The sequence below is a fragment of the Bufo bufo genome, chromosome 4 (assembly GCF_905171765.1).
Source record: "Bufo bufo chromosome 4, aBufBuf1.1, whole genome shotgun sequence".
NCBI classification, from domain to species: Eukaryota; Metazoa; Chordata; class Amphibia; order Anura; family Bufonidae; genus Bufo; species Bufo bufo.
The window spans coordinates 214,300,549-214,372,637 of record NC_053392.1 but is presented as its reverse complement, the minus strand read 5'-3'; the positions used below and the strand labels follow the sequence as shown (position 1 = coordinate 214,372,637).

Below are 72,089 nucleotides of genomic sequence, written 5' to 3'. Positions count from 1 at the left end.
TGGAAAATGTTTTTTTACAGTACAAATTAATTTATGAAGTTATTGTGCGAAGTCTCGCAAGACTTCGAGAAGCAATAACTTTGGCTCATCGAAGCCAATACATTCCAATACTGTACAGAGCTCCTGCTCCGTACAGTATTAGAACAAAGTTTTATGCAAATCGACTTCGGATGTTTCATTCGAAATCGATTCGCTCATGCCTAGTGCTAACCAACCAGGTTTCCACCAAATTGTGCATTGAAATGTTACTTGTATCATTCAGGAGTGTAGTAAAATATGAAACCAGTTCAATTGAGCCAGTATTCAGTAGTATTTGTTGTTCCCCAGCAGCACTTTTCCCAACTCATTTTGAATTATTAGGGCATCTGTAAGATCTGGAATCTGTATAGATTTGTTGCCAATAAATCCAAGTTATTTATGCTGTTTGAAGCAGGATAATGATGTCTTTTGATTTGTAGCAACATATATTGTCTCCGAATGCTATTCATTCTCATTTGGAGAGTACTATTTTAATATATACTGGCATGCGAATAATGGATTTTAAGCAAAAAAATATTAAGTCCAAATGCAAAATTACAAACAGAACCAGATCAGATAGCATACATCAATATACTGCTAATGTATTCTTGTCAAACAAGAAAATAGTTTGTAGGTCATTAGGCAAAACATAGTGAAAATGTGTCAGCAGAATCATTAAATATTATTATAGTATCCCTCTATTCAGAAGTGGCACAGTGATTGACATGATAAATAGTTAAATAGCGCAAGGAAGACAGATGGATGAATTACCAACCACTCATTGCTCAGCAGGGAGCCGTAAAATAAATAAATATCTAGGTAAATAATTTGAAAGGCACTTAAGAATACGTGAAAATGTAAATTAGAATTGCAGGCAAGATGTGACTCTGTAAAACTGAAACATTTCCTCGGACTACTCTATTTTTCTGTAATGTCCTGCTTTAAAATTATAGACCCTTAGTTTTTGGTTACGAATTCCCAATTCTTGCTTCTTCAGTAGAAAATCTTTCCATGGTGTTGGGGAAAAAAAAAAAAGAACAAAAATGTAAAATGTGAATTTATTTTATTATCTTTATTCTTTTAAAAGTTACTGAACTGGCAGCTCTTGTGTGATGTTATTAGAACCAAGGTCTTTTTTAAGTTTGTAAAAGAAGATATATTTATGGTTCTGAAAGGTGTGTTTTAATAAAATGATCCATGAAAAATATCTTTCTTTATTGATGCTTATTACAGGAAAAGCCTTGTACATCAGATATTCAAAAATATCTTTTTTTTTCAAGGTGGATTTTTTTGTCTTTGTATTAGAGTTAAATTGAAACTTTCAGGGTCATTTGCCCAGCATGCTACAGAGATTTCCTGCCCAATATAATCCAATTAGGATAGACGCTTCCAGGTTTAATGCCTCCAATGATGTTGAATCGTTCTGTGCGTTTTTTTTTCTACCCTGTGCTCTCCATGTGCGTGCACCTTCTGAGACAAAAGCCTATACGAGAGACACTTTCATTATTATTTAACACAGAAGTCTGCTGGAGATAAAATAAAATAAAGAAATCACAAGCGTAAAAGTAACACTTGAAAGAACAATGCGTCTTCTTTATGGCCTTCAATATCAGCCAGTGAAGAGAATTGTATGTATGTGCCAGTATGTCAAGGCTTCATTTTAAAACTTGTCTAGTATTAACTTTAGCTAGCCATGGTTCATATCAGCAAGATTCTAATTACTTCCCACAACATTTGTGCATAAAGGTTAATTGTAGTGTTATCATAATTGCTAAAAAGTATTCGTTTTTATGAAGTGTCATGTATTAAAGGTTGTTGTATGTAATTTACAATATTTCCCATGTTTTATTAACTTTTTTATTTTGTGCTGATGAAAGCATTTTCTTCAGCCCATCAACAGTTTGATATCTAGCCTGCACTCCATATTATTTGTCCGTTTATGCTTCAAAAAGTCCAAACTAAGGGGGTCATTTACTAAGCTGAAATACGCTTAAGGTAGGTGTATTTCAGGCATAGATGGAGGCGCAACAGTTAGTAGCGCCACTATCTGTGACTTAGCCCCGCTCATGCCAGTTCTAAAACTGTTGTGGCCATTTTCCACGCCTGTGCCTTTTTATAACTTTGGGGGATCCTCCGCCAGCTATAGGTCTTTATTAAGACTGGCGTCTAAAACACCGGTCTTAATAAATGTGCCCCTAAATTCGAATAAAGGAACAAAAGCCTGAGAAACAGGCTATATGTGATACCTGAAAATTTACCATTTTCACAATTTTGAGTCTTAATATGCCAAAATCCTGGGGATGGTGAGAGGAAAAAAATGTATGTTTCTTATTGTGCAGTGTAGTTCCTGAACTTAATTCCAACTTCTCATGGACCCTCCTGGACAACCAGGTACAATTTGTTCCTCTGGTTACTGGTGGAATTGTGACTATTACAACTGATGCTCAGATGCGTCATGACCACATGTATCCAACTTCAGTACAGAGTGCATGGAGTGCTTTTTCTTTATGTGACAGTTGACAGACAGATTCATAGGACAGCTCATACCAGTGTCCCAAGAGCTGCATTTTTACAGTCTCATACAATTTCCACCAATACAGAATTGTCAGTTGAGCACTATATGTTAACCCACCCTAAGACCTTTAGGGCTTAGAGTGAGTTCACATCACGTTTTTGTCATCCGTTTAATGTGTACAAAAATAGAATATATCATACGGATGCGTCAGACTGATGCCATACATCCTTCACCATTGAGTTCCATTGTAAAAAAAAACTGATACGTTAACATAAAGTCTCATAAAGGCTACAAAAGCGGGGTGTGCTATGCTTTTATATCCTTTTTAATTCCAACGTATATGTTAAACAGATGTCAAAAATGTGATGTGAACCCAGCTTTAAAGGGGTTATCCCATGACTAATGTAAAAAGGGAAAATCAGACATCATATAGTACATGCCAGTCTCTCTCTAACAAACCTCGAACCAGCCCTGTACCTCACATGGATCCATAGATCTCCCCAGGGCCAGACTGGGGATAAAAACCAGCCCTGGAAAAAGTTGCATACCAGCCCCACAGCATTGCGTCATTATTTACTTGTTTATAATAGGAGAAAGCATTCATTTTAAAACACGTGTGTAAACACGAATATGAACTTTGCCCCACGATAGTTCTTTTGTAGAACCCCCAAATCTGCAATGTAAAATCGATAATAAAGATCAACTACAAACATAAACATATTTCACATGAAAACTTACAATTACTTGGCTTGGCACTTGGGGATCTCGGACACCACTTCACCACTTTGGCCGGGGGCTCGGCGGAGCTGATGTTGTGCTTTATCCTAATGAGAAAGATTTCATAATAAGGATTTGGAGAAGGGGCAGAGGGATAGCAGAGCAGGGAGAGGCTGGTGCTGCTACTAGGGGGTCATACCATGTGGGAGTAATAAAGCCCACCATAATGCCCCCCCCAGTAGAAATAATTCTCCTTATAATGTGCAAAACATACCCCTTTGTAATGCCCCCAGTTGAGCTAATGTTCCCATAATGTGCCAATATAAAATACCCCTTTTCAGTGCCCCCGTAGATGACCCCATAGTGCTCCCCCCTTCCCCATAGTACCCACCATAATGTGTCCCAGTATAAAATGCCCCTATACAGAGGCCCCCCATATAAAATACCCCTTCTTTTTTGCCTCAGTAGATGCCCCTATAGTGCCACCCAATAATCTGCCAGTAATAAGTGCCCCAATAGATGCCCCCAATCATGTGCCAATAATATGTGCCCCCATAGATGCCCCCCAATCATGTGCCAGTAAGATGTGCCCCCATAGACGCCCCCCAATCATGTGCCAGTAAGATGCCCCCCAATAATGTGCAAGTAATAAGAGCCCCCCCACCATCATGTGCCAGCAGCCAGAGCCCCCCATATCATGTGCCAGTAGCCAGAGTGCCCCCCCTATCATGTGCCAGCAGCCCCCCTTATCATGTGTCAGTAGCCCCCCTTATCATGTGCCAGTAGCCCCTCTTATCATGTGCCAATAGCCCCCCTTATCATGTGCCAGTAGCCTCCCTTATTATGTGCCAGTAGCCTCCCTTATCATGTGACAGTAGCCCCCCTTATCATGTGCTAGTAGCCCCCCTTATCATGTGCCAGTAGCCCCCCTTATCATGTGCCAGTAGCCCCCCTTATGAGCCAGTAGCCCCCTTATCATGTGCCAATAGCCCCCCATGTGCCAGCAGCCCCCCTTTTCATGTGCCAGTAGCCCCCCTTATCATGTGCCAGTGGCCCCCCTTATCATGTGCCAGTAGCCCCCCTTATCATGTGCCAATAGCCCCCCTTATGTGCCAGCAGCCCCCTTATGTGCCATTAGCCCCCATCATGTGCCAATAGCCCCCCTTATAATGTGCCAGTGGCCTCCCTTATGATGTGCCAGTAGCCCCCCTTATCATGTGCCAGTAGCCCCCCTTATCATGTGCCAGTAGCCCCCCTTATCATGTGCCAGTAGCCCCCCTTATGAGCCAGTAGCCCCCTTATCATGTGCCAATAGTCCCCCATGTGCCAGCAGCCCCCTTATGTGCCAGTAGCCCCCATTATGTGCCAATAGCCCCCATATCATGTGCCAATAGCCCCCTTATCATGTGCCAATAGCCCCCCTTATCATGTGCCAGCAGCCCCCCTTATGTGCCAGTAGCCCCCTGTATGTGCCAGTAGCCCCATATCATGTGCCAATAGCCCCCATATCATGTGCCAATAGCCCCCATATCATGTGCCAGTAGCCCCCCTTATCATGTGCCAGTAGTCCCCTTATCATGTGCCAGTAGCCCCCCTTATGTGCCAGTAGCCCCCTTATCATGTGCCAATAGCCCCCTATGTGCCAGCAGCCCCCCTTATGTGTCAGTAGCCCCATTATGTGCCAGTAGCCCCCATATTATGTGCCAATAGCCCCCATAATCATGTGCCAGTACCCCCCCTCCTTCCCATCATGATCCAGTATTGTAACTATATATAAAAAAAAAAAACACTTATACTTACCTCCAGCGATGCGATGCAGGCCTCTTCCGGCCTGTGTCCCTCGCTATACGGCTCAGGCGGCACGATGACGTCATCGTGCAGCCTGCGCCGGCCTCTGATAGGCTGCCGGCCTAGTGCTGGCAGCCTATCAGAGGAACAAGAGGGGACACACCTCTCCCTGTCCTGCCGCCGCATAGACATCTGTATCGCCGTCCTGAGGGCGGCGATACAGATGACTATGGAGATGAGCGCTTCCACAATCGAAGCGCTCATCTCCTGCTGTGCCCTGCCGCCGGCCGCCCACACTTGTCACCAGGGCCGCGGCCTTGCGGCACTCTTGCCTGCCGGCCTAACAGGAAATTTCCCGCTATCCCGGCAGGCCAGTCCGGCCCTGGATCTCCCCATTTGTTGTTCTGCTAGATTGATATCACGCTGACAACCCAAGGGGAGTGTCTTTTCTGCTCTCCCTATCACAACTCAGGAGGTATTTGAAAGATGAAACTGAGCATGTGCGGCCATCTCATTGTGCCGGACAAAGACATTTTAAGAAAACAGCAGGTGGCGCTATATAGATACTATATATTTATTGAATAACTCAGTGGCTATGCTAATTTGTAATTACATGCAGTTACAAAAGTATTCAGATCCAAGTGCTGGTTTGAAAACTGTAGAATATTTTTCATGGAACAACCCTTTCAGGGTTACAACATCATAAGTTATTTCTTCCTATCCATATTGCACTGATTGTACCTTGTAACTGAATAATGGGCAAGACCTCAAAATACATTTTATTTATGCACTTTTAATTATACTTCAATAAAGACTGCTTTTATTGGCTTAAGCGCAAATTCCAGTGATATTTTTGATCTGTGCTACTGTTCTTCAGTTTACTGTTTCTTCATGTCTTGAAGCCTGGATGGCTGGACCCATGATGTGGATTGAGCAGACCCTGGAAAGCCCTTTGATTATTTGCCTTTACAGTTGTTGTGGCTTACACAACAACAACAACAATAGGTGAGAACCCATCTGTGTTCTACCATACACTACCTGATGTTGCACTGTGCCTTGCTTTCCTACTAACCTGTCCATCAGATGCGACAGTGATGACTATTTTCAGTCACTTCATCTACAGAATATTACAGGAGAAACGGTTGTATACTCTGAGACCTGCAATAGACATCCCATTTACTGGTGCAGTGAAGCCTGTTGCACTAGACATTGTGCTTGGATAGAGGAACAATGTGGTTATAGACAGTTTACAGAAAAGCCTTAATTTCAGGTTGTATCACATATGACGATTTTTGTGCAGATGATCGCTAATAAACGAGCAAACACTTGTTCATCAGGCAATTGTGATTTTTAAGCGTGCTTAAAAACCTTCATTTGTCGGCAGCAGATCATGCTGTCTAATGACTATCTGCCACCGGCAAACCACTATACAGGATGGAGACAAGGAGGAGATCGCTGCATGTAATAGAGGTAGTCTCCTCCACTAGCTATCAGGCAATTGCCTCCCGACATTCACTTGCCCAATCGGCTTGTGTAATACAGGCTTACTCAGGTGAAAACATCCGGTGTCGGGGGGAGGGAGCCTCCCTAGCGTCACCCGCGATGCTAGGGAGGCTCGTCCCCGCCAGCCATTGGCTGCTCCCCCCCAACACCATCTGTTTTCATCCGTGTATAGGGAGAAGAGGCGGTTCGGGGACCAGGAGCGGCATAGGGAGTGGGGTAGGTATATTCCCTCTGAGGGGCCCGGCACATGGGGGGGGACTGTTGTATGATGTTGGATAACCCCTTTAAGTCTTCAGAGTGAGTCATGCTGTGTCTTTATCTGGTACAGTTCCTCCAACATTCTTAAGTGGGACTATTATGGAGGAGATGGTATTGGATGTGCACCCAACACACAGCCACAATGAAATGTCAGTGGATAAATGGGGGGATGTGAGCTACCTTGTTCAGAAGCTGAAGATGGCATTTGTGTAGGAAGAGACCCCTTATCACAACCACTGCTATGTGCCAGCCCATTGTACTGCATATGCTGCTATAAGAGGGATCACACACTATCTTTCTATACTGACCTGAGTTGTGAAAATACTATAAATTTAGATGTATTATATATTGATGCGGCCAACGTTGGCAAACCGCAGTGTTCAGTGATGAAAGCAGGTTCTGCTTTGGTACTAATCGTAGCAGCATTGGAGTTCATAGGAGAGCTGGAGAGTGTCCACTGCCATAATGCATAGCGCAGAGACACACACACTAAAAACAGGAGTCATGTGTTGTGCTATTAGCTGCCATGGCCGTTCCTATCTAGTATTTGTGGAAGGAACATTCATCAGCCTTTTTTGAATTAGGAGATGTGGTGTCCCAACAAGATAACACCCACCAACACACTGCCTGGGCTATACAATGCTCTTCAGAGTATCCAGCAGCTCCCCTGGCCAGCTTGGTTGTCAGATCTCTCCCTCATAGAGAATGTCTGGGACTGGATGAGGCGACGGATCTCCCATTTACAGAAGCCAAAAACCACCTTGGCTGAATGATGGCTTCAAGTTGAAAGAGCTTGGAAGACATACCACAGGAAGATATTCAGTATCTGTATGACTGTTTCAATGCCAGAGTGGCAGCCTGTATCTCAACAAGAGGAGATGCAACCCAGTATTAATGTGACCCTGCCTCAACATATACCGTGCTGCAGAACCCAAAATAAAGGGTGCACCACTCTGGTTGTGTGATCATCGACCAAGCATTACTGGCAGTTTATACTTTTTCAGTCTCAGCTCAATCACATTAAGTTGTATTTCAGTAGTACATGTGTGTATATATATATATATATATATATATATATATACACTCACCTAAAGAATTATTAGGAACACCATACTAATACGGTGTTGGACCCCCTTTTGCCTTCAGAACTGCCTTAATTCTACGTGGCATTGATTCAACAAGGTGCTGATAGCATTCTTTAGAAATGTTGGCCCATATTGATAGGATAGCATCTTGCAGTTGATGGAGATTTGAGGGATGCACATCCAGGGCACGAAGCTCCCGTTCCACCACATCCCAAAGATGCTCTATTGGGTTGAGATCTGGTGACTGTGGGGGCCATTTTAGTACAGTGAACTCATTGTCATGTTCAAGAAACCAATTTGAAATGATTAGAGCTTTGTGACATGGTGCATTATCCTGCTGGAAGTAGCCATCAGAGGATGGGTACATGGTGGTCATGAAGGGATGCATATGGTCAGAAACAATGCTCAGGTAGCCCGTGGCATTTAAACGATGCCCAATTGGCACTAAGGGGCCTAAAATGTGCCCAGAAAACATCCCCCACACCATTAGACCACCACCACCAGCCTGCACAGTGGTAACAAGGCATGATGGATACATGTTCTCATTTTGTTTACGCCAAATTCGGACTCTACCATTTGAATGTCTCAACAGAAATCGAGACTCATCAGACCAGGCAACATTTTTCCAGTCTTCAACAGTCCAATTTTGGTGAGCTCGTGCAAATTGTAGCCTCTTTTTCCTATTTGTAGTGGAGATGAGTGGTACCCGGTGGGGTCTTCTGCTGTTGTAGCCCATCCGCCTCAAGGTTGTGCGTGTTGTGGCTTCACAAATGCTTTGATGAATACCTTGGTTGTAACGAGTGGTTATTTCAGTCAACGTTGCTCTTCTATCAGCTTGAATCAGTCGGCCCATTCTCCTCTGACCTCTAGCATCCACAAGGCATTTTTGCCCACAGGACTGCCGGATACTGGATGTTTTTCCCTTTTCACACCATTCTTTGTAAACCCTAGAAATGGTTGTGCGTGAAAATCCCAGTAACTGAGCAGATTGTGAAATACTCAGACCGGCCCGTCTGGCACCAACAACCATGCCACGCTCAAAATTGCTTAAATCACCTTTCTTTCCCATTCTGACATTCAGTTTGGAGTTCAGGAGATTGTCTTGACCAGGACCACCCCCCTAAATGCATTGAAGCAACTGCCATGTGATTGGTTGACTAGATAATTGCATTAATGTGAAATAGAACAGGTGTTCCTAATAATTCTTTAGGTGAGTGTATATAATGGAAAAATAGAGCAGCACTCCAAAATTGCAGTGAAAAAGAGATGTTTTTATTCACCCACTGGTGACGCGACGTTTCGGCTCTAACATGAAGCCTTTCTCAAGCAATGTGAACAATCCAAAGTAGACATATATATAGTGAGAGGAAGTGACATCATCACATTAAAGTGTTTAACCCATACTGGCGTGAACAACAATATAAATACATCAAAATATTACAATTTATCAAAAAAGCATGTGTGATGAATTCATAATATAATACAAAATATCAATACATAATTAGTACATAATCAATGTGTACATAGAGTGCTATAAAGTCACTCCCAACATTAAATGGTTAAAAACAGTTGTTCCAATTCATTTGTATGTGGGGAAAAGCAGGACCACATGATGGTGGGCGTAAGTGAAAACACATGCCAAGGCAACTTACACAACCCCATTACAGATCGACCGCTGTGCACGGCCTCCCCGATGCTCCAGGCGGCGCATCATATCAATGTCATATAGAAGCATCATAACAACCATGCGCAGTATTCAGTATTCCTCAACAATCGCCATCTTGGAGAAGGTAAAACATAGGCGAAGCTCAACTGTAACACAGCGTCCCCACCTATGTAAAATACCATTCAAACCATGGCGAAACCATGCTGTTCACACATAAAACACACTGTTGCTTATAGGATCATCTGTACTCAACCAAGGTTACCGTCAGGCACCAGCTGTTGAATCACATACAGGGAGCACTGTGTGAGAGGAGCCGAGCCACCAGCGAGTCCACACAGTGTTAACCCTGCTGATCCCGCAACATTATGAGGGATCTCCTCGTATCATCACACTCATACTTAAGGAATCTGAACAACCGTATCATCGCAAGTAAATAACGCATGTAAAAAAGACTCCTAACAAATAAATCTGGGGTTTAAGTTGCGTTGATTGTGCATCACATCGTCCATCAATCATGTAATCCCTGGTTATTCACCACCACAATCTGTATACAAAAATGAGAAAGAAAAGAGAGAAAAATAATTACTATAAATATATCCTCCATATATTATAATATAATAGTTACATTACAACCTAACTCGAGGATAAATACACAAGCGAACATATAGTTGGAACGGGCAAGTTAACTTCCAAATACCTATCCTAAATTGAAGTCTGCATTGAGGCCATGGGGTCTCAAAGAATTGAGGGTGTATATCCACCATATTTCTTTTTTCTTTAATAATGAAATCCTATTATTCCCCCCCCCCCCCCACCCCTCCTGGGCATAGGTACATAATCTATAACCCAGCATTTGAGATCTCTTTCTTTATGATCGAGATCCACAAAATGCTTGGAAACAGGCAAATCCAATCTTTTTTATCGAATACTTAACCGTTGGTTATTCATTCTAGATTTTAAATCGCTAGAGGTTTCCCCAACATATAAGGTATTACACGGACAAGATAATATATATATCACATGATCCGAAATACATGTCAGGTGGAAACGAATGGGATAATTCACACCTGTAGATGGATGAACAAACATAGTAGATTTGCACATATACCTACAATTGACACAACCTAGACAGGGAAACCATCCCATTCCAGGCCGTGTCAAAGTAGATTGTCTCAGTGCTTTTTTAGTTCCAACATTAGCCCTGACTAGCTGATCCCTCAAACTCATGGATCTCCTATAGGAAAACAATGGTGGACTGTTAAATTCCGGTACATCCTTAATGGACCCAGCCAAAGTGGGCCCCTTTACCATTGCCTGCCCCTTTAACAGTGACCTCCACAGTGCCCGCCCCTTTAACAGTGACCTTCACAGTGCCTGCCTCTTTAAAAGTGACTTTCACAGTGACCGCCCCTTTAACCCCTACGCCATGTTTGCCGAGTCCTTAAGGACTCAGGACGTACCGGTACGTCCTAACTTTAAAAGTATATTGCGGCGCGGCGGGGGTTAACAGGAACAGGATGCCCGCTGAAATCATTCAGCGGGCATCCTTGCACAATGCCGGGGGGGGGGGGGGGCATGTGACCCCCCGTATCGGCGATTGCCACAAACTGCAGGTCAATTCAGACCTGCGGTTTGCGGCTTTTACCTACGGTTGCGGCGGTAGCTGGCGGTGCCATCGCGTCCCCATGCGGCTGTAGGGTGGACCCGATGGCATGGAAGGCAACGCGATGTCTAAAGAAGGCATTGCGCTGCCTTCCGGTGACGAGGCCGGAAGCTGTATGAGTAATACACACTGTATTACTCATATAGCCAATGCATTCCAATACAAAAGTATTGGAATGCATTGTAAAGGATCAGACCCCCAAAAGTTCAAGTCCCAAAGTGGGACAAAAAATAAAGTGGAAAAAAAAGTGGAAAAAATTAAGTTTTCCCCCCAAAAATTAAAAGTTTCAAGTAAAAATAAACAAAAACTTCATTTTCCCCAAATAAAGTTTAAAAAAAAATGTTAAAAAATAGGGGGGAAAAAAAGTATACATATTCGGTATCGCCGCGTCCGTATCGACCGGCTTTATAAACATATAACATGACCTAACCCCTCAGATGAACACCGTAAAAAAGAAAAAATGAAAACTGTGCTAAATGAACAATTTTTTGGTCGCCTTACATCACAAAAAGTACAACAGCAAGCGATCAAAAAGGCGTTTGCTCACCAAAATAGTACCAATCTAACCGTCACCTCATCCGGCAAAAAATGAGCCCCTACCTGAGACAATCGTCCAAAAAATAAAAAAAACTATGGCTCAGAATATGGAGACACTAAAACATCATTTTTTTTGTTTTAAAAAAGCTGTTATTGTGTAAAATGTACATAAATAAAAAAAAGTATACATATTTGGTATCGCCGCGTTCGTATTAACCGGCTCTATAAAAATATCACATGATCTAACCCCTGAGATGAACACCATAAAAAATAAAAAATAAAAACTGCTAAATAAACCATTTTTTGTCACCTTACATCACAAAAAGTATAATAGCAAGCGATCAAAAAGTCATATGCACCCCAAAATAGTTATCATCTCATCCCGCAAAAAATGAGACCCTACCTAAGATAATCGCCCCAAAACTGAAAAAACTATGGCTCTCAGATTATGGAGACACTAAAACATGATTTTTTTTTTTGTTTCAAAAAAGATATTATTGTGTAAAACTTACATAAATAAAAAAAAGTATACATATTAGGTATCGCTGCATCCGTATCGACCGGCTCTACAAAAATATCACATGACCTAACCCCTCAGATGAACACCGTAAAAAAATTTAAATAAAAACTGTGTTAAATAAACCATTTTTTGTCATCTTACATCACAAAAAGTGTAATAGCAAGCGATAAAAAAGGCGTTTGCTCACCAAAATAGTACCAATCTAACCGTCACCTCATCCGGCAAAAAATTAGCCCCTACCTGAGACAATCGTCCAAAAAATAAAAAAACTATGGCTCAGAATATGGAGACACTAAAACATAATTTTTTTTGTTTTAAAAAAGCTGTTATTCTGTAAAACTTACATAAATAAAAAAAAAAGTATACATATTTGGTATAGCCGCGTTCGTATCGACCGGCTATATAAAAATATCACATGACCTAACCCCTCAGATGAACACCGTAAAAACTAAAAAATAAAAACTGTGCTAAATAAACCATTTTTTGTCACCTTACATCACAAAAAGTGTAATAGCAAGCGATCAAAAAGTCATATGCACCCCAAAATAGTGCCAATCAAACCATCATCTCATCCCGCCAAAAATGAGACCCTACCTAAGATAATCGCCCCAAAACTGAAAAAACTATGGCTCTCAGAATATGGAGACACTAAAACCTGATTTTTTTTTTTTGTTTCGAAAATTATATTATTGTGTAAAACTTACATAAATAAAAAAAAGTATACATATTAGGTATCGCCGCATCCGTATCGACCGGCTCTATAAAAATATCACATGACCTAACCCCTCAGATGAACACCGTAAAAAATTTTAAATAAAAACTGTGTTAAATAAACCATTTTTTGTCAGCTTACATCACAAAAAGTGTAATAGCAAGCGATCAAAAAGGCGTTTGCTCACCAAAATAGTACCAATCTAACCGTCACCTCATCCGGCAAAAAATGAGCCCCTACCTAAGATAATCGCCCCAAAACTGAAAAAACTATGGCTCACAGAATATGGAGACACTAAAACATGAATTTTTTTTTTTCAAAAATGATATTATTGTGTAAAACTTACATAAATAAAAAAAAGTATACATATTAGGTATCGCCGTGTCCGTATCGACCGTCTCTATAAAAATATCACATGACCTAACCCCTCAGATGAACACCGTAAAATTTTTAAAATAAAAACTGTGTTAAATAAACCATTTTTTATCACCTTACATCACAAAAAGTGTAATAGCAAGCGATCAAAAAGTCAAACGCACCCCAAAATAGTGCCAATAAAACCGTCATCTCATCCCGCAAAAATCATACCCTACCCAAGGTAATCACTCAAAAACTGAAAAAATTATGGCTCTCAGACTATGGAAACACTAAAACATGATTTTTTTTGCTTCAAAAATGAAATCATTGTGTAAAACTTACATAAATAAATAAAAAGTATACATATTAGGTATGACCGCGTCCGTATCGACCGGCTCTATAAAAATATAACATGACCTAACCCCTCAGATGAACACTGTAAAAAATTTAAAATAAAAACTGTGCTAAATAAACCATTTTTTGGCACCTTACATCACAAAAAGTGTAATAGCAAGCAATCAAAAAGTCACACGCACCCCAAAATAGTGCCAATAAAACCGTCATCTCATCCCGCAAAAATCATACCCTACCCAAGATAATCGCCCAAAAACTGATAAAATTATGGCTCTCAGACTATGGAAACACTAAAACATGATTTTTTTGCTTCAAAAAAGAAATCATTATGTAAAACTTACATAAATAAAAAAAAAGTATACATATTAGGTATCTAATGATCTAACCTGTCAGATGAATGTTGTAAATAACAAAAAATAAAAACGGTGCCAAAACAGCTATTTCTTGTTATCTTGCCTCACAAAAAGTGTAATATAGAGCAACCAAAAATCATATGTACCCTAAACTAGTACCAACAATACTGCCACCCTATCCCGTAGTTTCTAAAATGGGGCCACTTTTTTGGAGTTTCTACATTAGGGGTGCATCAGGGGGGCTCCAAATGGGACATGGTGTCAAAAAAACCAGTCCAGCAAAATCTGCCTTCCAAAAACCGTATGGCATTCCTTTCCTTCTGCGCCCTGCCGTGTGCCCGTACAGCTGTTTACGACCACATATGGGGTGTTTCTGTTAACTACAGAATCAGGGTCATAAATATTGAGTTTTGTTTGGCTGTTAACCCTTGCTTTGTTACTGGAAAAAATGGATTAAAATGGAAAATTTGGCAAAAAATTGAAATTCTGAAATTTCATCTCCATTTGCCAATAACTCTTGTGGAACACCTAAAGAGTTAACGACGTTTGTAAAATCTGTTTTGAATACCTTGAGGGGTGTAGTTTCTTAGATGGGGTCACTTTTATGGAGTTTCTACTCTAGGGTTGCATCAGGGGGGCTTCAAATGGGACATGGTGTCAAAAAAACCATTCCAGCAAAATCTGCCTTCCAAAAACCGTATGGCATTCCTTTCCTTCTGTGCCCTGCCGGGTGCCCGTACAGCGGTTTACGACCACATATGGGGTGTTTCTGTAAACTACAGAATCAGGGCCATAAATATTGAGTTTTGTTTGGCTGTTAACCCTTGCTTTGTAAAAGTAAAAAAAATATTAAAATGGAAAATCTGCCAAAAAAGTGAAATTTTGAAATTGTATCTCTATTTTCCATTAATTCTTGTGGAACACCTAAAGGGTTAACGACGTTTGTAAAATCAGTTTTGAATACCTTGAGGGGTGTAGTTTCTTAGATGGGGTCACTTTTATGGAGTTTCTACTCTAGGGTTGCATCACGGGGGCTTTAAATGGGACATGGTGTCAAAAAAACCAGTCCAGCAAAATCTGCCTTCCAAAAACCGTATGGCATTCCTTTCCTTCTGCGCCCTGCCGTGTGCCCGTACAGCGGTTTACGACCACATATGGGGTGTTTCTGTAAACTACAGAATCAGGGTCATAAATATTGAGTTTGGTTTAGCTGTTAACCCTTGCTTTGTAACTGGAAAAAAATAATTAAAATGGAAAATCTGCCAAAAAAGTGAAATTTTGAAATTGTATCTCTATTTTCCATTAATTCTTGTGGAACACCTAAAGGGTTAACAAAGTTTGTAAAATCAGTTTTGAATACCTTGAGGGTGTAGTTTATAGAATGGGGTCATTTTCGGGTGGTTTCTATTATGTAGGCCTCGCAAAGTGACTTCAGACCTGAACTGGTCCCTGAAAATTGGGTTTTTGAAAATTTCAGAAAAATTTAAAGATTTGCTTCTAAACTTCTAAGCCTTGTAACATCCCCGAAAATTAAAGTATCATTCCCAAAATGATCCAAACATGAAGTAGACATATGGGGAATGTAAAGTAATAAAATAATTTTTGGAGGTATTACTATGTATTATAGAAATAGAGAAATTGAAACTTGGCAATTTGCAATTTTTTACACATTTTTGGTAATTTTATTTTTTTTATAAATAAAAATTATTACTTCATTTTACTGGTCAGATTTGTAAAAAATGGCCAAGTCCTTAAGGTGAAATAGGGCCGAGTCCCTAAGGGGTTAACAGTGACTTTCACAGTGACTGCCCCTTTAACAGTAACTTTTACAGAGACCGCCCCTTTAACAGTGACTTTCACAGTGACCGCCCCTTTAACAGTGACTTTCACAGTGACCGCAACTTTAACAGTGACATTCACAGTGACCGCCCCTTTAACAAATCAAGGTGAATAGAAGCAGCACACAACGGTATCCCAGAGCTTGTATATGGAATGCAGCAGCTGTATCCAATACCACGGATCCCACGTGGACACAGAGCAATTGTAAAAAAAGATGTTACAGCAGTATCTCGTACAATCTCCTTTATTGTAGTATTTCAAAGCATATGTGCAAACAGATAATGCAACGTTTTGGCTGTCCTCAGCCTTTGTCAAGCTTGACAAAGGCTGTGGACAGCTGAAACGTTGCATTATCTGTTTGCACATATGCTTTGAAATACTACAATAAAGGAGATTGTTGGAGATGCTGCTGTAACATCTTTTTTACAATCGCCCCTTTAACAGTGACTTTAACAGTGACTGCCCCTTTAACAGTGACTTTCACAGTGACTGCCCCTTTAACAGTGACTTTCACAATGACTGCCCTTTAACAGTGACTTTCACAGTGACTGCCCCTTTAACAGTGACTTTCACAGTGACTGCCCCTTTAACAGTGACTTTCACAGTGACTGCCCCTTTAACAGTGACTTTCACAGTGACCGCCCCTTTGACAGTGACTTTCACAATGACTGCCCTTTAACAGTGACTTTCACAGTGACTGCCCCTTTAACAGTGACTTTCACAGTGACTGCCCCTTTAACAGTGACTTTCACAGTGACTGCCCCTTTAACAGTGACTTTCACAATGACCGCCCCTTTAACAGTGACTTTTACAGTGTCCGCCCCTTTAACAGGGACCTTCATAACACCTGCCCCTTTAATAACAGTGACCTCCACAGTGCCCGCCCATTTAATAACAGTGACCTCCACAGTGCCCTTCCCTTTAATAACAGTGACCTCCACTGTGCCCGCCGCTTTGAATACAGTGACCTCCACAGTGCCCACCCCTTTAAGCAGAAAAGAAAAATGGCTGGGTTGTTATGGAAACCTGGAGTAAAACTGTGTTTATGGTAGTTGGGATTTGAAGAGAAAGACTTGCAGGCTTGTATTGGCTAATGTGGGTTATTTTTTGGGAATATCTCAGAAACGGTACGTCCTAGAGAGCCGGTCTAAAACCTCCCTGGACACCTGAGGTACCTGTGTGCTAAATTTGGTGAAGATCGGTCCAGTTGTTTGGTCGCGCATAAAGAACGTCCAGACAGACGTCTAGACAGACAGACAGACAGACAGAAACTCATTTTTATATATATAAGATATATATATATATATATATACACTGCTCAAAAAAATAAAGGGAACACTTAAACAACACAATGTAACTCCAAGTCAATCACACTTCTGTGAAATCACTTAGGAAGCAACACTGAGTGACAATCAATTTCACATGCTGTTGTGCAAATGGGATAGACAACAGGTGGAAATTATAGGCAATTAGCAAGACCCATCCCCCAATAAAGGAGTGGTTCTGCAGGTGGTGACCACAGAACACTTCTCAGTTCCTATGCTTCCTGGCTGATGTTTTGGTCACTTTTGAATGCTGGCGGTGCTTTCACTCTAGTGGTAGCATGAGACGGAGTCTACAACCCACACAAGTGGCTCAGGTAGGGCAGCTTATCCAGGATGGCACATCAATGCGAGCTGTGGCAAGAAGGTTTGCTGTGTCTGTCAGCGTAGTGTCCAGAGCATGGAGCTGCTACCAGGAGACAGGCCAGTACATCAGGAGACGTGGAGGAGGCCGTAGGAGGGCAACAAACCAGCAGCAGGACCGCTACCTCCGCCTTTGTGCAAGGAGGAACAGGAGGAGCACTGCCAGAGCCCTGCAAAATGACCTCCAGCAGGCCACAAATGTGCATGTGTCTGCTCAAACAGTCAGAAACAGACTCCATGAGGGTGATATGAGGGCCCGACGTCCACAGGTGGGGGTTGTGCTTACAGCCCAACACCGTGCAGGACGTTTGGCATTTGCCAGAGAACACCAAGATTGGCAAATTCGCCACTGGCGCCCTGTGCTCTTCACAGATGAAAGCAGGTTCACACTGAGCACATGTGACGGACGTGACAGAGTCTGGAGACGCCGTGGAGAACGTTCTGCTGCCTGCAACATCCTCCAGCATGACCGGTTTGGCATTGGGTCAGTAATGGTGTGGGGTGGCATTTCTTTGGAGGGCCGCACAGCCCTCCATGTGCTCACCAGAGGTAGCCTGACTGCCATTAGGTACCGAGATGAGATCCTCAGACCCCTTGTGAGACCATATGCTGGTGCGGTTGGCCCTGGGTTCCTCCTAATGCAAGACAATGCTAGACCTCATGTGGTTGGAGTGTGTCAGCAGTTCCTGCAAGATGAAGGCATTGATGCTATGGACTGGCCCGCCCGTTCCCCAGACCTGAATCCAATTGAGCACATCTGGGACATCATGTCTCGCTCTATCCACCAACGTCACGTTGCACCACAGACTGTCCAGGAGTTGGCAGATGCTTTAGTCCAGGTCTGGGAGGAGATCCCTCAGGAGACCGTCCGCCACCTCATCAGGAGCATGCACAGGCATTGTAGGGAGGTCATACAGGCACGTGGAGGCCACACACACTATTGAGCCTCATTTTGACTTGTTTTAAGGACATTACATCAAAGTTGGATCAGCCTATAGTGTGTTTTTCCACTTTAATTTTGAGTGTGACTCCAAATCCAGACCTCCAGGGGTTAAAAAATTTCATTTCCATTTTTTTATTTTTGTGTGATTTTGTTGTCAGCACATTCAACTATGTAAAGAACAAAGTATTTCAGAAGAATATTTAATTAATTCAGATCTAGGATGTGTTATTTTTGTGTTCCCTTTATTTTTTTGAGCAGTGTATATATATATATATAATGTGTGTGTGTGTGTGTGTGTGTATATATAATTAGAGACACACCTGTGGATGTATTTAAATGCACACCTGAAACACACTGCTTCTTTGTGTAGCATCATGGGAAAGTCTAAAGAAATCAGCCAAGATATCAGGAAGAGTATTGTGGACTTGCACAAGTCTGGCTCAACCTTGGGTGCAATTTCAAGATACCTGAAGGTGCCTCGTTCATCTGTACAAACAATTACATGCAAGTACAAACAAGAGGGGAATGTCCAGCCATCATACCGCTCAGGAAGGAGATGAACGTGCTTTGGTCCGCCATATTGACCCAAGAACAAAAGCAAAAGACCTTGATGCCAAACTGGTTACAAAGTGGCTTAAGGATAACAAAGTCAATGTTTTGGAGTGGCCATCACAAAGCCCTGATCTTAGTGGCGTCAGGAGAGGGGGGGAAATCGCTCCCCCCCCCTATGTTGTTCTTTGCCCCCCCGGTTGCCCCCCCGCTGATTCCCCCAGGTGAATACTATCTAATGAGCGCTTCCATTATGGAAGCACTCATTAGAACCGAAGGACCAGGAAGTGGTGAACGCTCTGTACTCACCACTTCCTGGTCCTCGGCTGTCGGCTGTGCAGGCCTGCGCACAGCGTGAGGACGCTCTGTGACCTCACGCTGTGCGCGCCAGTTTAGAGCACAGTCGACTGAGGAGGGAGAAAATTGCAGGCGGCGTCCGTCCAGGAGCAGGAGAGGTAAGTGTTTTTTTTATTTTATAAAAAATGTGGCTTATGGGGGCTAATTGGAGCCATATGGGGGCTAATTGGAGGCATATGGGGGCTAATTGGAGGCATATGGGGGCTAATAGGAGGCATATGGGGGCTAATTGGAGGCATATGGGGGCTAATTAGAGGCATATGGGGGCTAATTGGAGGCATATGGGGGCTAATTGGAGGCATATGGGGGCTAATTAGAGGCATATGGGGGCTAATTGGAGGCATATGGGGGCTAATTGGAGGCATATGGGGGCAATTTATGCATAATGGGGGCTAATTAGAGACACAATAGGGGCTAATTAGACTATTAGAGGCATATGGGGGCTAATGAGGCATATGGGGGCTAATGAGGCATATGGGGCTAATGAGGCATATGGGTGCTAATTAGGCATATGGGGGCTAATAAGAGGCATAATGTGGGCTAATAAGAGGCATAATGGTTTATAATGGGGGCTAATGAGGCATAACGGGGGCTAATAAGAGGAATAATGGGGTCTAATGAGGCATAAGGGCTTATAATGGGGGCTAATGAGCCATAAGGGCTGATATGGGGGTGATAAGAGGCATAATGGGGGCTAATAAGAGGAATAATGGGGGCTAATGAGGCATAAGGGCTTATAATGGGGGCTAATGAGGCATAAGGGCTGATATGAGAGGCATAATGAGGGCTAATGAGAGGCATAATGTGTCATCAACAGATGCCCCCATAACAGTGTGTCTTCCACATTTCCACCATAACAGTGCGCCTGCGGAAGCAAGCAGAGGATGGCACAGGAGACGACTGAATAGCTTCTTTTGTAAGTAAATTGTTTTATTATAAATGTATCCCTGCATACAGCAATTCTCTCGTATTTTGTAATATTATTTATATATACTTATTTAGCTTTTGCCTCCCCATTTTTGACTGTGGTATCTTTGTGCCCCCCCCCCTATATATTGTTCCTAGAGTCGCCACTGCCTGATCTCAATCCTATTCAAAATGTATGGGCAAAGCTGAAAGGGCAGGTGCGAGCAAGTCGACCAACAAACATGGCTCAGTTACACCAGTTTTGTCAGGAGGAATAGGCCCAAATTCCGACCAACTATTGTGAGAAGCTTGTGGAATGATATCCAAAACGTTTGACCCAAGTCATACAGTTTAAGGGAAATGGTACCAAATATTAATGAAATGTATGTAAACTTTTGACTTTGCACAAAGTAATAAAAATGCCTTAAAACATTCTCTCTTTCTCTCTCATTCTGGCATTTGGCAAATAATAATAATTATGGTAATCCTTATTGACCAAAAACAGGAAAGGTTTATTCTGATTTCATGTCAGATATTGAGAAAAACATGCATATGTGTCTTTTATATAGTGTATGTAAACTCCTGGTTTCAACTGTGTGTGTATATATATATACACTCACCTAAAGAATTATCAGGAACACCATATTAATACGGTGTTGGACCCCCTTTTGCCTTCAGAACTGCCTTAATTATACGTGGCATTGATTCAACAAGGTGCTGATAGCATTCTTTAGAAATGTTGGCCCATATTGATAAGATAGCATCTTGCAGTTGATGGAGATTTGAGGGATGCACATCCAGGGCACGAAGCTCCCGTTCCACCACATCCCAAATATGCTCTATTGGGTTGAGATCTGGTGACTGTGGGGGTCATTTTAGTACAGTGAACTCATTGTCATGTTCAAGAAACCAATTTGTGACATGGTGCATTATCCTGCTGGAAGTAGCCATCAGAGGATGGAAACATGTTCTCATTCTGTTTACGCCAAATTCGGACTCTACCATTTGAATGTCTCAACAGAAATCGAGACTCATCAGACCAGGCAACATTTTTCCAGTCTTCAACAGTCCAATTTTGGTGAGCTCGTGCAAATTGTAGCCTCTTTTTCCTATTTGTAGTGGAGATGAGTGGTACCCGGTGGGGTCTTCTGCTGTTGTAGCCCATCCGCCTCAAGGTTGTGCGTGTTGTGGCTTCACAAATGCTTTGCTGCATACCTCGGTTGTAACGAGTGGTTATTTCAGTCAACGTTGCTCTTCTATCAGCTTGAATCAGTCGGTCCATTCTCCTCTGACCTCTAGCATCCACAAGGCATTTTTGCCCACAGGACTGCCGCATACTGGATGTTTTTCCCTTTTCACACCATTCTTTGTAAACCCTAGAAATGGTTGTGCGTGAAAATCCCAGTAACTGAGCAGATTGTGAAATACTCAGACCGGCCCGTCTGGCACCAACAACCATGCCACGCTCAAAATTGCTTAAATCACCTTTCTTTCCCATTCTGACATTCAGTTTGGAGTTCAGGAGATTGTCTTGACCAGGACCACACCCCTAAATGCATTGAAGCAACTGCCATGTGATTGGTTGAATAGATAATTGCATTAATGAGAAATAGAACAGGTGTTCCTAATAATTCTTTAGGTGAGTGTATATATATATATATATATATATATATACAGGGAGTGCAGAATTATTAGGCAAATGAGTATTTTGACCACATCATCCTCTTTATGCATGTTGTCTTACTCCAAGCTGTATAGGCTCGAAAGCCTACTACCAATTAAGCATATTAGGTGATGTGCATCTCTGTAATGAGAAGGGGTGTGGTCTAATGACATCAACACCCTATATTAGGTGTGCATAATTATTAGGCAACTTCCTTTCCTTTGGCAAAATGGGTCAAAAGAAGGACTTGACAAGCTCAGAAATAGTGAGATATCTTGCAGAGGGATGCAGCACTCTTAAAATTGCAAAGCTTCTGAAGCGTGATCATCGAACAATCAAGCGTTTCATTCAAAATAGTCAACAGGGTCGCAAGAAGCGTGTGGAAAAACCAAGGCGCAAAATAACTGCCCATGAACTGAGAAAAGTCAAGCGTGCAGCTGCCAAGATGCCACTTGCCACCAGTTTGGCCATATTTCAGAGCTGCAACATCACTGGAGTGCCCAAAAGCACAAGGTGTGCAATACTCAGAGACATGGCCAAGGTAAGAAAGGCTGAAAGACGACCACCACTGAACAAGACACACAAGCTGAAACGTCAAGACTGGGCCAAGAAATATCTCAAGACTGATTTTTCTAAGGTTTTATGGACTGATGAAATGAGAGTGAGTCTTGATGGGCCAGATGGATGGGCCCGTGGCTGGATTGGTAAAGGGCAGAGAGCTCCAGTCCGACTCAGACGCCAGCAAGGTGGAGGTGGAGTACTGGTTTGGGCTGGTATCATCAAAGATGAGCTTGTGGGGCCTTTTCGGGTTGAGGATGGAGTCAAGCTCAACTCCCAGTCCTACTGCCAGTTTCTGGAAGACACCTTCTTCAAGCAGTGGTACAGGAAGAAGTCTGCATCCTTCAAGAAAAACATGATTTTCATGCAGGACAATGCTCCATCACACGCGTCCAAGTACTCCACAGCGTGGCTGGCAAGAAAGGGTATAAAAGAAGAAAATCTAATGACATGGCCTCCTTGTTCACCTGATCTGAACCCCATTGAGAACCTGTGGTCCATCATCAAATGTGAGATTTACAAGGAGGGAAAACAGTACACCTCTCTGAACAGTGTCTGGGAGGCTGTGTTTGCTGCTGCACGCAATGTTGATGGTGAACAGATCAAAACACTGACAGAATCCATGGATGGCAGGCTTTTGAGTGTCCTTGCAAAGAAAGGTGGCTATATTGGTCACTGATTTGTTTTTGTTTTGTTTTTGAATGTCAGAAATGTATATTTGTGAATGTTGAGATGTTATATTGGTTTCACTGGTAAAAATAAATAATTGAAATGGGTATATATTTGTTTTTTGTTAAGTTGCCTAATAATTATGCACAGTAATAGTCACCTGCACACACAGATATCCCCCTAAAATAGCTAAAACTAAAAACAAACTAAAAACTACCTCCAAAAATATTCAGCTTTGATATTAATGAGTTTTTTAGGTTCATTGAGAACATGGTTGTTGTTCAATAATAAAATTAATCCTCAAAAATACAACTTGCCTAATAATTCTGCACTCCCTGTATATATATATATATATATATATATATATATATAAATATATATATATATTAGTCGCATAGAATAGAGAGCAGAGCAGTATTTGATAAAAGATGATAACCTGTCAGCTGCTAAATAAGATCTTTGGAAACATACAGAAAAATACACATTTACACAGAGACACAGATAGACAAAGAGCAATGCTCTCTTAATCTCTGTTTGACATAAGAAAATGTCCAGATACAAGTCACGAGACTATTGGCTAATATTGGCATTTTTAACACTTAATGTAATGCATGTTCAGCAGTAAGATAAGGTGTTTTCTGTGACATTAATTAGCCATCATTAATGCCATTCCCCTACATAAACTCTGTAAATCATTAACAGTTTACAACAATTGTAGAAACATCCATCAGAAACATTTCGGATTTGATCCACTGCTGCCACCTGGAGTTATAAAACTACACCCATTTAAGGGTTTCCAGCAGAAATCATTTTGACAATTTAATGCAGACTGTAACTATCTCAGTACAAGTGGTGTGAGCATTTTATGCAGACTCAGGGAATCCATTTAAAGTATGTTCCCCTGCATTATGCAAAAATAATTGAATAAATAATTGCCAAAGACGCTTGCCAGATAGTTTACTGAGAAAATCTCTACAACAGATACAATAACCAATGATTTTTCTGCATTTCTGAATGCATGATCTGATTTCCTTTTAATGATCATGCTAAGTGTTTTTTTTTTTAATTTGCAGCAGCAAGCCCATCTCCACATAAATATCAATTTTAATCATTGGATTTTTTTTATGAAAATAATGTATATTTTAGGCACTTTTCACTTTCTGCACGTCTTCCTTTTTCACCACACTTTTTCATTCTCACTTAATTTTTATCACTAATGTACTGCACATCAATAATTACCTTCATTGGTAAGTTAATTGGGGTTTTAGATTATTTGAATTTGTCTATTGCTGAAATTGGCTATTATTATATGATCATGTATAGTCACATAGTGAAATTTTGCTTTATGTACCATGTGGTATTGGGATGGTTCAGGTCTGTGTTTGACTTTACTACTGAATTTAGAACAAACCACGGCACTCCAAGTTCTATTGTATGAAATGTTTATTTTATTTTGTTATATTTTATCCATCAGGAAAAAGTAGTATTTAGTCATTGGCCAACGTTTCGGTCCAACCTAGACCTTGTTCACGGCCTGGTATAAAAATAAACAAGAATAAAAATTATAAGATGTTTTCATAAAGAAACATTTGAAATACAAAAAATATAGAATATAATTGTAGAATTTTGCATGATTACATAGCGGAGGGAGTAACATTATCATGTATAGGAATAAACATTATTATTGTATTGTCAAAACGTTTATAGCGTGGTGATATCGTATAAATTGGGAAGTCCCAGGGTGGCAGATTGGAGACCATCTTGGAGCAAGGTAATAGGGGTAATGCAGAACCCTGTGGATTTGAAATGGACATAGTACATCGGCGAGTAAGTATAATAACGGCACACATCTGTAATCAATGAATTGATTAACAGAAAGATGAATCCCCATATAATTTTTACTCTTGTCTATATTTAAACCAGGCCGTGAACAAGGTCTAGGTTGGACCGAAACGTTGGCCAATGACTAAATACTACTTTTTGTGGATGGATAAAATATAACAAAGTAAAATAAAAAGTTCATACAATAGAACTTGGAGTGCCGTGGTTTGTTCTAAATTTATGAAGATTTAATTTACCACTGAGCACCGCTTGCATCCTAGATGTGTGCCGTTCAACTCTTTTGTTCAAATGACTTTATTACTGAGACATATATGCAGCAACAATCCATTAATATATAAGTAGAGTTGAGCGAACACCTGGATGTTCGGGTTCGAGAAGTTCGGCCGAACTTCACGGAAATGTTCGGGTTCGGGATCCGAACCCGGACCGAACTTTGTCCCGAACCCGAACCCCATTGAAGTCAATGGGGACCCGAACTTTTGGGCACTAAAAAGGCTGTAAAACAGCCCAGGAAAGAGCTAGAGGGCTGCAAAAGGCAGCAACATGTAGGTAAATCCCATGCAAACAAATGTGGATAGGGAAATGAATTAAAATAAAAATTAAAAAAATAAAAATGACCCAATATCAATTGGACAGAGGTCCCATAGCAGAGAATCTGGCTTCACGTCAGCAGAGAATCAGTCTCTTCATGCCATAGCAAAGAATCTGGCTTCATATCAGCACAGAATCAGTCTCTTCATGCCATAGCAGAGAATCTGGCTTCATGTCAGCACAGAATCAGTCTTCATGTCATAGCAGAGAATCAGGCTTCACGTCACCCACCACTGGAACAGGCCACTGTCACACATTTAGGCCCCGGCACCCAGACAGAGGAGAGCGGTCCCGTAACAGAGAATCTGGCCTTATGTCAGCGCAGAATCTGTCTTCATGTCATAGCAGAGAATCAGGCTTCACGTCACCCACCACTGGAACAGGCCACTGTCACACATTTAGGCCCCGGCACCCAGACAGAGGAGAGAGGTCCTGTAACAGAGAATCTGGCCTTATGTCAGCACAGAATCTGTCTTCATGTCATAGCAGAGTTTCAGGCATCACGTCACCCACCACTGGAACAGGCCACTGTCACACATTTAGGCCCCGGCACCCAGACAGAGGAGAGAGGTCCTGTAACAGAGAATCTGGCCTTATGTCAGCACAGAATCTGTCTTCATGTCATAGCAGAGAATCAGGCATCACGTCACCCACCACTGGAACAGGCCACTGTTACACATTTAGGCCCAGGCACCCAGGCAGAGGAGAGAGGTCCCGTAACAGAGAATTTGGCCTTATGCAGCGCAGAATCTGTCTTCATGTCATAGCAGAGAATCAGGCTTCACGTCACCCACCACTGGAACAGGCCACTGTCACACATTTAGGCCCCGGCACCCAGACAGAGGAGAGAGGTCCTGTAACAGAGAATCTGGCCTTATGTCAGCACAGAATCTGTCTTCATGTCATAGCAGAGAATCAGGCATCACGTCACCCACCACTGGAACAGGCCACTGTCACACATTTAGGCCCAGGCACCCAGGCAGAGGAGAGAGGTCCCGTAACAGAGAATCTGGCCTGATGTCAGCGCAGAATCTGTCTTCATGTCATAGCAGAGAATCAGGCTTCACGTCACCCACCACTGGAACAGGCCACTGTCACATATTTAGGCCCAGGCACCCAGGCAGAGGAGAGAGGTCGCGTAACAGAGAATCTGGCTTCATGTCAGCACAGAATAAGTCTTTATGTCATAGCAGAGAATCAGGCTTCACGTCACCCACCACTGGAACAGGCCACTGTCACATATTTAGGCCCAGGCACCCAGGCAGAGGAGAGAGGTCGCATAACAGAGAATCTGGCTTCATGTCAGCACAGAATAAGTCTTCATGTCATAGCAGAGAATCAGGCTTCACGTCACCCACCACTGGAACAGGCCACTGTCACACATTTAGGCCCCGGCACCCAGACAGAGGAGAGGTTCATTCAACTTTGGGTTGCCCCGCAATATAATGGTAAAATGAAATTAAAAATAGTATTGAATGAGGAAGTGCCCTGGAGTAGAATAATATATTGTTAAGGGGAGGTAGTTAATATCTAATCTGCACAAGGGATGGACAGGTCCTGTGGGATCCATGCCTGGTTCATTTTTATGAACGTCAGCTTGTCCACATTGGCTGTAGACAGGCAGCTGCGTTTGTCTGTAATGACGCCCCCTGCCATGCTGAATACACGTTCAGACAAAACGCTGGCCGCCGGGCAGGCCAGCACCTCCAAGGCATAAAAGGCTAGCTCTGGCCACGTGGACAATTTGGAGACCCAGAAGTTGAATGGGGCCGAACCATCAGTCAGTACGTGGAGGGGTGTGCACAGGTACTGTTCCACCATGTTAGTGAAATGTTGCCTCCTGCTAACACGTTCCGTATCAGGTGGTGGTGCACTTAGCTGTGGCGTGTTGACAAAACTTTTCCACATCTCTGCCATGCTAACCATGCCCTCAGAGGAGCTGGGCGTGACACAGCTGCGTTGGCGACCTCTTGCTCCTCCTCTGCCTTCGCCTTGGGCTTCCACTGGTTCCCCTGTGACATTTGGGAATGCTCTCAGTAGCGCGTCTACCAACGTGCGCTTGTACTCGCGCATCTTCCTATCACGCTCCAGTGTAGGAAGTAAGGTGGGCACATTGTCTTTGTACCGGGGATCCAGCAAGGTGGCAACCCAGTAGTCCGCACACGTTAAAATGTGGGCAACTCTGCTGTCGTTGCACAGGCACTGCAGCATGTAGTCGCTCATGTGTGCCAGGCTGCCCAGAGGTAAGGACAAGCTGTCCTCTGTGGGAGGCGTATCGTCATCGTCCTGTGTTTCCCCCCAGCCACGCACCAGTGATGGGCCCGAGCTGCTTTGGGTGCCACCCCGCTGTGAACATGCTTCATCCTCATCCTCCTCCACCTCCTCCTCATCCTCGTCCTCCTCGTCCTCCAGTAGTGGGCCCTGTCTGGCCACATTTGTACCTGGCCTCTAGTGTTGCAAAAAACCTCCCTCTGAGTCACTTCGAAGAGACTGGCCTAAAAGTGCTAAAAATGACCCCTCTTCCTCCTCTTCCTCCTGGGCCACCTCCTCTTCCATCATCGCCCTAAGTGTTCTCTCAAGGAGACATAGAAGTGGTATTGTAACGCTGATAACGGCGTCATCGCCACTGGCCATGTTGGTGGAGTACTCGAAACAGCGCAACAGGGCACACAAGTCTCGCATGGAGGCCCAGTCATTGGTGGTGAAGTGTGTCTGATCCACAGTGCGACTGACCCGTGCGTGCTGCAGCTGAAACTCCACTATGGCCTGCTGCTGCTCGCACAGTCTGTCCAGCATATGCAAGGTGGAGTTCCACCTGGTGGGTACGTCGCATATGAGGCGGTGAGCGGGAAGGCCAAAATTATGCTGTAGCGCAGACAAGCGAGCAGCGGCAGGGTGTGAACGCCGGAAGCGCGAACAGACGGCCCGCACGTTATGCAGCAGCTCTGACATGTCGGGGTAGTTGCGAATGAACTTCTGCACCACCAAATTCAGCACATGCGCCAGGCAAGGGATATGCGTCAAACCGGCTAGTCCCAGAGCTGCAACGAGATTTCGCCCATTATCGCACACCACCAGGCCGGGCTTGAGGCTCACCGGCAGCAACCACTCGTCGGTCTGTTGTTCTATACCCCACCACAACTCCTGTGCGGTGTGGGGCCTGTCCCCCAAACATATGAGTTTCAGAATGGCCTGCTGACGTTTACCCCGTGTTGTGCTGAAGTTGGTGGTGAAGGTGTGTGGCTGACTGGATGAGCAGGTGGAAGAAGAGGAGGAGGAAGCTGAGGAGGAGACAGGAGGCAAAGAATGTTGCCCTGCGATCCTTGGCGGCAGAAGGACGTGCGCCAAACAGCTCTCCGCCTGGGGCCCAGCCGCCACTACATTTACCCAGTGTGCAGTTAGGGAGATATAGCGTCCCTGGCCGTGCTTACTGGTCCACGTATCTGTGGTTAGGTGGACCTTGCCACAGATGGCGTTGCGCAGTGCACACTTGATTTTATCGGACACTTGTTTGTGCAGGGAAGGCACGGCTCTCTTGGAGAAGTAGTGGCGGCTGGGAACAACATACTGTGGGACAGCAAGTGACATGAGCTGTTTGAAGCTGTGTGTGTCCACCAGCCTAAATGACAGCATTTCATAGGCCAGTAGTTTAGAAATGCTGGGATTCAGGGCCAGGGATCGAGGGTGGCTAGGTGGGAATTTACGCTTTCTCTCAAATGTTTGTGAGATGGAGAGCTGAACCCTGCCGTGTGACATGGTTGAGATGCTTGGTGACGCAGGTGGTGGTGTTGGTGGTACATCCCATGTTTGCTGGGCGGCAGGTGCCAACGTTCCTCCAGAGGCAGAGGAAGAGGCCGAGGCGGCGGCAGCAGCAGCAGAAGAGGCCGAGGCGGCGGCAGCAGCAGAAGAGGCCGAGGCGGCAGCAGCAGAAGAGGCAGCAGGGGGAGCCTGAGTGACTTCCTTGTTTTTAAGGTGTTTACTCCACTGCAGTTCATGCTTTGCATGCAGGTGCCTGGTCATGCAGGTTGTGCTAAGGTTCAGAACGTTAATGCCTCGCTTCAGGCTCTGATGGCACAGCGTGCAAACCACTCGGGTCTTGTCGTCAGCACATTGTTTGAAGAAGTGCCATGCCAGGGAACTCCTTGAAGCTGCCTTTGGGGTGCTCGGTCCCAGATGGCGGCGGTAAGTAGCAGGCAGAGTCTCTTGGCAGCGGGAGTTCTGATTTTGCCCACTGCTCCCTCTTTTGCTACGCTGTTGGCTCGGTCTCACCACTGCCTCTTCCTCCGAACTGTGAAAGTCAGTGGCACGACCTTCATTCCATGTGGGGTCTAGGACCTCATCGTCCCCTGCATCGTCTTCCACCCAGTCTTGATCCCTGACCTCCTGTTCAGTCTGCACACTGCAGAAAGACGCAGCAGTTGGCACCTGTGTTTCGTCATCATCAGAGACGTGCTGAGGTGGTATTCCCATGTCCTCATCATCAGGAAACATAAGTGGTTGTGCGTTAGTGCATTCTATCTCTTCCACCCCTGGTGAAGAGCTAGGTGGATGCCCTTGGGAAACCCTGGCAGCAGAGTCTTCAAACAGCATAAGAGACTGCTGCATAACTTGAGGCTCAGACAGTTTCCCTGATATGCATGGGGGTGATGTGACAGACTGATGGGCTTGGTTTTCATGCGCCATCTGTGCGCTTTCTGCAGAAGACTGGGTGGGAGATAATGTGAACGTGCTGGATGCACTGTCGGCCACCCAATTGACTAATGCCTGTACCTGCTCAGGCCTTACCATCCTTAGAACAGCATTGGGCCCCACCAAATATCCCTGTAAATTCTGGCGGCTACTGGGACCTGAGGTAGTTGGTACACTAGGACATGTGGCTGTGGCAGAACGGCCACGTCCTCTCCCAGCACCAGAGGGTCCACTAACACCAACACGACCATGTCCATGTCCGCGTCCGCGTCCCTTATTAGATGTTTTCCTCATTGTTCCCGTTCACCACAATTTTGAGAATGACAAATTTGGGAATAGTTTTTCAACCCAGAAAAAAAAAGTGCTTTTACGGTCACTACAAATAACTTGACCAGCTAAAACAGTACAGATTTGCTTGAATAGAAATGTGAGACCTGTTTTTTTTTGCACTGTGTGACAGGTTAAGGTTTAATCTCAGAATCAGACTGCTATCTGCACGGTAGCGTGTGTCTTAGGTTTTTCTGAATGACACTATCAGTACCTTCAATGTAAGATATCCTTTTTGGGATAGATTTCAAGTAGGCCTCAAATACCAGAAACTAGTTATTTTGAGAATGGCAAATTTGGGAATAGTTTTTCAACCCAGAAAAAAAAATTTGCTTTTACGGTCACTAGAAATAACTTGACCAGCTAAAACAGTACAGATTTGCTTGAATAGAAATGTGAGACCTGTTTTTTTTTGCACTGTGTGACAGGTTAAGGTTTAATCTCAGAATCAGACTTCTATCTGCACGGTAGCGTGTGTCTTAGGTTTTTCTGAATGACACTATCAGTACCTTCAATGTAAGATATCCTTTTTGGGATAGATTTCAAGTAGGCCTTAAATACCAGAAACTAGTTATTTTGAGAATGGCAAATTTGGTAATAGTTTTTCAACCCAGAAAAAAAAATGTGCTTTTACGGTCACTACAAATAACTTGACCAGCTAAAACAGTACAGATTTGCTTGAATAGAAATGTGAGACCTGTTTTTTTTTGCACTGTGTGACAGGTTAAGGTTTAATCTCAGAATCAGACTTCTATCTGCACGGTAGCGTGTGTCTTAGGTTTTTCTGAATGACACTATCAGTACCTTCAATGTAAGATATCCTTTTTGGGATAGATTTCAAGTAGGCCTCAAATACCAGAAACTAGTTATTTTGAGAATGGCAAATTTGGGAATAGTTTTTCAACCCAGAAAAAAAAAGTGCTTTTACGGTCACTACAAATAACTTGACCAGCTAAAACAGTACAGATTTGCTTGAATAGAAATGTGAGACCTGTTTTTTTTTGCACTGTGTGACAGGTTAAGGTTTAATCTCAGAATCAGACTTCTATCTGCACGGTAGCGTGTGTCTTAGGTTTTTCTGAATGACACTATCAGTACCTTCAATGTAAGATATCCTTTTTGGGATAGATTTCAAGTAGGCCTCAAATACCAGAAACTAGTTATTTTGAGAATGGCAAATTTGGGAATAGTTTTTCAACCCAAAAAAAAAAAAGGGCTTTTACGGTCGCTACAAATAACTTGACCAGCTAAAACAGTACAGATTTGCTTGAATAGAAATGTGAGACCTGTTTTTTTTTGCACTGTGTGACAGGTTAAGGTTTAATCTCAGAATCAGACTTCTATCTGCACGGTAGCGTGTGTCTTAGGTTTTTCTGAATGACACTATCAGTACCTTCAATGTAAGATATCCTTTTTGGGATAGATTTCAAGTAGGCCTCAAATATCAGAAACTAGTTATTTTGAGAATGGCAAATTTGGGAATAGTTTTTCAACCCAGAAAAAAAAATGTGCTTTTACGGTCACTACAAATAACTTGACCAGCTAAAACAGTACAGATTTACTTGAATAGAAATGTGAGACCAGTTTTTTTTTTGCACTGTGTGACAGGTTAAGGTTTAATCACAGAATCAGACTTCTATCTGCACGGTAGCGTGTGTCTTAGGTTTTTCTGAATGACACTATCAGTACCTTCAATGTAAGATATCCTTTTTGGGATAGATTTCAAGTAGGCCTCAAATACCAGAAACTAGTTATTTTGAGAATGGCAAATTTGGGAATAGTTTTTCAAACCAGAAAAAAAAAAGTGCTTTTACGGTCGCTACAAATAACTTGACCAGCTAAAACAGTACAGATTTGCTTGAATAGAAATGTGAGACCTGTTTTTTTTTGCACTGTGTGACAGGTTAAGGTTTAATCACAGAATCAGACTTCTATCTGCACGGTAGCGTGTGTCTTAGGTTTTTCTGAATGACACTATCAGTACCTTCAATGTAAGATATCCTTTTTGGGATAGATTTCAAGTAGGCCTCAAATACCAGAAACTAGTTATTTTGAGAATGGCAAATTTGGGAATAGTTTTTCAAACCAGAAAAAAAAAAGTGCTTTTACGGTCGCTACAAATAACTTGACCAGCTAAAACAGTACAGATTTGCTTGAATAGAAATGTGAGACCTGTTTTTTTTTGCACTGTGTGACAGGTTAAGGTTTAATCACAGAATCAGACTTCTATCTGCACGGTAGCGTGTGTCTTAGGTTTTTCTGAATGACACTATCACTAGCTTCAATGTAAGATATCCTTTTTGGGATAGATTTCAAGTAGGCCTCATATACCAGAAACTAGTTATTTTGAGAATGGCAAATTTGGGAATAGTTTTTCAACCCTTAACAAAAAGTGTGCTTTTACGGTCACTACAAATAACTTGACCAGCTAAAACAGTACAGATTTGGTTGAATAGAAATGTCAGGTCTATTTTTTAGGCGCTGGGTGACAGGCTCAACTTGCCCCTGATGTAGTATATGGCCAAAAAATAACCACACTGTTGATGGTTAAATGCACTTGGGTGACACAGGCTCAGCCTGCACCAGATGTAGTATATGGCCAAAAAATAATCAGACTGTTGATGGTTAAATGCACTTCGGTGACACAGGCTCAGCCTGCAGCTGATGTAGTATATGGCCAAAAAATAACCAGACTGTTGATGGTTAAATGCACTTCGGTGACACAGGCTCATCCTGCAGCTGATGTAGGATATAGCACAAAATAACCACACTATTGATGGTTAAATACACTTGGTGATAGCTTGTGCTGGCGCACCACAAGTCACTAAATGGCCACCGATCACCCCAGAAAAAAAGTGATCTAAAAACGCTCTGGGCAGCCTCAAAAAAGTGAGCAAGTCAATACTAGCACTTCAATGATCCACAGCTGCAGATCGATCACAGAATGAAGTCTTTTGGAGGAGTTAATCACTGCCTAATCTCGCCCTAACGTCGCAGCTGCAACCTCTGCCTATGCTTCAATCAGCAGAGTGACGTGCAGCGCAACGTGACCCACGCTTATATAGAGGCTGGGTCACATGCTGCACTGGCAAATCACAGCCATGCCAATGGCTTTTACGAAAATGTTCGGGTTCGGGTCCGTGTCACGGACACCCCAAAATTCGGTACGAACCCGAACTATACAGTTCGGGTTCGCTCATCCCTATATATAAGCACTTATCCTTTATTAATATGTCTGCTGTGGAACAGTACAGTTCTCCCTCAAGTTACAATCTTAGGCTACTTTCACACTAGCGTTCTGCTGTCCGCTCGTGAGCTCCGTTTGAAGGGGCTCACGAGCGGAGCAGAACGCTTCCGTCCAGCCCTGATGCAGTCTGAATGGATGCGGATCCGCTCAGACTGCATCAGTCTGGCGGTGTTCAGCCTCCGCTCCGCTCGCCTCCGCACGGCCAGGCGGACAGCTGAACGCTGCTTGCAGCGTTCGGGTGTCCGCCTGGCCGTGCGGAGGCGTGCGGATCCGTCCAGACTTACAATGTAAGTCAATGGGAACGGATCCGCTTGAAGATGACACCATATGGCTCAATCTTCAAGCGGATCCGTCCCCCATTGACTTTACATTGAAAGTCTGAACGGATCCGCTCAGGCTACTTTCGCACTTAGAAATTTTTCTAAGTTATTAATGCAGACGGATCCGTACTGAACGGAGCCTCCGTCTGCATTAATATGATCGGATCCGTTCAGAACGGATCCGATCAAGCGCAAGTGTGAAAGTAGCCTTAATTGGTTCTTGGACAACAATTGTATTTTGAAACCATTGTAACTCGAGTCCAATACTCTATGGAAAACCAGCAACTGGTTCCAAAGCCCAAACATGTCATCCCAGAATAAGAAAATGTGAAGTTTTAAGAAAAATAAGCAGATAACCAAGACATATAAAGCTCACCTGGTGTCCAAAGGAGCAGCTCATCCTGGCACAGACGGGACAGTGCAAAACATTTAGTACATAATATGATCTGCTGTAATTTGGTATTTGATCTAACTTAAAGGAGTACTCTGGGAATTATGTAAAATGGTGGTACTGTATATGTAGGTGGTCTGGTGACATGAAATACCTGTAAATTGTAATTTACTTTAAATCTGACAATTGTCATTTTATGTTTTTGTTTTATTGCATTCCAATGGCTATATTTTTTATTTTTTCCATTAAAGGGGTTTTCCAGGAGTACAATATTTATAGCCTATCTTCAAGGTCATCAGTATCAGGTCAGTGGGGGTCGGACTCCCAGCACCTGTCATGATCAGTGAGGGGGAAGACTCCACACTGAACACCTGGAAACTAGGGAAGGAACAGATCACTTCCTAAACAACCCTAATCCAGGCCCTAACTACCTATCAATATGAATAGACCTTGAAGGTAGAAATATTCATATGCTGTATTCCTAGGCCCTAATTTCCCTATAAGGGCCTGGAATAAGGTTAGGACAAGAGACAACCCATTCCTCTCCAGATGGACGAATGGAAGTCTCTGTCTCAGGCCCAGATACAAACAACAGGGAATATAACAAACAAACACTTAACTTAGTAGAGATAGATGAGCAGGAACACCAGAGACGGCCTCACATCAGATCAGCCAAACCCAAATAAAGCTATCTACCGCATAGTCAGAAGGGTGGGGTCAGACTATAAAGCGTAGAAGTCTCCCTGATCTCCTGACATCAGTCACCTGTGACAGCACCCCAACTATCAGCTGCTTTAAAGGGACAGCCTCACCATAGCATATCGGGCACAGCACTTGAATTGGGCTGAGCTACATATAAGTGATGTGGCTGATGAGAGCCACAGCCTCTTCAAGCAGCCGATTGTGGGGTAATGACCTGTCCTGAGTATAAGTCATCAACATTTTACTCCTGGAAAACACCTTTATTGTTTTTGTAAGATGAGTTTTATTTTATTTTTTTCATAGTAGTTTGTCAAATGCTAAATAATATCTATTGCATAATGTAAAATATGTATATATGTTTTTAAATGTACCGTATTTTTCGCCCTATAAGACGCACCGGCCCATAAGACGCACCTAAGTTTTTTAGGCGGAAAATAAGAAAAAAATATTTTTAACCAAAAGGTGTGCTTTTGGTGGGTTTGAACTAATGGCGGTCTGTGCATGACACTATTGTGGGGGATCTGTGGATGATGCACTGTTATGGGGTGGGGGATCTGTGTATGGCACTGTTATGTGGGGGATCTGTGGATGGCACTGTTATGCTGCTAGCTGCTAGTGCTTACTACAGGAGCGTGACGTGTACCGGTAAGTACGGTACACATGGGGAGCAGGGGGAGCGCAGTTTAGATATGATTAACACTACGTATACAGTACATACTGAGCGGCGGGCCAGAGTACAGTGCCTGCACGGCCCCGCCGCTCTCCCCGCCTACTACAGACCCTCCTCACTAATACAGACTGCGATGTAAATTGCCAGCATTCGCCCCATAAGACGCAGGGGCACTTTTACCCCACTTTTGGGGGGGGGGAATGCGTCTTATGGGGCGAAAAATACGGTATTACTTTAATTTAATAAAAGATGTCTTTATGGCAACGTGAGTTTGTATAATAATATATGGAGGAATACCAGATTAACCCCTTTTGCAACTTTGTGACCAGGCCGATTTTTCTAATCTGACATGTGTCACTTTATGTGGTACCGTAATAACTTTGGAATGCTTTTACTTATCTAAGCCATTCTGAGATGTTTTTCCCTTCTTTATTAAAAAAAGGTTAATATTTACAGAATTTTTTTTAAATTTTTTTTTATTTGAATTTCTTTTAATACAGATAGTGATACCTTATAAGACAGTTATTTCTTAACATTCACCATATGTCTACCTTATGTTGCTATCATTTTTTAAATCTAATTAAATTTTTTTAGGATGTTAGAAGGATTAGAATTTTAGAAGGAATTTTGAACATTTTCAAGATATTTCCAAAACCCACCTATTAAAGGACCAATTCAGTTATGATGGCCTATATAACAGAAACCTTTTTGTAACCAGACCCACTTGGTTCTTGAAGATCCAGCTGTAGATCTAGCTGTAGAATAGACTGCAATAGTGTATTGTCAGTGACACTAAGCCTGATCAGCATCCTGCCTCTTGGCAGGGGCTGTCAGACTTAGGTAGATGGCAAGCTTTCTTTACTATGGCAGTGCAGCTGTCCATGACACCCGTTTACATGCTGGTGTCACGGCATGCATACAGTAGGTGACACTTGTAGTTCATGACGTACTGTCTGTCAAGATGCGGGAGCTAGCACCAGATCATGATGTACACAGTCATTAAGGGGTTAAAGTACAGACCGATAGGATGCCATGGGAGCTTTGATTGAGGTCTGTCTGATATGCATGAGGCCTTTTGGTAATAAAACAAAGGGATTATCCAAATTTTTATTTTGAATGGTTCCCCACATTCATGTGATTAAGCACATTTGATAATGTTGAAAATATTTCTACTTGTCCAGCACTGCACTCCTAGCGCTTCTCAGTGTAGTTATGTTGCGGCACTTCCTGGATCACGTACACTCAGCACGTGATTCTAGCCTGGTTACAACCCTATCTCTAGTACGGGGCCCCAAAGTGAACGGGAACGCAGCACAGATGCGAGGCGTGTGCTCTCCGTTTACTTCTATGGGAGTTCCAAAAAAATCAGAGCGAGTGTGCTCGGCTATTTTCGGATGTCCCATAGAAGTGAATGGAGAGCGCATTGCACATGCACAGCCACTTCTTTATTCACCTCTATGGGACTGCTGGAAATAGCTAAGCGAGTGCTTGACTATTTTCGTGATTCCCATAGAAGAAAATGGAGGGTGTGCAGTTCACTCTCATTCACTTTGTGGGCCTCATTCTAGAGATAGGTGTGGGTACCAGTGGAGGGACTTGCACGTATATGACACCTATATGTCTCAGATGAGACAACCCCTTTCATGTACTGAAAGAAATTATGCAACTTTCTAATCGGATGTGCTATGCCAGGCTTTAGCAGACCGATGCTGGCACAGACAGGAATCCATTCACTGATATATCGCTGACATATTAGCAGTGTACGAGCGTATGGATCCCCAAGCACTATAGACACCTGAACTTTGAGTTAAATCACCATACGGTCTCAGATAAACGGTACACTCCCAATACTTAGATCAACCACAAAAAAGAGTGCGAAACACACCATTAATGAATCATGAAATATAATATTTATTAATAACAATAGTTAAAAATGATGTTCACAATGCTTGCTTGTGAATAAGCAGGGACAAAAACACAGTTGCACACCACCTCAAATATGGACTCTCAGCTATAACAAAATGCTGCAGTATCAGCGACCTCTAAGGATGTTAATAACAGATCCCAATGCAGGGTAGGGCGGACGAGTTCATATAAAGTGCATATACATATAAGGATGTGCCAAAAAGTGACTAGTGCATATAAAGAGCAGCGAAGTAATAAACATGTCTGCTCGCTAAACTACAAATGCGACATGAATGGCAACATACCAATGAGAAGAGAGGCAAAGAGAGGATGGTGGCGCTCCTCGACGCACGTTACGCGTGTGATCGCTTCCTCAGGAGGAGTGAACTTTGAGTGCCTATTTTGTAAGTAAAATGGGAGAAAAAAAGAAAGTATATCGCAAAAAATACATTTTATGGCATTTAGAATAGTTTTTAATTAACTTCTTCAAAACGTTAGCCACACTTTAACATTCTGGTGAACATACTTGCGGTTTCGACCTTCCATGTGGCACTGGCAGGGATGCAGAGCAGTGCATGCACAGTGTGTAATGCCATCAAGCTTGGCAGTTCCGCTAGTTTGGCTTTCCAGCTGGCTTGCCAATTTGGAGGCTCGTCCAGTGGACCAATCAGGGGGCAATTGAGAGGAACAATCAGAGTACTCTGCACTATATTTAAAGGGATTGCGTTTATCATAGAGACAAAGTTAATACAAGGCACTTACTAATGTATTGCTCATGACGGGGGTATTGGTTATGCATAGTTCGCCCCCTTCTTACCTTATTACACTTTCTTGTATCTCCCTACCACCCCCATTACATCTCTCCGTCACCATCCCCCGAACCCACATAAGACTCGAACCACTGACTGGAAATGTAATGGCCACAGCAGCCGTTTATTAAATAACAAATACATAAATAACCACAACAATAATAATAATAAATAACCTAATAACTTAACCCAATGGGGGAAGGTCCTTGAAGCCCCAAAAACATCGAGCTGCCGAACCAGGGTGAGTCATTCTTTCCTCCAGCCATTACCCCCAGCTCAGAGGCACCAGAGAATGACCCTCCTCAATTCACCACAACCGCTCGGTCCACCTGGGAGTCCAGCCCCACCGAGGGGCCCCCCCCAATGTCCTCAAATTCCACCATGACCAACGCCCGGATTTGACCCCCTCCACTCCGGGCATTCCTCCACAACCTCAGGGCAACCTCAATGCCTTCCTGCAACGCCAAATTCCACATATCTAGACCTACGGCGTTCAAGTGCACCCCGTCCGACCACCAAATGGCCCCCACTCCACTCTCCAACTCCCTGTGCCTGACCACCACCGCCCCGTTCCGAGCCATAAAGCGCCCTATCGCCCTATTTACCTTCACCCGGGCCTTATTGACCCCCTCCACTGATCGAGCATCCCTCCAAACCTGCCTCGGGACTTTGTCCGACCACTCGGTCACCATACCGGGAAACAATGACCATAGCCACAGAAAATCCCACTTGATCTCCTTTATCAACTCCAGAATAGGCCTAGCTGCCAAATCATTGCCTCCCGCATGGACCACTAACACATCAGGCGCCCTGTCCATCCGCACAAACCGATATACCTATGGCGCCACCCCCTTCCAGACCATGCCCCTGCGCCCAATCCATTTTACCACCGTGGACTCTCTGCCAAATCCCAACTGCTGGCCGTCCGGCCGAACCGCTGCCCGGACGGCCCCCCAGAAGACGTATGAGTGCCCCAATATCCACACCAGAGCGGGTGCCGCATCTGCAATGAGAAGATTGCAAGAACAATACCACAGCTTTTTACATGCACAAAACACACAATCCCCCATCCTACAAATTTCCCATTCCTACGAAACTCCTATAAACGATCTAATAGAAACATAGAATGTGTAGGCAGATAAGAACCATTTGGCCCATCTAGTCTGCCCAATATATCTGAATACTATGGATAGCCCCTGGCCCTATCTTATATGAAGGATAGCCATATGCCTATCCCATGCACGCTTAAACCCCTTCACTGTATTTGCAGCTACCACTTCTGCAGGAAGGCTATTCCATGCATCCACTACTCTCTCAGTAAAGTAATACTTCCTTATATTACTTTTAAACCTTTGCCCCTCTAATTTAAAACTGTGTCCTCTTGTGGTAGTTTTTCTTCTTTTAAATATTATCTCCTCTTTTACCGTGTTGATTTCCTTTATGTATTTAAAAGTTTCTATCATATCCCCTCTGTCTCGTCTTTCTTCCAAGCTATACATGTTAAGGTCATTTAACCTTTCCTGGTAAGTTTTATCCTGCAATCCATGTACTAGTTTAGTAGCTCTTCTCTGAACTCTCTCCAAAGTATCAATATCCTTCTGGAGATATGGTCTCCAGTACTGCGCACAATACTCCAGATGAGGTCTCACTAGTGCTCTGTAGAGCGGCATGAGCACCTCCCTCTTTCTACTGTTGTCATATATCTTCGAAGATATATGACACTGTTAATGCCTGGATATATGACACTGTTAATGCCTCTCCCTATACACCCAAGCATTCTGCTAGCATTTCCTGCTGCTCTATGACATTGTCTGCCTACCTTTAAGTCTTCTGAAATAATGACCCCTAAATCCCTTTTCCTCAGATACTGAGGTTAGGACTGTATCACTGATTTTATATTCTGCCCTTGGGTTTTTACGCCCCAGGTGCATTATCTTGCACTTATCAACATTAAATTTTAGTTGCCAGATTTTTGACCATTTTTTTCCATTTGGTGTATCCCTCCTCGAACATCAACCCTGTTACAAATCTTTGTGTCAATAGCAAAAAAACACACCTTACCATCGAGGCCTTCTGCAATTTCACTGATAAAGATATTAAACAATATGGGTCCCAGAACAGATCCCTGAGGTACCCCACTGGTAACAAGACCATGGTCTGAATATACTCCATTGACTACAACCCTCTGTTTTCTGTCCCTCAGCCACTACCTAATCCATTCAACAATATGGGAGTCAAAGCTCAAAGACTGCAGTTTATTGATAAGCCTTCTATGTGGGACAGTATCAAAAGCCTTACTAAAGTCTAGATAAGCGATGTCTACTGCACCTCCGCCATCTATTATTTTAGTCACCCAATCAAAAAAATCTATAAGATTAGTTTCACATGATCTACCTAAAGTAAACCCATGCTGTTTTTCATCTTTCAATCCATGGGATTTTAGATGTTCCACAATCCTCTCCTTAAGTATGGTTTCCATTACTTTCCCCACTATTGATGTCAGGCTTACTGGCCTATAGTTGCCCGATTCCTCCCTACTACCTTTCTTGTGAATGGGCACATTTGCTAATTTTTAACCTTCTGGGACGACTCCTGTTACCAATGATTGGTTAAATAAATCTGTTAATGGTTTTGCTAGTTCACCGCTAAGCTCTTTTAATAGCTTTGGGTGTATCCCATCAGGCCCCTGTGACTTATTTGTATTAATTGTAGACAGCTGACTTAGAACCTCTTCCTCTGTAAAGACACATGCATCAAAAGATTCATTAGTCTTCCTCCCTAACTGAGGTCCTTTTTCTTAATTTTCCTTTTGTAAAAACTGAACAGAAGTATTCATTGAGGCAGTCAGCTATTTCTTTATCTTCTTCTATATACCTTCCTTCTTTTATTTTTAATTTGGTAATTCCTTGTTTTAATTTCCTTTTTTCATTTATGTATCTGAAGAATGTCTTATCACCTTTTTTCACTGACTGAGCTAATTTCTCTTCTGTCTGTGCTTTAGAAGCTCTTATAACTTGCTTGGCTCTCTCAGCCTAATCTTATAAATTTCCCTGTCATCCTCGTTTTAGTTTTTATAATTACTAAATGCTATCTTTTTGTTTTTAATGATTTTGGCCACTTCTGCTGAGTACCATAGTGGTCTCTTCCTTTTTTTGCTTTTACTGACAAGCCTAATGCAATTATCTGTTGCCTTCAATAGTGCCACTTTTAAGTAGTCCCATTTCTCCTGGACTCCATTGAAACTGTTCCAGTCTGATAGGGACTCGTATACCACTAATGTAATTTTAGAAAAGTCAGTTTTTCTAAAATCTAAAACTTTTGTTTTTGTGTGGTGTGACTCAGTCACTGTACTTATAGTAAACCACACTGACTGGTGATCAATAGATCCCAAGCTTTCCGGGTTGGCTCCTCAACTACTTGCTGTAGAGATAATCCCAGTAGGGAATTTAGAATATTTGTACTCCTGGCAGAACTAGCTATTTTGGTTTTCCAGTTTACATCAGGAAGATTAAAGTCTCCTATAATGATAACTTCCCCTTTCAATGCTATTTTAGCTATTTCCTCAACTAGTAGATTATCAAATTCTTTGACTTGGCCAGGTGGTCTATATATCACACCTACAAGAGTTACCTTATGATTATCAAGCTGTAATGTAACCCAAACTGACTCTAAATTGGTCTCGCTAACTTGTATTAGATTAGATTTTATGCTATCTTTCACATACAGGGCCACCCATCCCCCTTTCCTGCCTTCTCTGTCTTTCCTATATGTAGAGAACCCTGGTATTGTTATATCCCAGTCATTACTATCATTGAACCATGTCTCAGTAACAGCCACTAAATCTATATTCTCAGATGCCATTATAGACTCAAGTTCATTGATCTTATTCCCTAAACTGCGAGCATTTGTAGACAAGACTCTGAGCTTGTCATTTCGTAACCTATGTGCTACTGGCATCTTCTGGCATTGTCGGACTGATGGATTATCACTCTTTTGTCCCCCTTTCATAGTTTAAATGCTCCTTAGCAAATACTTTGAACTGTTCACTTAGGACATTCGTTCCCTTGAGAGAAATATGAAAACCATCTTTCTTGTACAGTTCTTTTCCGTTCCAACTAAAGCTTACATGAGACACAAAGCCAAACCCTTGGTTCAGACACCATTCACCAAGCCATACATTGAATTCCTTAATGCGCATCTGCCTGTCATGCTGAAAGTTATGCACAGAGAGAACTGCAGAGAATGAAACAGTCGATGCAACCTCCCGTATATCATTACCAAGTGTGTGAAAAGCTTCCTTCACCTTTGTAACCTCATTGCAAGCCAGATCATTTGTCCCAAGATGGACAATAACATCCACCTCCCTTTCCTGCTTTGCTTGCTTAACAATATTAAGGATACATTGTCTGTCCCTGCTAGCGGTAGCACCAGGGAGACATCTCACAAAACTATTTTCCTCAAACTTCACACCTCTTATGATATAATCACCCACCAACAGCTGCTTACTATCAGTCCTCGCCTTTTCTTTTTTGTCTTTGGCTGCAGTCTTGCATACCTTAGGCATAGGAGATGATTGTTCCTCCCCCACTGTGCCTGAGCCATCCTCCATGTTGCTCTTGCACTCTGAAAGTGCTGCAAATGAATTATGGAGAGCCACAGACGGTGGGACATGTCTTCTATCAACAACTCTAAGTCTACCAGAACCTACAATAACCCATCTTCCATTTCTAGGGGGCCTCTGTGGCAGTAGCATTGCAACATTCCCAGCCTGAGTTTGTTTAACAGTTAATTTACAAATCTCAGATTTCAAAAATGAAATTTCCTGCTGCATTACGGAGAGCTGCCTACAGTTTAGACAGCATCCAAACCTCCGAAGAGTGGAACATGAAATAAAAGCACACAATTCCTGCACTGAACCAGGTCTGCCATTTTAAAGAGGGGAAAGATTTTAAACAAATAAATCTTACTTTTTAGATTGTATCCACCTTCAGATTACCTCCTGAGTATCTCTAAAGCACTTAGAAATGCTGCACTTTGAGAATGATGCAAGCTATAATCAGGCAAGCTAATACTATGTTGCTATATATACACATACTCCCACAAAAGCTCCTCCCCAAGAACAAATTTAACACCTTAATGGCCCTATGCTCATTACATCATGGTAAAGAGTCCTCCAGCCACAATGAGGTAATTATGCTAACACATAAGTGTTGGAATGAGTTTTGTGTTCCTGCTGTGACAGCTAACTCCTTGTTTCATGGCAACAGGTGGCTTAACAGCTGTCCACATTACCACAACTCCACTTTTGCACCTGCTTCCTCATGTTGGGTTGTGATAGCTTCTCATTTTCAGTTCATCAGGTAGCCTGCTACAATGTACAGCAAATAGCATTTAGCAAAGGACAGTCAAAACATAAATAGCCCCAGAGTAGATTACTGTAATCTGTTCTACCAACTGAAGCATTCATACTTCCATTAGAGAAATGTCTGTTACATTGTATGATGACTGCTTACCTATTCATGGACATTAAAGGGGTATTCCAGTAAGAACAAGTTATCCCCTATTCACTGTATGAATAACATTTGATAATGCAGCATGTAGTAAGGTACTTTGGAACCGAACCCAAGTTCGGGAAATGTTTTTTTACAGTATAAATCAATTTCTAAAGTTATTATGCGAAGTCTCGCGAGACTTCGCAAAGTAAAAACTTCGGCTCATCGGAGCCAATACATTCTAATACTGTACGGAGCACTTGCTCCGTACAGTATTGAAACAAAGTTTTATGCAAATCGACTTCAGATGTTTCATCCGAAATCGATTCGCTCATCCCTAGTCAAGTGTCAGAGTCATTTATCAGTCAAGTGTCAGAGATAGTTTTTTGCCTCACACTGGACTTGACTATGATATCTGACCATGTCCTAAAACGAACACTGTACATTGCATCATTGTAAATGTGCTGCCAAAATAATCATTTAGTGACGTTAATCCGTTATATTTTAAATGTTATGCTACGAAGGGTCTCATATCATCCCAAATATTTACTCTCTTCTACTAGATTTATCTTCATTCTCTTCCTCAATAGGAGTCATTGGGAATTGTGTTTGTAGAATGCATTTATTTTATACTCATTGTAACTAGATGGATTTTCGTTCAGAATGTTTGATCAGTGGGCTGTTTGATAAGTGCACCTATTAATATCTGAAAATAATATTGTTCCTAATAAGCAGCAAAGACCCAATTAGAATACGTAATGGGTCTTCCTTTGGTGCTTGCCCCTGGCACTGTACATTGGCAGCTCCTCAAACAAGAAGTACCTCTAGACAGATCAGTCACTTGTGGCAGGTAGCATGGAAATTTCAATAAAGTAAACTCTTAGTATTATTAAAATTATACATTTTTGGCTGTTAGCATGGCCTAGAAAAAGATGAGGACAGGCTCATCTCATTAAAAGAGAAGAAATAGTGGAATTAGCTTGAATCTAATTACAAACCACACTATCTAATGTAAAAACATGACTGTTTTTTTCACTCCCATTCATTTTGACTAGTAATTAGTTTTGGCCTCTAAAATGCCACCCTTTAATCATCCAAACACAGATGTGATTTGCCATGCAATTTAATCTTGCTTTAATGAAGAACTAATGGACGCATCGCAAATTACTTTCCCTGTTGGAGAAAAATTCTATTTCCTGCTTTTCAAAAGATCAAGAGTATCTTGTGATAATAGCCCGAGCAGTCCTGGCAGCCTGGCTGTACAGAGCAAACAAGCTCTTTTACTCAACTCCCAATTCAATAGAGAAAAAGAGGCTACAATTAGCAACAAAGCAGGGGAAACGCAGTATTGCAGCCGAATCACTTTCTGTAGCTCAACCCCCAGCAACCACTGCCTTGTTAGAGCCAGGGCTAAAGTGTCAGGAGTGAACAATGTGCCGTGATAAATTACTCTCTTCAAACAGCTGCACTGCTAATTTTCAATTATACTCACAAATGGCTCTCAGATTTGAAGAAAATGGAGTGCATGGGGAGAACAGTAGCAGATTTTCATGTTTGTTTGGTGCAGAGTTTGGAGGTGTGAGGATGACATATTGGAGAGGAAGCTGTGTTATGTGGGGTGAGGGATTTAACACATGTGGTGCTCACCCCTTACTTACTCACAACAGTCACTGGACTCGCATTAGAGGCAGCCTGCCATCTACCTACCTGGACATAGACTTATATAAATGTGCTTCGAAGGCTATGTTCACATGGCATAAAACAGAGCTGAAAAATCTGTAGCAAATCGGAATGGAAATCTGCCTCTGAGAATAGCTAATTTTTTGATAGTGTAAGCACTGGGAAAAAAAATCTACATACATCTACTACTCATCAATTTATTTTACCCCTCTCCTTTTGACTCCAATAAGAAGGACAGCTGTGTAAAAGAAAAGGCAACCATGAGCACTAGGATGTGTATTTCCCAATGAAACCAATGGGAACGAAGCTGTTGGCATTTTGGATGTGTATTACGCCATGTAAAAAGCTTTTTTTCTGCCCGTGTGAACATGGCTAATAGTGCACCCTCTTATAGGAAGTGTATGACACTGGGTATACTAGAGAAGGGGTAATCACCCTGGACTCCTTATGGTTTCATTGTTTTCAAAGGGGGAAAAATGAAAAATTCACAGGAAAATCCAGTGGTTACAAATTTTAGTTACAATGAAATAAGGAGTAAAAATATGTAATCATGAGCTAGGTAACCTTCAGCTGGGTGAAGATTTACTTATATTTATATTATATAACTCCAATGTTTCAGTTTATTAAATGAACATCCTGTTTTATGTAAACTATGCTTAAAGGGGGGTCCTGAAATTAATTGTAACATTACTCGCCTATCCTTAGGGTTGGACCATCAATATTTACTTAAATGGGACCGATTGGCAGCACCATAACAGATAGCCACCATCAATATTTGATTGGTTGGGGTCTGATTTACTAGAATGAGATGGAGATGTATTTGCTGTGCCCATGTAAGTAATAAAGGAGACATTGCACTCTCTGGAGCACTGGGTTACTTCCTTTTTTTTATTTTGAGGATCCTGGAGGTTGGAAAAAGGCTCACCATCTATATTTTAATAAAGTTTGTGTTTCGATTCCTCACTGCTTTAAGATTTCTGTTTGGTGTCAGTGGAAATGTTTTTTTTTTTTTTTTTTATGAAATCCAAAAGGGGAAGTACAGATTGTGGTAGCTCCTGGCCCATTGGGCTTTAGAGGACCCAACAGTCACTAAGTGAGATAAGAGAGAACCAATGTTTATTATCTGTCTACAGTGACATAATTTCATTATCTTCTTGTTTTATTGCCATTTTGATACCCATGTTTGGTTCATTATTACTATACTGTGCAATCACTTTGTTAATTATGTTTATTCTATGACATCACTGTATTAATCTTTGGAATATGGCATTATTCTTTCGTATATAGTTTCATATCCATGTGATGAGACATTGCTGTGGTCATCTGCTATTAGCTCCATCACTCTGTTTATTATGCTTCTTGCGTGACATTATTCATATAGTGTGACATCACTCAGCACCTTTTTGTCATACTCTGAAATTACTGTGCATAGTAACCCTTTCCTTTGATTGTTTAGATTATCCCTATATTATGATAACAGTGTGAATGCAATTACTGTACTGTGACATCAGTGAGTGCAATAGCCCACTCCTGTGATTTCAGCATTTCTTATCCTTCTACTGTGAGATCATTGTGAGTACTATCCAGTGTTGTTACTTCACTGGTCATTTCTCATGTCTGTGACATCTTCTTCTTTAATATCCTATGCATATATATCACAGTATCCCTGAACTGTGACTTTGACGTGTTTATTATTTCCATGCAGTCACATAATTATGTTCATTATTTTGTGACAAAACTGTAAAATCTATGGGGGAATTTATCTCTCTAAGATCTCTGGCTAGCAATGGTTGTAATGTCCACTGCAGGATAAAAGCTTTAGAGGCATGTCTGGCCAGCATGTGTTTAAGTGTGATGGGTGTCTTAACTGTAGTCCCTTACAAGAAGCAAAGTCTTTCATAGCTGAAAAAGCAGGTTACCTTGCTGACTTCTATGCTTTAGCCATGCAGAGTCCAAATTCTTGTCTTTCTTTCTTTCTTGCTCTTTTTATAGCAGAAGCAGTAACTCGCAAAGATCTGTTAGGCTACTTTCACACTAGCGTTAATATTTTCCGGTATAGACACGAGATCCATCATAGACACAATAGAAAACGGATCCGTCCCTCATTGACTTTCAATGGAATTCATGACGGATCTGTCTTGGCTATGGTAAAGATAATACAACTGGATTCATGAATAATGGATGCAGATGGTTGTATTATCAGTAATGGAAGCGTTTTTGCTGAACCCTGCCGGTTCCAGCAAAAACGCTAGTGTGAAATTAGCCTAAAGCCTCTTTCACAACAGCGAGTTTTCCACGTGGGTGCAATGCGTGACGTGAACGCATAGCTTGCGGATGCTTGCGATTTTCACGCAGCCCCATTCACTTTTATGGGGCCTGCGTTGCGTGAAAAACGAACAAAATAGAGCTTGCTGCGATTTTCACGCAACGCACAAGTGATGCGTGAAAATCACCGCTCATGTGCACAGCCCCATAGAAATGAATGGGTCGGGATTCAGTGCGGGTGCAATGCGTTCAACTCACGCATTGCACCCGCGCGGAAAACTCACCCGTGTGAAAGGGGCCTAAGTCTCTGAATCCTGAGGCTTAAGGCCTCTTTCACAGGGGCGTCATGTTTTTTGCCTGGATATGATGCGGGTGCGTTGCGGGAAAATGCGCAATTTTTCCGCGCGAGTGCAAAACATTGTAATGCGTTTTGCACGTGCGTGAGAAAAATCGGCATGTTTGGTACCCAAACCTGAACTTCTTCACAGAAGTTCGGGTTTGGGTTAGGTGTTCTGTAGATTGTATTATTTTCCCTTATAACATGGTTATAAGGGAAAATAATAGCATTCTTAATAAAGAATGCATAGTACAATAGGGCTGGAGGGGTTAAAAAATTTTTTTTTTAACTCACCTTAATCCACTTGTTCGCGCAGCCCGGCTTCTCTTCTATCTTCTTTCTTCAGGACCTGGGTAAAGGACCTGTGGTGACGTCACTGCGCTCATCACATGGTCCATCACATGATCTTTTTACCATGGTGATGGATCATGTGACGGACCACGTGATGAGCGCAGTGACGTCATCACAGGTCCTTTACCCAGGTCCTGAAGAAAGAAGACAGAAGAGAAGCCGGGCTGCGCGATCAAGTGGATTAAGGTGAGTTAAAAATTTTTTTATTTTTTTTTAACCCCTCCAGCCCTATTGTACTATGCATTCTGTATTAAGAATGCTATTATTTTCCCTTATAACCATGTTATAAGGGAAAATAATAATGATCGGGTCTCCATCCCGATCGTCTCCTAGCAACCGTGCGTGAAAATGGCACCGCATCCGCATTTGCTTGCGGATGCTTGCGATTTTCACTCAGCCCCATTCACTTCTATGGGGCCTGCGTTGTGTGAAAAACGCACAAAATTCAGCTTGCTGCGATTTTTACGCAACGCACAAGTGATGCATGAAAATCACCGCTCATGTGCACAGCCCCATAGAAATGAATGGGTTCGGATTCAGTGCAGGTGCAATGCGTTCACCTCACGCATTGCAACCGCGCGGAAAACTCGTGTGAAAGGGGCCTAAGAAGTAGTAGCATATGCAATTGCTTCCACACTCTCTAGACTAGAATACCCTCTCTAGACAGAAAGCAGGACCATCCCACTCCTACCAAGAAGAGAGGAACAGGGTGGTTAACCCTGTCCCTGCCAATCACACCATGTCATGCTGTGTGCACATAAACATAGCATAACATTACAATGAGAACAAACCAGTTGCAGATACCCCCTGGGTTCCGCATATCACTCTGCTCAGCTCTTCCTGCTCTGTAACATGCTGCCTGCAGATTGCACTGCATTTTCATGGTAACAGGTTGTCTTTAAATGTGTTTGCAAATTTTCTGCACAGATGCTTTTGTAAATCATGTACATGGAATGCATTTTTACATTTTTGCACATGGCATAAATGTATTCCTTCTCATTCCATCTCACACATCAATGATGTCTACTGTATACAGAAGTAAAGCATCATTCATAATTCTCTAGCCCCAGTCCTGACACTCAACTTGAACTATTTATCGGTGCCTATGACAGGAGTGAAATGTCATATGTAGTTATGTTAATCAAATGTCATATCTTCATATGTAGTGATGTTAATCTAAAACATTTTTATCTTTGGATGACGCTGCCGCCTACTATAATTTCAGTGAAGATGTGCTGCATTTTGGGAAGGGACTCCAATGGCTCGCTTTTCTTCTTTATATTGTGCTAATTTTACATATATGGGTGTCTCTGGCATTTCCCATAAATTTTAATAGATTATACATATCAACGTCATTTGGTAATTTTTTGAGCCAACGGTTTTTACCTTTATTTGGTTTGTCGGTTTGTTGCATCTGGTTGCGATTGGGCAATCAGGGGTTAAGAACACAGCTGCCAAGTTTAATGTGGACTTGTAAAGTGAGGCACTTTTATTATTTTGCTGAAGTGGGATTTCTTTTTCCTCTGCTTTATAATTGTTGCAGAAATTTAAACCTCAACCCATTTCAGTGCTAGCTTATGCTAAGCTTGTTAGTGGCGTCTGATGGTCCACGTGATAGAGCCGCAGCATTACCATAAATCAGCAGAATTAACGATGATCTTCAGAAACATGCCTGAAAGTGGCTGACAGAAGTCTGCAATTTGGATGCTCTGAATATTATGATAACACTCTATATTAAATGTTTATAATCTACTTAAAGCTCAGCTTAGAGTATATTTTATATTTGTGCCAAACCCATTATGATAAATTCCATGCTATTTATGGTGTGCCTGGAACAACTATCCTGAAAACGAAGAACTGATATGAAGAAGTTTGTCGAAGGATTTTTTTTCCCCTCCTTTCCTTTATTGCAGCACCTTCTACTGTCCACAGATGAGACTGGTTTGCCTTCTGCTCATGCTCACCAAACATATCGAATATGTGCAGTACACGTGTGAAATAAGAGACTTAGGAAGGCACGGAATTAGAGGCATGTAAAGGCTCATTTACACAAAGCGATTACCACTTATATGGGAACAATATTAGGGAGTTGTAAGTATAATTACTTTGTGTAAATGAGATGATAAATAAAATGATTATTAGGAATCTTAATTGTCTGTACGAGATAATGTGTAATCGCTGGTCAGTTTAGTGAAGTTAATAAGATACTCTACATAGTTACAAAGAAATCTTCTCGTTAAGCAGTGATATTATTATATAAGTGCGTAAAATAAATAATAAATTATTGTTAAAGAGCTTAAAAATTGGTAAAAACATTTTCAGACATCTCATTAGGGAATTATCAGGTAATGCTGGGGTGCGGATTCTACATTTGGAGCAATATAATGGGAGGACCCAATGTACTTATGCAATACATTGACAACTATTTGATTTAAAGACAGTCTCTGTCACCATGAAATTCAGTGTTAAACCAGGCACAATGCCTTGCAGAGCTAGCTCAGCTGAACCAGTTAGGTTCACTTAGGCCTCTTTCAGACGGGCGTTGCGGGAAAATGTGCGGGTGCGTTGCGGGAATACGCGCAATTTTTCTGCACGAGTGCAAAACATTGTAATGCGTTTTGCACTTGCATGTGAAAAATCGCGCATGTTTGGTACCCAAAAATCGCGCATGTTTGGTACCCAAACCCGAACTTCACAGAAGTTCGGGCTTGGGATCGGTGTTCTGTAGATTGTATTATTTTCAATAATAATAGCATTCTGAATACAGAATGCATAGTAAAATAGCGCTGGAGGGGTTAAAAAAAAAAAAAAAATAATTAAACTCACCTTAATCCACTTGATCGTGCAGCCCGGCATCTCCTTCTGTCTCCTTTGCTGAACAGGACCTGTGGTGAAGTCACTCCGGTCATCACATGATCCATCACATGATCTATCACATGATCTTTTACCATGGTGATGGATCATGTGATGACCGGAGTGACATCACCACAGGTCCTGTTCAGCAAAGGAGACAGAAAGAGATGCCGGGCTGCGCGATCAAGTGGACTAAGGTGAGTTAAATAATTTTTTATTTTATTTTAACCCCTCTAGCGCTATTTTACTATGCATTCTGTATTCAGAATGCTATTATTTTCCCTTATAACCATGTTATAAGGGAAAATAATAATGATCGAGTCTCCATCCCGATCGTCTCCTAGCAACCGTGCGTGAAAATCGCACCGCATCCGCACTTGCTTGCGGATGCTTGCGATTTTCACGCAACCCCATTCCTTTCTATGGGGCCTGCGTTCCGTGAAAAACGCAGAATATAGAGCATGCTGCGATTTTCACGCAACGCACAAGTGATGCGTGAAAATCACCGCTCATGTGAACAGCCCCATAGAAATGAATGGGTCGGTATTCAGTGCGGGTGCAATGCGTTCAACTCACGCATCGCATCCGCGTGGAATACTCGCCCGTGTGAAAAGGGCCTTTAGTGATCCATTTCTTAGTGATCATTTAGTGCTCTGATGCAGCTGTCCGGACCCCTGCGCAGTGGCGTGCTAAGAGAGGGGGGCCTGGGGGACGGTCCACCCCGGGTGCCAGCTCTCAGGGGGAGCCAGAGTCCAGAAGCAATAAGTGCTTCCATCAATACAGATAGAAGCGCTCATTGCTGGAGCGCAGGGAGCTGTGGTCCTGTCACTCACCGCTCAGCTCCCTGCACTCCTCCCCTCCTTTAGGCTGGTGGCGCTCTGAATGGTGAAGCAGGAAGCCTTCTCCCCGCTCCACCATTCAGCCTGCAGACACAGATTGCGCTGCCAGCCTGTGTTGGAGGAGACTGCAGTCTGGAAATCTACATAAGCCCTGCCCACACAGTGCTGCAGAGTGATCTGTGTCTGCAGGGGAGAGCAGGATCTTAGCTTCAGGAATGGTGAGTAGTTACTGTGTTTTTTTTTAACAGAAGGGGCACAATGTTGCAAATGTGAAGAGGGCACTATGGACATTTCTACTCTGGAGGGGGCACAATGGGTATTTCTACTCTGTTGGGGCACAATGGGCATTGCTAATGTGAAGGGGGCACAATGGGCATTTCTACTCTGGAGGGGGCACAATGGGCATTGCTAATGTGAAGGGGGCACAATGGGCATTTCTACTCTGGAGGGGGTACAATGGCCATTTCTACTCTGGAGGAGGCACCGAAGGCTTTGCTAATGTGAAGGGGCACAATGGGCATTTCTACTTTGAAGGGGGCACAATGGGCGATACTAATGTGAATGGGCACAATAGGCATTTCTACTATGGAGGGGGCACAATAGGCATTTCTACTCTGTAGGGGGCACAGAGGGCATTGCTACTATGGAGGGGGCACAATGGGAATTTCTACTATGGAGGGGGCACAGAGGGCATTACTACTATGAAGGGCGCACAGAGGGCATTATTACTGTGAAGGGGCACAATGGGCATTATTACTGTGAAGGGGGCACAACGGACATTACTACTATTAAGGGGGCACAATGGGCATTATTACTATTAAGTAGGCACAATGGGCATTATTACTCTGAAGGGGGTACAATGGGCACTACTACTATTAAGGGGAATTATTACTGTGAAGGAGGCACAGTGGGGATTATTAATATGAAGGGGGCACAATGGGAATTATTACTATGAAGGGGGGACCATGGGGATTATTACTATGATGGGGCACAATAGGGATTATTACTATGATGGGGCACAATGGGGATTATTACTGTGAAGAGGGCACAATGGGGATTATTATTATGAAGGGTCACAAAGAGGACATTACAACTGTGAAGGGGCACAGATAAGGCATTACTACTGTGAGGGCGCACTTAGGGTATTCATACTCTGTGGCGAGGAACTAAAGAGGCATCACAATGTGTCAGGGGCACTAAAGAGCATCATAATGTATGGAGGCACCAAGGGATCACCCTGCTGTGAGGGTGCACTTAGGGGTATAATACTCTGAGGAGCACTAAAGGGATATTATACTGTCTGAGGGGGATTAAAGGAGCATAATTATTGTTAGGGGGCACTGAAAAGACATTCTTACTGTTTGGTCAGCAGAAAGGAGATAAGGTGGGCTTGGAGGTGTGGATTATTGTAAAATAAAAAAAAATTGCAGCTCTACACGCTATATTTTTTTTGTTTTGCAGCTTGTACCTTCATCTTACAGCAGACTCAGGTATGTGGACCTTTACAAAAAGTACTTGAGTACCCCTGCTCTATTGCTTCATTCTGTAGAAAAACTACTTTTAATCCAAATGCAAATGAGCAGTTAAGTGCACTAAGGGCAGGCCCAAGCCACTCTGTGCACCCTTGTTCCTCCTGATTCCTTGGCCATCCCCTCCCTCTCCATGATTGACAGTGCCATAATATTTCAATAGTCATCTTGCCTGGCCCTGTCATAAGGAGATGGAAGGGCAGGCAGAGGAAACAGTAGGAGCAAGGGTGACTCTGGCCCTCCCTTGGTGCACTTAATTGCTGATTTGTATATGGATTAAAAGTACTTTTTCTCGAGAAGGTATCATTACTTACAGCTGAGTTAGTCCTAGAAGGCATTGTGCCTATTCTAATACTGAAGGATTTGGTGACCGTTATGTAACTATGAAACTGGCTGACCTGTTGCAGGTGCGCTTGGCAGCTGAAGGCATCTGTGTTGGTCCCATCCATATGTGCCCAACATTTTTTAATAAAAACAACTGATCCTCTGGGAGCAATGGGGGAGTTGCTGCTACTCCAAGAGGCTCAGCTCTCTCTGCAACTGCTGCACCCTCTCCACTTTGATTGACCAGGCCAGTCAGTGAAAATGTCATCATACCTGGCCCTGTCAAACAAAGTGGAACGGGCACGTCAGTTGCAGAGAGAGCAGAGCCTCTAGTTGTAATGGCAACACCCCTGTTGCCCCTAGAGGTTTATTTGCATATATTAAAACATTATTTAGTGAGCACATATGAACATGGTGATGCCTTCAGCTGCCAGTTTCATAGGTACAAATCTGCTGACAGATGCCCTTTAAATATGAACTATGCAATGCTTCATTTCCCCTCTGGTGGAGCTGCAAGGACATTGGACACTTACTGATGGGTTCGCCAACAGATTATAGCTGATTGCTGGGGTAACATCAGTGGAACATCCTGTGAGTAATTTATCATTTAATTTATCAATGCCAAAAACGGGTTGGATGCTTATGATTGTGGCCTATGACATTTACAGAGAACCTCACTAGAGGATGGCACAGTAAATGACACAGACATGACAAGCTGGCAAGGTTTAACTTGAAGAGAAGCATAGGACACAAACTTACACACATAAGTATAAGTTGCAGGGTTGGTGGTTATCAATAGGAACAGAACAGTCTTTCTGTACTGTAAAGTTTGCTTAGTACATACACAGGTAGCAGGACAGTCTTTGTTCTCCACAAGCGGTATCCACTGGCAGAGGACAGACTCTGTACTTCCCAGACAGTTCCCATTGATAACAGCACTTCTACCAGAATCTACCAGTACTCACAGTGTACAAGTTTAACAGGTGGTGGCTAGGACAGTCTCTTTATACAGGCTACATGTCATGGTACACATTAGCCAGTATTCACAATCCTCAGCAGTTTCCTACCAGGCTGACTGGGTAACAACCTCCAGCTACTACTTTCTCCAAAGGATCAACTTCAGGCTCACCACTTTACAGTCTACAGGCTGGAAGTAGTCCAAAACCACTGGCATTATCCAGGGCAGTCATCTCCCTGGGGCAAGACCTCACTCAAGTGGCCCAATCAGTGGCAGCAGCCCAGAGCAGACTCAGGTCTCAGGGTCCCTACTAATTCTCAGCAGGCCCAGCTACAACCACAGATCTTCCTCAGTGCTAACAGTAGGTGTGATTGGGCTCAACAGCACTCTACACACGCCAACTGTCTGATCAAGAGAAATTCTAACTTCCTCCTATTCATAACCTGTGCAACCTATACAATTACAAACCAAATACAGTGCCTGCAATAAAATGTACGTTGGAATTTGCATACAATCTCCTGTCTAACGTAAGTTGTTCAGCATGGCATATTGCTACATACAAAACCTAACAAAATATCATGGTGGTCACCAGTTACTTTTTGGTGGTTAAAGTTCAAGAGTACGGCGGTTGAGTAATCAGACAATCCTAATTTTTTTAGGCTTTTTTTATGTTTATTATTCCTTTAATGTTGACACATAAGGCTGAAATCAGCATGATTATACAGATAGGTGATTAACTGCTTGTAACCACTGTAGTTGAAGGGAAAAAATCATTAGCTGTGCAACACAGCATTCAATATCTTTTGGTTATCACATCATTAGAGCTCATTCAAATGACCGTATGTGTTTTGCGGTCCACAAAACACGGATACTGGCCATGTGCATTCCGCAAAATGCGGAACACACATGGCCAGCCCTATGATAGAAGTGCCTTCTATTTTTTTGTGGGCCCGCGGAACAGAAGTACAGATGTGGAGAGCCCACGGTGTGCTCTCTGCATCTTTTGCAGCCCCATTGAAATAAATGGGTCTGCATTTATTCTGCAAAATTGCGGAATGGATATAGACACATAAATATAGTCTTTTGTAGAAAAAAGTCCAGCACTCGCTTGGAATAAAGTAGTGATTTATTGTCACATTATACTATCATGTGACCCGTTTTGGCCTTCCTCAGACATGTACAAACACCCGTGTAACATAGGTTTAAACATACTACATGTTACACAGGTGTTTGCACATATCTGAGGAAGGTATGAGGGGAAGTCGCCATTTTACACTCAACTTAAGGTATGTTACAGATAGTAAGGTCCACTTGTAGTCTAGCTATATGATACTATATCTTTATCATACATTGTAGATAGAGTATGGAAAGACTGATAACAAATCAGTGGTTAGTTCAGAGGCGTTATTGAACAGCATAGGATGTGTTACGCTAACCCCATATATTATTACTGGTAGCAATTAACTAAAAAGAGGTAGTCGGCCATACCTTACTTCAATTAGATAGACTTCATGCTTTAAAAGATTTCTGGTACCTTTACACTATCAAGTAGTTATGGCTCTGTGATAAAATATGTATTATGGAGCTATATGTTTGAATCCCTACTTTAATTATGAAATGGTAATTAGTTTCTTTTAATCATGTTTGATAAAAGTGAATTTTAAAGTAAAGAGCATTACTCATATGTGTTGGTTTAGTAGTATAATCGAGTATTCCTGTCAGGTGAAGGTGTAGTTACCTTGTGGATTGAATATAGTGATAAACATATCTGAGGAAGTCTTATACAGCCAAAACGCGTCACATGATGTTATAATGTGACAATAAATCACTACTTCATTCCAAGCAAGTGAGTGACAGTCTTTTTTCTACAAATTGCAACGTAGTGCCTCCCTTAGACGCATGCACCACGAGAAACATTACTGGAGTGCCAACTTACTATTCTATACATAAATATGGTCGTCTGAATGAGCCCTTATCAATATTTGTCACTCTGTCGTACTTTTTTTCCCGTGAAAAACAACTGAGACCTGACAGAACTGACACAACCTGAGCACAACTGATGGTCACATTACCCATTTAAACAAATGGATATTTTTTTTCTATGCCTATAATGGAACAGAATTACAGAAAACAATGCTGATGTGAACTCGGCTGTAAAGGGGTTCTACAGAATTTTTATACTGATGGCTTCTGCTCAAGATAGATCATCAATATGAGATTGGCGGGGGTCTGACTCCCGATGCGCCGGCTGATCTGCTGTATGAGAGGCTCTGGCGCTCCATGAGTGTTTAGACCTCTTCCTAGGCCAAAGATGTCATGTACATCGGTCACATCGCCTAGGCGCAGTTGTCCCATTCAAGTAAATGCGGCTGAGTTACAATAACAGTAGTGAAAAGGAAGAAACACAGGACCTTTTCCCGGCGCTGATGCAGAAGACATGAGACCAGAATGGTATCGATAAAACAGTAACAATTCTTTATTCTGGGTCTATGCCTTTCAGGAGCGAACAGCCCCCTTCATCAGGACAATAAAACATTTACAGTGTGTATAGTGGTGTGTGTTCACGGGCGGATGTTTTTCCTGAGTGTTTTATGTGGAGTTATATGGGGGATTTAGCCGCAGGCAGGATCAAGTTTACATTACTGCCGGAGCGATGTCAGGGCTCTACTTTTCTTCTATGCATGGATCTGTTGAAGGGACATGGAACCTTCTTGTAGCAGTGGCGATGAGTGTAACAGTTATGGGGATTTAGCAGTCCACAGTGATTTAACTCTCCCTCTGTATGCCTGTCAGGGACGTCTTTAACAAGGGGAAAAAGGGGCAGCTGCCCTGAGCCCAGTTGCTCCTGGGGGGCCCAAGGCAGCTGCCTCTTGAGCCCTGCTGGCCACTGTCCCGTGTATCAGGCTATCAGCTACACAGGGGGGTGCTGCCATGCCATGCCTGCCGGCACTCCAGGCAGCGTACTGTGAGAGCTGTGATTTTCTAGGACCTTAGATGACATAATCACCATGTGACCAGTAACCTAGCGATATTACTGGTCACATGGCTATGAGGTCATCACAGGTCCTGTCTACCAGGAGTGTTGCTGCAGGAGAAGTTTCCCATAACTGTGGAGCTTTTTTTGAGAAGATTACATCAGGAAAAGGTGACAGGGGCTGTAATGCTAATATACTGTAAGCTACTGTATAGTGGGGTGCTATACTGCTCTACTGTATACTATGGGGGTGCTGTATACTGTAAATTGTGGAGTGCTTTATACTGTGGGGGCTGTATATTTTGGGGTGCTGTATACTGTGGGGTACTGTATACTGTGAGGTGCGGTATTCTGTATAGTTTGGGGTGCTGTATACCCGTGAGGTGCAGTATACTGTGGGTGCTGTATATTGTGGAGTGCTATACTGCTGTACTGTATAGTGTGGGGGGCTGTATAGTGTGGGGTGCTGTATAGTGTATAGTTTTGGGTGCTGTATACTGTGAGGTGCGGTATTCTGTATATCTTGGGGTGCTGTATACCGTGAGGTGCTGTATACTGTGGGTGCTGTATATTGTGGAATGCTATATTGCTGTACTGTATAGTGTGGGGTGCTGTATAGTGTATAGTTTGGTGTGCTGTATACTGTGAGGTGCTGTATATTGTGGGGTGCTATACTGCTCTACTGTATACTGTGACGTGTTGTATACTGTATAGTGTGTGGTGCTATACTGCATAGTGTGGGGTGCTGTATACTATAGGGTGCTACACTGCATACTGTGGGTTGCTGTATACTATAGGGTGCTATACTGCATACTCTGGGGTGCACTGTAACACAAGGGTGAACCGAGCCCCGGTCTCCTTCCTGCAGAGCGGTGCCCACTTCCAGCCTGAGCCCAGCTGCCCAGAACACTGATCCTGAGCCGCTGGAGTCTTCAGAACTGGAAGTATTTATATCACTGTACTCTACCAGGTGTGTGGATTTTTTGTGTGTGTGTTGTGGTGGAGGCCGTGATTGCATGCTAGGGTGTGGGAAGGCGGGATCCAGGGGGCCCAAGTAAATTTTTGCCCAGGGTCCAATCAATATTAAAGACGGCCCTGATGCCTGTCAGGACACAGAACCATTTTTAGAAGGTGAGGATCACGGGCTATGGATCACGGATGATGATAGATAGTATGTTTGCTATTGGCAAATACAGAACCTTCTACTCATGCTAGGTAGGGTCCCTACTTCTAGTACGTCTGTGTGGGGGAGTATTTTTGGGTCTCTTCCATTCATATGGGCTTATTTTCCATTGGTGTAAGTATGGAAAGGTTCCTTGGTGTGTAAAGTTCATCTGTCTACTTTCTGTGTTAATGTTAGTGCAATGATCAGGCGTATAGGGGTATGTGTCATATTTCAGAAATAGCGCTGACATACTAGTAATAATTCACTCACTCCCACCACATAGCAAGCTGCAGTCCAGCTGAGATCCTGCTTGCAGCGATGGTCCATAGAAGAACTCAGAGCCCAGACAAAGCTCCGTCTATCATCTGGACCTTGACCCCGGCTACTGCCAAATGCTCCACACTACTAACCCTTAGGCCTCTTTCACACGGGCGTCGCGTGTAAGGGACGGATAGGATGCGGGTGCGTCGCTGTAAAATCGTGCTATTTTGCCTGCGAGTGGGTTGAGTTTTGTATGCGATTGCATTGCGTTCTTCAGTTTGGATTTTGCACGCGCGTGAGGAAAAAACGGAATGTGGTACCCAGACCCAAACCTGGACTTCTTCACTGAAATTTCGGTTTGGGTTAGGTACTCTGTAGATTTTAATATTTTCTCTTATGACATGGTTATAAGGGAAAGTAATAGCATTCTTAATACAGAATGCTAAGTAAATTAGGGTTGGAGAGGTTAAAATAATAGCAAAGACAGGTGCACGCTGCAATCTTACTAAACCCTCAAACTGATTTTAAAATTGAGAGATTAGTCAACATATCCTACGGTGTAGGACATGTCTAAGCCCGGGCACCACGCCAAGGTTTCTCAAGTAGCCCGGGACCTAACACTCTCCTAACTGAGCCGTATGGGCAATACCAGGAGCCAGTGGGCAAATTACAGGAGCATGAGGCCCAGTGGCGTAACTACCGGGGAAGCAGGGGAAGCAGCTGCTTCGGGGCCCGGGCTGCCAAGGGGGCCCGGCGTCGGCAGCGTGTGTGACAGTTTATTTTCAAGTTCAGGGCCCCTTCACAGCAGCTGACCAGGCCCCCTCACTAATATGATCTAATCTTTCTTGTCTCCTAAAGTCTTCTGATGTGTCTGGGATTCGAACCCACAACCTCCAAAGTCTGAGTGTATCAGAGGCAAAGCATTAACCCTCACAACCATAAAGGCTGCATTACAACTGACTGAAAAAAAATGAGACTTCTACTGTTATAGCTGGCTAAGTGTACAGCTATACACATGACAGCTGCCCCAACACACCCAGCACTGCTATATCTCTATATGACAGCTATCCCAGCACACTCAGCTCTGCTATATCTCTATATATGAGCAGCTATGTGTATAGATGTACACTTAGCCAGCTATAACAGTAGAAGTCTCAAATTTTTTCAGTCAGCAGCAAGGTGTCTCCTATGGTCTAGTGCTTTGCCTCTGATACAGAAGGTCGTGGGTTCGAATCCCAGCAGAAACCTTTTCTGAAATACAAGCACTGACTCCATATATGGACATACAGGGCTGGACACAGGAAGAGGCTGCATCGCATCGCTGACATGGAGGTAAGTAGAAATGTTTATATATTTTTTTTTAATACCCGACTGTTACTGCCATGGGGGGAGTGGGGGGCACTTGATACTGGCACATGGGGGGAGGCACCTGATACTGGCACCTGGGGGGGAGGGGGGGTTGGCACCTGATACTGGCACATGGGGGGAGGCACCTGATACTGGCACCTGGGGGGGAGGGGGGGTTGGCACCTGATACTGGCACATTGGGGGGGGGGGGGGGGAGAGGGGTTGGCACCTGATACTGGCACCTGGGGGGGAGGGGGGGTTGGCACCTGATACTGGCACATGGGGGGGAGAGGGGCACCTGATACTGGCACCTGGGGGGGGGTTGGCACCTGATACTGGCACATGGGGGGGGGGAGAGGGGTTGGCACCTGATACTGGCACCTCGGGGGGAGGGGGGGTTGGCACCTGATACTGGCACATGGGGGGGGGAGAGGCACCTGATACTGGCACCTGGGGGGGGGGAGGCACCTGATACTGGCACATGGGGGGGGGGGAGAGGGGTTGGCACCTGATACTGGCACCTGGTGGGGGAAGGGGGGGTTGGCACCTGATACTGGCACCTGGGGGGGGTTGGCACCTGATACTGGCACATGGGGGGGGAGAGAGGCACCTGATACTGGCACATGGGGGGAGGCACCTGATACTGGCACCTGGTGGGGAGAGAGGCACCTGATACTGGCACATGGGGGGGAGAGGGGTTGGCACCTGATACTGGCACCTGGGGGGGGAGGGGGGGTTGGCACCTGATACTGGCACATGGGGGGGATGCACCTGATGCTGGCACATGGGGGGAGGCACCTGATACTGGCACCTGGGGGGTCAGGGGGGGTTGGCACCTGATACTGGCACATGGGGGGGGGGGAAAGGCATCTGATACTGGCACATGGGGGGGAGAGGGGTTGGCACCTGATACTGGCACCTGGGGGGGAGGGGGGGTTGGCACCTGATACTGGCACATGGGGGGGGAGAGGCACTTGATACTGGCACTTTTTTTTGTGGGGGGGGAGGTGGCACTATGATACTGGGACATGTGGGGGGGGGGGAGGAGAGAGGCACTTGATACTGGCACATGATGGGGGGGCATTATGGGGGACACTAGGCCGGCAGCCTATCAGAGGCCGGACACTGAGGGGCATCTACTGGGGCACTATATATGGGGCATTTTATACTGGTACATTATGGGGGGCACTAGCAGGAAGGGGGGAGAGGAGCACTATGGAGGCATTTACTGGGGGCACTATATAGGGGTATTTTATTATGGGGGCACTATGGGGACATTAGCTCAACTGGGGGCATTACAAGGGGGTATTTTTGCACTGTCACATTATAAGGAGAATTATTACTACTGGGGGGGGGGGCATTATGGTGGGCTTTATTACTCCCCCATGGTATGACCCCCTAGTAGCAGCACCAGCCTCTCCCTGCTCTGCGACCCCACTGCCCCTTCTCCAAATCCTTATTATGAAATCTTTCTCATTAGGATAAAGCACAACATCAGCTCCGCCGGGCCCCCGGCCAAAGTGTGGAAGTGGCGTCCGAGATCCCCAAGGGCCAAGCCAAGTAACTGTAAGTGTTCATGTGAAATATGTTTATTATGCACATATAGCATCCACTGTGCCACACAATATACAGTATACCGCTACACTGTGCCAAAGGAGTGGGGTTTACACAGGAGGAGGAAGGTGTGAAGCGCGCTGGGGGGGGGGGGCCCTTACAAATATTTGCTGTGGGGCCCAGTCACTTCTAGTTACGCCCCTGATGAGGCCGACTCACAAACAACTCACCAGTTATCTCCAGCATAAAACCATGCTTGCAGTGGGAGGAGGGAGGAGTCTGCGAGTCCCACTCAAGACTGGCTGATATAGCCCAGGCTTCACAGGTGCACCTAAATGTGACCTGTAGATGGAAAACAGGCACATTTAAATTGGAGTTTATACACCTCCAGGAATCTCTATATATACAAACTGAAAAGACTAGCGTGTCTTTTCAGTTTGCCTTTTCAGTTTGTATATATAGAGATTCCTGGAGGTGTATAAACTCCAATTGGAGGACAGGCTGGTATATCATTCCCCTTTTTTTGGGAGGGTCCTATGTTGGTGGTGCTACATCGACGACATCTTCATGATCTGGACTGGTACAACGGATGAGTTGGATGAGTTCCACTCACATTTAAATGCGGGTGTACCAGGATTACAATTCACAGTTACATCTTCAACTAGTGAATTGCAGTTCCTTGATGTACGGGTCTATGTGATGGAGGGTTATTTAGCTACGGACCTCTATCAGAAACCCACTGATAGAAATACCCTTCTTATGCATGATAGCTATTACCCACATAAAATGCTTGACTCCATTCCCTGGAGTCAACTATTAAGGGTCAGAAGAATTGTTTCTGATGAACATATATGCACACAGAGGGTTGATGCCATGTGTAAACGTTTTGTTGAACGTGGCTACCCCTTACTTGATAGGACAAAACATAAAGTTAAGTTGGTTGACAGAGACTCTGCACTTCAGAAATCTACAAAAGCCAGATCCGTGGCTAGGGTTCCTTTTGTCTCCATCTTCGGCCGGGACAGTGGTGATATTGCCCATGTCCTTAGAAAGGAATGGCACATACTCCAAAGGGGGTTACCAGAGATAGAAGAATTTAAGTCCCCGCCGATGATGGCATACAGGAGGAACCCTAGCCTACGAGATAGATTGGTAAAAACCGATGTTGGTGACCAATCCAAGACTGTACAAAAATTGCTTGCTCCATGTAAGAATGGCACTTATCCATGTTTGTCTTGCTGTAATTGTGGTAACGTCCTTAAAGGGGACCACTTTTTTCATCCTTATAGTGGTAAAAAATACAAAATCAATGGCTATTATACTTGTAGATCACGTGACGTGATATATGCCATCCAGTGTCCCTGCAGTCTCACCTATGTAGGTGAGACTACTATGGAAGTCTGTGAACGTATTAATAAACAGAAGAGCACTATTCGCAAGAAAAACATGGATAAGCCTATTGCGAAACATTTTGTTGAGGCAGGACACTCTGTGAACTAACTACGCTTCAGGGTGATAGACAGTGTTGGTTTCCTACGCAGAGGGGGAGATAAGGACGCAATACTGAGAAAAAAAGAACTCAAATGGATTTATACGCTGAGATCCCTACAGCCATTTGGACTCAATCTTGAGTATAATGTGGCAGGAATCAGCTAGACTCTCATCTGTTATGTAACATTGTTTTTATGTTCCCCATAATAACTCGAACAGACCACTCTAAGTAATGGCACGATAGTTGTTACACACCTATATAGTCACATATCTAAATATGATGTTTTATAACATGATGACTTTTCACAAATATTACAATACATTTTGCTTTATATCTATATTCATTCCAATGCAATTTGATTGAGATCGCTAGTTGGAGGATCACTGCTATACATCGGCATGGCGGAATTCTATTATAGTAACATGACGTGATATAGTATATCCCGGCTATGTGGTTGTGTATTGGTTGTTTTTCCAAACACATGTCCTGCACGCCGTTTGGTGACGTCGGCGTTGCGGACGCACTCTATTGGTAGCCACACTGCCTCCTTTGCTACGCGTCATTTGGTTACGCCACAAGTGGTCGCGGCTGAATGACGTGAGCCGGCCATTGTCTGATGACGCTCACGGACATGCGCACCTTCAACATTGGGACGCCAGACACCATGCCGATGTCAACCCTCGATCACTCCATACAGGTAAATGTGTTGTATTGGTTTATACCGATTTGAATCAGCTGGTTAGTGTGATACAGCATTATTGTGATTAGATGTTATGTAGGTGTGTCACTCGATACAACTGTCGATTGGATCATTACGATTGTGGGAGTTACTAGTTTTTTAGATTTATATGCTGGTTTTTCAGTTGTAACATATGCTTGACAAAGGCTACATTTAGCCGAAACATTGCCATTGTTTTTACGCTATGCTGTGAAGTTTTCGACAATAAAGAAGAAATTGCTGGACATGCTGCTGTGGCCTTCTATCTTTACTGCATTCCTGTGGATAGACCATTAATGTGAAAATCCTAGAGGCTCCCTTAAACAAAAATTAAGATAGTTAAAGGAGTTGTCTCGTGAACATCATGCTATTAGGGCATTGGGTTATCATATATGGGAGTACCCTACTCGGAGCCGCAATCTATAAACCAGAATGGAGAGTCATTCTTTTTGATCCAGTGGATTTTTTGGCAAAATACAAGCTGCTCTGAGGGTGGGGGTTGGGATAACTTCTCACCCAAAAAAATCTGTTGTAATAAAATCTGCACCAGAAAATGTTAAGGACTTATTTGGCGTTTCTTTGTAGCATAAGCCAGGAGTTTGTGGCAGTTTCTGATGCAGCTTTTTGAGTTGAAGCCAGGATTGGATCCAAACAGAAGGAAAATTGTAAAAGACTGATGCTTCTCTCTTTTGGATACCCTCCTAAGTACTGAATCTAAAATTGCCACCCAAAAAATAAATACATGTAAATCTAGCCTTAGAAACCTCCTCTCTTTTGTATCCACATCTATGTTTTACTTAAACTTCATAAAAAAAACTGCATGTGTGAATCCAGCCTATTTTTGATCGGTCATAATAAGATAATAGTTTTTCAGAATAATTTCAGAGTTTGTATTATGGTCTCAATATCTGGACTTTCTGTGGTTCTACAGGAACTGAACTTGATACCCATAGGATACTATGGTCATCTAAGTATGATTCAGCATAACAATGGGAGATCTATGTATTTTATCCTTACTACAAATGCTAAAATGCCCCTATATGAAAAGTGGCCCTAGGCACACCAGTTACGAACATGAATGAAGGCATAATACACATGTAGATATATAAGCTTTTTTGTTATCAATTTTTAATATTTGATACCTATGGAATATATTGGATACATTTAATAATATGGGCCTCACTGCAAACCTGTATATTAGTCTGTTCATATAATCTAAACTATAACGTTGTGTTAAAAATCTTAAATGGGGAAGGGTAAAAAAAAAAAAAAAAAGACGAAAACCTAAGATGAAAACCTTTTGCGAGACCTGACTGCCTTAATAAACGGCTCAGATTCTACTTGGGCTGTTCCATTCACTAATGATATTACAGGAGGCTTCCCATCTCATCTAATCGGTTAGTAAAATCCTAAAGTCACTTATGTCAGTCTCCAATGCAATCCAAATGAGTCTTCCCGCAATAAGAAGATTCAGAGAATTAGTTTTCGTTTTGCAGAAAATTGCCATTGGGGCTAGCACTTTTATCTAAAAATTTCACTCGTGCATAAGCAAAAAACTCATATTATTTGGTTACATTCCATCAGTATGAGAAATAACATTGTGGAAATTCTATGCATGTTAATGATATATAGAAATCCACCTGCTTTCAGATAAAAATGAGTTTAATTTTCTGTTGCCCACTGCCTGGTTGGCCTTTTATAAATTACTTATGCACAGCTATTATTAAAATAGAGGGAAAGCAAATTAGAAAAACCTCCTATCTTTCCAGTGGATTTAGCCAAAGCACGGCTGTGACAGTCAGAGTCAGCATTTTGTACAAATTCAGCTCTCTCGAAAAATTTTTGCATCTCTATACATTTCTATACCACTGTTGTAAATGCTCTGACCTGCCTTCTTACCAAATTAATCTAAATCCTTTCTAGTTTTCGACTTTAATGGAATACTCAAGAGTCCTGCTGATATATATTAATATATATTTATTGGTTCATTTGAATTCTAATATTTTGTACCATGTTTCCAATTCTGCTATTCAGCCTTAAAGTGCTAGCTTCGCACAATTATGAGATTAGCAAGAAAAAAAAAGTACACATTTCCTTTCGGACGTGACTATATGTTTGCATATTTTAGTAGCCTATGAAGCAGCAAATACTAAAGACTAAGCATTACCGCCAGCAAGAAATATTTAATTGGATTTACCACTTCATTTTTAGGGTCGTTACGGCGCTCTAAGTAACTACCTGACCTCTTGGTTTTACATCTAGGGATTTTATTATTCTTGAGGTCTCAAGTCCTTACTGCCTATACATGTAGTCTATTGTTGGGGGAATTGTGGTCAGTTTAAGATTAAGTTTCTTTTGATGTATCAGACGACAATGAAAATCCTTTTACTTGAGTGATTAAAGATCAATTATGAAGACACCTTTATTCACATTATTGATATAGAATACAACAGATCCCTTACTATGCAGTGGGCACATACTTGCTATCATATTATTGGGCTGAACTTGGGTGCAAGCTTCACCTAGTCATTTTCATAGGTAATATATAAACAAACTGCTGTAGCTGCTGGCATTTCTAAACCACTTTACATAAAAATGTTATCACAAGTAAAATAGAACAAATAATGGTGATAAATGGAAATAAATATTCAATGATTCATTGTTTCACTTGTTTTAGTACATGATACAGTAGTTCTTATTATCATGCTATACCAGGAGGACTCCACTTATTTTAATATTTATTAATATAATAATTTAATTTAACCCCTTCAGGACCCTGCCATTTTTCACCTTAAGGACCAGGCCATTTTTTGCATATCTGACATTTTCACTTTATGTGGTGATAACTTTAAAACGCTTTTACTTATCCAAGCCATTCTGAGATTGTTTTCTCATCACATATTGTACTTCATGACAGTGGTAAATTTGAGTCAAAATATTTCATTTTTATTTATAAAAATATGCCAAATTTACAAAAAAAATTGAAAAATTCACAATTTTCAAAATTTTAATTTCTCTGCTTTTAACCACCTCAGCCCCCAGTGCTTAAACACCCTGAAAGACCAGGCCACTTTTTACACTTCTGACCTACACTACTTTCACCGTTTATTGCTCGGTCATGCAACTTACCACCCAAATGAATTTTACCTCCTTTTCTTCTCACTAATAGAGCTTTCATTTGGTGGTATTTCATTGCTGCTGACATTTTTACTTTTTTTGTTATTAATCGAAATTTAACGATTTTTTTTGCAAAAAAATGACATTTTTCACTTTCAGTTGTAAAATTTTGCAAAAAAAACGACATCCATATATAAATTTTGCTCTAAATTTATTGTTCTACATGTCTTTGATTAAAAAAAAATGTTTGGGTAAAAAAAAAATGGTTTGGGTAAAAGTTATAGCGTTTACAAACTATGGTACAAAAATGTGAATTTCCGCTTTTTGAAGCAGCTCTGACTTTCTGAGCACCTGTCATGTTTCCTGAGGTTCTACAATGGCCAGACAGTACAAACACCCCACAAATGACCCCATTTCGGAAAATACACACCCTAAGGTATTCGCTGATGGGCATAGTGAGTTCATAGAACTTTTTATTTTTTGTCACAAGTTAGCGGAAAATGATGATTTTTTTCTTTTTTTTTTTTTTTCTTACAAAGTCTCATATTCCACTAACTTGTGACAAAAAATAAAAACTTCCATGAACTCACTATGCCCATCACGAAATACCTTGGGGTCTCTTCTTTCCAAAATGGGGTCACTTGTGGGGTAGTTATACTGCCCTGGCATTCTAGGGGCCCAAATGTGTGGTAAGGAGTTTGAAATCAAATTCTGTAAAAAATGACGAGTGAAATCCGAAAGGTGCTCTTTGGAATGTGGGCCCCTTTGCCCACCTAGGCTGCAAAAAAGTGTCACACATCTGGTATCTCCGTATTCAGTAGAAGTTGGGGAATGTGTTTTGGGGTGTCTTTTTACATATACCCATGCTGGGTGAGATAAATATCTTGGTCAAATGCCAACTTTGTATAAAAAAATGGGAAAAGTTGTCTTTTGCCAAGATATTTCTCTCACCCAGCATGGGTATATGTAAAATGACACCCCAAAACACATTCTCCACATTCTCCTGAGTACGGAGATACCAGATGTGTGACACTTTTTTGCAGCCTAGGTGGGCAAAGGGGCCCATATTCCAAAGAGCACCTTTCGGATTTCACTCGTCATTTTTTACAGAATTTGATTTCAAACTCCTTACCACACATTTGGGCCCCTAGAATGCCAGGGCAGTATAACTACCCCACAAGTGACCCCATTTTGGAAAGAAGAGACCCCAGGGTATTCGCTGATGGGCATAGTGAGTTCATGGAAGTTTTTATTTTTTGTCACAAGTTAGTGGAATATGAGACTTTGTATGAAAAAAAAAAAAAAAAAAAAAAAATCATTTTCCACTAACTTGTGACAAAAAATAAAAAATTCTAGGAACTCGCCATGCCCCTCACGGAATACCTTGGGGTGTCTTCTTTCCAAAATGGGGTCACTTGTGGGGTAGTTATACTGCCCTGGCATTTTCCAGGGGCCCTAATGTGTGGTAAGTAGGTAAATGACCAGTGAAATCCGAAAGGTGCTCTTTGGAATGTGGGCCCCTTTGCCCACCTAGGCTGCAAAAAAGTGTCACACATCTGGTATCGCCGTATTCAGGAGACGTTGGGGAATGTGTTTTGGGGTGTCTTTTTACATATACCCATGCTGGGTGAGAGAAATATCTTGGCAAAAGACAACTTTTTCCATTTTTTTATACAAAGTTGGCATTTGACCAAGATATTTATCTCACCCAGCATGGGTATATGTAAAATGACACCCCAAAACACATTCCCCAACTTCTCCTGAGTACGGCGATACCAGATGTGTGACACTTTTTTGCAGCCTAGATGCGCAAAGGGGCCCAAATTCCTTTTAGGAGGGCATTTTTAGACATTTGGATACCAGACTTCTTCTCACGCTTTGGGGCCCCTAGAATGCCAGGGCAGTATAAATACCCCACATGTGACCCCATTTTGGAAAGAAGACACCCCAAGGTATTCAATGAGGGGCATGGCGAGTTCATAGAAATTTTTTTTTTTTGGCACAAGTTAGCGGAAATTGATATTTTTTATTTTTTTCTCACAAAGTCTCCCGTTCCGCTAACTTGGGACAAAAATTTCAATCTTTCATGGACTCAATATGCCCCTCACGGAATACCTGGGGGTGTCTTCTTTCCGAAATGGGGTCACATGTGGGGTATTTATACTGCCCTGGCATTCTAGGGGCCCTAAAGCGTGAGAAGAAGTCTGGAATATAAATGTCTAAAAAATTTGACGCATTTGGATTCCGTGAGGGGTATGGTGAGTTCATGTGAGATTTTATTTTTTGTCACAAGTTAGTGGAATATGTGACTTTGTAAGAAAAAAAAAAAAATTCCGCTAACTTGGGCCAAAAAAAAGACTGAATGCAGCCTTACAGAGGGGGGGGGGGGGGGGATCAATGACAGGGGGGTGATCAATGACAGGGGGGGTGATCAATGACAGGGGGGTGATCAGGGAGTCTATATGGGGTGATCACCCAACTGTCATTGATCACCCCCCTGTAAGGCTGCATTCAGACGTCCGTATGATTTTTACGGATCCGATCAGTCTATCAGTGGATCCGTAAAAATCATGCGGACATCTGAATGGAGCTTTACAGGGGGGTGATCAATGACAGAGGGGTAATCAATGACAGGGGGGTGATCAGGGAGTCTATATGGGGTGATCACCACAGTCATTGATCACTCCCCTGTAAGGCTGCATTCAGACGTCCGTATGATTTTTACGGATCCGATCAGTCTATCAGTGGATCCGTAAAAATCATGCGGACATCTGAATGGAGCTTTACAGGGGGGTGATCAATGACAGAGGGGTAATCAATGACAGGGGGGTGATCAGGGAGTCTATATGGGGTGATCACCACAGTCATTGATCACTCCCCTGTAAGGCTGCATTCAGACGTCCGTATGATTTTTACGGATCCGATCAGTCTATCAGTGGATCCGTAAAAATCATGCGGACATCTGAATGGAGCTTTACAGGGGGGTGATCAATGACAGGGGGGTAATCAATGACAGGGGGGTGATCAGGGAGTCTATATGGGGTGATCACCACAGTCATTGATCACTCCCCTGTAAGGCTCCATTCAGACGTCCGTATGATTTTTACGGATCCGATCAGTCTATCAGTGGATCCGTAAAAATCATGTGGACATCTGAATGGAGCTTTACAGGGGGTTGATCAATGACAGGGGTGTAATCAATGACAGGGGGGTGATCAGGGAGTCTATATGGGGTGATCACCACAGTCATTGATCACTCCCCTGTAAGGCTGCATTCAGACGTCCGTATGATTTTTACGGATCCGATCAGTCTATCCGTAAAAATCATGCGGACATCTGAATGGAGCTTTACAGGGGGGTGATCAATGACAGGGGGGTGATCAGGGAGTCTATATGGGGTGATCACCTCCGTCATTTATCACTCCCCTGTAAGGCTGCATTCAGACGTCCGTATGATTTTTACGGATCCGATCAGTCTATCAGTGGATCCGTAAAAATCATGCGGACATCTGAATGGAGCTTTACAGGGGGGTGATCAATGACAGGGGGGTAATCAATGACAGGGGGGTGATCAGGGAGTCTATATGGGGTGATCAGGGGTGATCAAGGGCTAATAAGGGGTTAATAAGTGACGGGGGGGGGGTGTAGTGTAGTGGTGCTTGGTGCAACATATTACTGAGCTGCCTGTGTCCTCTGGTGGTCGATCCAAACAAAGGGGACCACCAGAGGACCAGGTAGCAGGTATATTAGACGCTGTTATCAAAACAGCGTCTAATATACCTGTTAGGGGTTAAAAAAATCACATCTCCAGCCTGCCAGCGAACGATCGCCGCTGGCAGGCTGGAGATCCACTCGCTTACCTTCCGATCCTGTGAACGCGCGCGCCTGTGTGCGCGCGTTCACAGGAAATCTCGCGTCTCGCGAGAGGACGCACCGGCGCGTCCACCCAGAACAACAGGACCGCCGCAAAGACGCAATCCTGCGTACGGCGGTCCTGAGGTGGTTAAAACAGAAAGTGATACCTCCTAAAATAGTTATTTATTTTCATTTTCCATATGTCTACTTCATGTGTGGATAATTTTGTAAATGCCAATTTCTTTTTTTGGGACGTTAGAAGGCTTCGAA

At 42.9% G+C, this 72,089-nt stretch overlaps 1 long non-coding RNA gene across 1 annotated transcript; it reads right to left on the bottom strand.

The window, feature by feature from the left end:
* Nucleotides 1-37,253: 37,253 nt before the first annotated feature.
* On the bottom strand, nt 37,254-60,003 carry LOC120997913. Its single transcript, XR_005778256.1, has 3 exons — nt 59,882-60,003; nt 49,488-49,492; nt 37,254-37,266 (listed from the first exon to the last, which is right to left on the bottom strand). It is a non-coding gene; the product is annotated as an uncharacterized LOC120997913 (long non-coding RNA).
* Nucleotides 60,004-72,089: the final 12,086 nt, after the last annotated feature.